Source organism: Numenius arquata, chromosome 2, assembly GCF_964106895.1.
Source record: "Numenius arquata chromosome 2, bNumArq3.hap1.1, whole genome shotgun sequence".
NCBI lineage: Eukaryota > Metazoa > Chordata > Aves > Charadriiformes > Scolopacidae > Numenius > Numenius arquata.
In genome coordinates, this window is record NC_133577.1 from 63862376 (window position 1) to 63923323 (window position 60948).

Sequence of the window (60948 nt, forward strand, 5' to 3'; positions counted from 1 at the left end):
CCACTGTTGATGGAAGCTGGTTTCTCTTCAATACACACGTTTTATGAATCAGGAATTTAATTAGAAGGCTATTCAGAAGCAAGCACTGCAAGGTGTTAAAATAATCTTAAAAAGCACAATGAAATCCCCAGTTGGTTTCATTTGACACTTTTGCAAGGTGGTATTGCTGCCAGATGTTCATGTAAAATCTTGTCATCACTTTGGAGTCACAACCAAAGCAAATGAAGTCAAACTTCCTAAGGACCTGTCACTATTCACATCTCAAGCAGCACTGCAGAAACAGTGCCACCTGAAAACATCATACTGCTGCTCTTTTCTTACTGTCCATGACTCTTTGAAAGGCCAATTTCAGCCATTCACCCACAAGAATGGGTGCTGCTAATGCTCTCTATCTTCACTCATCTGCCTTTCCATTCCCCACTCCATTCCCAAAAAGAGATCACAAATTCACTAAGAAAAGGGGAGGAGAAAGCATATCTCCCAGTCCGGCCAGATTCGTTTCCAAGTATATTTCAGCTACATCTCAAGTCCTGAAGAAGTTCTACATTACAATACCACAATGTCAAAGGGCACTGATAGCCAAGTCCTGGAAGCCCACACATCTGGATGCATGCAGTCCACATTGACAACAGGTGGCTCTGCTTGACTTGTTAATAAACACTAATTTTTCTTGTTACTGAACTTCACACATTATTGAATGTTTGGAGAAGAACCTAATCACTTGAGTGCCAGTGGCCCTCCTCAGGGCATTGACAGGTGAACATTTGCTGATCAACAATCTAACTCCAGAACACTGACCTGTGAAGTATCAACTAAAAATTAGAGTTACTCTATGTACAGAAAACTAAAAACCCGCAAAGGAATAAGTCAGTGTCAAATAGAGCAGCAGGGAAGCCACTAATAGTGTTTCAGAGGAAAAACACTCAAATACCCTTGCTTGTACAAAACAAGAGGAAACTTACCAGCTTTATGTTTAAAAGAGAAACATGTAACTTTGTTCCTACTGCAAGGGCAACAAAAACAAAATCAAAAAGAAGCCCAAGCATCATTCATGCAAGAGAAACTACCACCTAGCAAGAGGTCTTTTATGGAGTACACACTACACTAACAGGAGCCAGCATCAGACCTGGAAAGTCTACATCCCTATTAGCAGGGAGACTGTCCCAAGCACACCACACTGCTCTCCTCAAAGTTAAAACACATCCTCTCACACTTAGGAAATGAGCTACAGAGCTGCTCACTGCAAAGAAGCAGCTACTCTAGGATTTTAAGTTCATACTATCATCATACTGAGGGAATTCTTATCAACTTCTCCTGCGATTTGCAGCTGGGCCATGCTGAGAATGCATTCAGCTCAAACAGTACATACACAAGAGCCACCCATGTTGGTAACCAAGGACAGAATCCAGATGTTCAGGTGTTGAGACACTGGGTCAGATCTAAATTTAAGTAACAATTTCATATTTGCAAGTAAGATTAGAGCAAGACTTCAAAAGTGGAATTCTCTCGATGCTTGTGTACATAAAGAGAACATCAAGTTGCCATACATGCCACACTACATCCAACCACAGTGTGAACTGTTTGAATTTGGTGCCAAATACAAGAGCAAGGCCACACTCAGCAGGAATCAAGCTATGATTGTGAGGAGAGTTTTATAGGAAAACACTTTTAGGCATGGCAGAACATCCATCCCTACCAGCATGATGGCTGAATGAGCTGCGCCCAGTACACTTATTACATGCCTTATGCATCTCTTCCAGCCCCCCGGAGAAATTGAGACAGAGAACACCACAGTAATATTTACTTGGAAATATTTATCAAGAGATCTTTGCAACTCAGGAAAGCTCAGAGGAGGATTTTCCTATATCCAGTTTTACTGAGGTAAGCAGGAATTATCCTAACAACTCGACTACAAGATGATAAAACCTCTAGTACATGTTACTTAAGTGTTTCAAAGCTATTCAGATCACTCACTAAGAGCTAAGTGATAATTTAAACACTGAGCAGGAACTGTGCTTAGTTCGTGGACTAAAGTCTGAGTTAAGTCCTATTACTGCAAGCCAGCAAAATGCAGTCATGCTAGGCTTTGCAAAGATGGTGGAGGAAAAGGGATTCCTTCTAGGTTACTTAAAAAATGTAATAAAAAGACAACTATGGTAACAGTCTGAACATCTCTACAAAATTCTCCTCTGGACCATGAACTGGCCTTGGAAGACTCAAAATGACAAAAGCAAAGAGCTGTACAGCTGACAGTGTTCTGAAAGACCAAAAGGAACTCCATCCAGAACAAATTGTCATAGCCATTGACACAAAGGAATCATACTGGATAACTCTGTTACCTGGTGCCATTTTATTAGTGAGGAAGTTTTAGCACCTACAACAACCTGGACTTAATTAGTCCAGTAAGCTGGTGCTTTTCCCCTTAACAGATTAGGGCTGATTGTTGGTAAACAGCAACAATCTATCCCTTGAGTTCTGTACTGGGCCACTCTCAATGCTAGATCTGGGGCAGACTGCCCTGCAAGTTTCCATTACCTGAATGATCTCTTGATTTCGTTTTTCATTGTCCATAACCTCATGCTGAGATCTAAATTCCAGTTTTTGAAAGGCAGAGGGTTAATCTACCAACTTGAGACTCAACAACTGTCCCTTCCAGTTATTTGGTGCTTGAAATTGAGACTTTCATACAGTGCAACCTAGCAGTCATACATAAATCATCACTTATTGCCACACTTTGAAAACAGTTGTGTTAGTGGGATTTTACTTCTCAGCAGATTTTACTTTCCCTTGATCTTCCACTTTTTTAATGGCAGCTTGGATAGCTTCTTGATCACCCAGAAACTGGTGTGGGCCCAGAGGGTGCAGGTTCTCATCAAGTTCAAGAAGTATGGGTACACCAGTGGGGAGAGTAACATTGATGATGTCCTCATCAGAGATGCCTGCCAAAGAGAAAACAAATAGACAATTAAGCTGTTCACTAGGTGTAACTATCTAGCTAATTTTCTGGCTAGCTTATTCTTATTTCTTAAATCATCTAGTCTTACAAAAGTCAAGGACATGTTCCAGCCTTCATCAATATCACCAGCTACTCAAGGGTCAATTACCAGCTGGACCACAGCTTGGTTAGTGCTTTAGTAACACAGCTAAAGGAGGGAGTTCCCATCAAGGTGAAGACAGTTTCTTTATTTTTCAGTCTAGGCATGCGAAATAAACAGGAGGAAATTGCCCTGGAGTCTTTACTTTTCCTTTAGTACAGGACATTGAGGACAACAGGTTCTCCTCCATATTTTCCCAACTCATGCATCACAAAAGAGTTATTAGAGTCCACATGTGGTGCTCCAACATGAAACAGCCTCTGCTAAGCAACCAATACAAACAGTCTCTTTAAAAAGGCAGGATACCAAGGTCAATTTTTCTCTTAAAATTTTCTGTGCAAAGCTTCTCTCACAAGCTGTCTTCAAAATCCTTCTAGTGTAAGGACCACTGTTTGCCCGCATCTGATTTCTCAAAAGCAAGTTTATAGCATCTTGCCTACAGTACTATTCTCAGAATTACTAGATACAGGATATTCATTTCCATTTTCAAATGAGGGAGATAGGAAAAAAGAAGGGAGAACGTCAAGTCATACAACTTGGGCGCATTTTCCTGTATTTTTCCACTTCACTAAAATAATGCATACCTAGGGAGAGAATTTACTTTACCCAGCTGTGCTTAAACTATTCTGGGGCTCTAATCTCAATGAAATTGTTGGTTATTTTTACATCAAACACACAAGACTCCAAAGCATCTAAGTGAATTTTGCAACCAAACCTCCAAGTCTCCACACAAGGTCTAAATAGTTGTATGAAGCAGCAGTGACTGCAAAGTCATTATTCCTCAAAACTTTCAGGCAAAAGAAAGCTAATGTCATTGGGAATGTCAATTATTTCTTTTTTTCACCCCTTTTAAGCAGCACTGAGGTCACAATGGCAGCCTGTTGTTGTAAAGCAGGACAGCTTCAAGTTGACACCATATAAACCGGCCAAAGGTACATGAAGAAAACATCCTCTTGAGCAGCTGACAAAACAGATGCTTCTCAGAACATATGGGTGCAAATTTACCAGTGATTTTCACATTAAGTAGAAAAGCAGAGCCAACATATTAACAGGAAAACACACAAAGGCAAGACACTTAGCAACAGCAGGATGACAACAGGTCAGGAAAAACAGAACTAACCATGAAGTGAGAGCCATTTTATGTCCTTGCGCAGAGACTACAAGCATGCAAATTTTGCAGTGATCTGTTCTTGCTTTGACTAGGCTAAGCACTGAGTTCAGCTGTGGATTAGCCCTAAATTTCAGAAGGGCATGGAGCAAGAGAAACAGAGAAACCCTTGCAAGAAGCTTACACCTCATTACATCAGTCCATTAAAAAGAGTTATATTCTGCCAGTTTAAGCAACCCTGGTATACAAGGGATAAATAATTCACCTGTTGTAGGCAGAAGAATCACAGACTTACAGAAAAGCACCCAAGGAGCACCTAAAATTTTAAAACCGCACAGAAATCAAGAGGAAAAATACTGAGCACGTTTACAAAGCACAAGCACTATTCTCAAGGACTTTGGTTCGCAAAACAAGCAGCCGAGCTGCCTGAGCTCTTATTTCAAAGATTCTTAAATGTATTAAAGAACATAAATATGTCACCAGGTATCCATAGAGAATCTAGCCCTAGGAAGTGTTCTGCCCACTTCTCAAATTCAGTCTCCCAGACTAAACCATTCAGATATACACAAAACAGATGAAGTCATGCAGGAGAATTTAGGCAAACCACATAATGTGGTCAGGAGCCAAGATATTTAAAGGTTTCCTCTGAAGATGGATTAAACAAAACTAGCTGTAGCTACATGGATTCAGAAATGCATTTCACTGTTTTTACACAACACAGTGACCACACCAATGTCAACTAGTATTGATTTACAAAGCAAAATAGCGCTGTCTAGGATAAACAAGTTCCAGCAAGCACGTTGGCTTTCTCCTTGGGATTCTTCCTCATATAGGACTGTTGCCTCACAGCCAGAAGGTTGGAAACACAAATTGAAGTCAGGTGAAAATCCTAAAGAAACAATCCTGTCCTGTAGCTTTATTTCAGCACCACTACTGTATTTGTATAGCATTTCTGTTCTTCAAGAAGCAAGAAGCTGATCAAACTCTTCTGTTGCAGGCAAAACGTACACAGAAGGGTCCCCACCCAGCAGGCCAGGAGGACAGTAAGAGATCACATCTTACACTCCGGCCACTGCAAGCCTGAGCTAACTGCTATCCAGTTACTTCATGCGCTGTAACTATAGCCCAGTGACCTTTTCTTGCACTTCATCTGAGCTGGCCTGTGTCACAACCCCACCTTATCTCACAGGGAAGATGGGTGAAATCAGGGCAAGGACTCAACTGCTGACTACAAGGTGCAGTGGGAAATAAGACCATTGAAGAAGGAACACTCTTCCCCCCAGGAAAATGCTAAAGCCTGGGTCTCAGCACTGCTGAAGGCTACTGTGTTGCTTTCCCCGTGTTCTCTTTCCCTGAGGGGCTTTAAAACTAAAGTCCTACCTACTTACAGCCATGAGAATCCACAGACATTACTGAAGTACTCAAGGATGTCTTCCTCAGGACCCCAGATAAAATGCTGACCGGGCAACTACATTCCTCAAGTGGACATCTCCCATGTTCTCTCTCATGACCCCCCATTAAACATTGTTCCTTAACAGCAGCTGTATAGCAGGAAGCCATTAGCTACATGACCATTGTAAGAATTAGGTAAAGCACTTATTATGAAAAAGACCTTTCAAAGTCACATTCGGAATTCTGCCTCAGCTCACTTATGCTCCATTTAATTCAACTGGGTGATCAAACACACAGACACCAGTAATATCACTGTGCAAGCTTAAGAATTCACCTTCACCTGGTAGCCCATAAATGCTTTTAAATACATGCACCCTGGAAAGTCCTACAGAGGCAAAAGTCATTGGGCTTGATTTCAAACACCTACAGCCAACTTCTGCAAGGGCTGGCTCAGCTTCTCCCTCCCTCTCACCTGTTCTTTCCAAGTTCCTTCCTTCTATTCTTACGGTCAGACCACCACAAAACACACATAACTGTTGAGAATAGCCGCATCCCTCCTCTCTTGCATGTCAAGTACACTTGAAGCCAGATGATTCATCCAACAAAACACACAAGATCATATGCATAAATTCAGCCACCATGGGCTTGTTCTAGAACTGGTGCTTCATAACTGAGATCCAAAAATCAGGTCATAGCATCCTTCCCACAAGCTTAATGAAAACACTGAAGCTTTAGCCTAGTAAGTTAAATATCCAGGGCCAGACTGTGCCCTCCCTGCAGGCTGGCAGAGGCCCTCGCTTCAGTAGGGTAGAGGAGGGACGCGGGCACAGTGTTAGAACCTGGCTGTTAACCTTCACAGAATGTTAGCTCACTGAGCAGATCTTACAGAAAGGAGGAAGATGGATGGGCTACAACCACGGCTGCAGAATATTATCTACACTTGTTTCACCCTTCTGTCCGCCAAGAATTTATGTCTGTGTTGGGTTTGCATGGCAAGGTGTTGGTAGTGGGAGGGGCTACAGTGGTGGCTTCTGTGACTGCTAGAAACTTCCCCTATGTCCAATACAGCCAATGCCAGCTGGCTCCAAGATGGACCCACTGCTGGCCAAGGCCAAGACCAACAGTGGTAGCATCTCTGTTAGGACATATTTAAGTAGGGAAAAAACCTAAACACTGCTGCATAACCGTGGCCAGGAAGGAGAATACATGACAGAAACAACTCTGCAGACACCAAGGTCAGTGAAAGAGGAGGAGCTCCAGGTGTCAGAGCAGATATTCACCTGCAGCCCACAGTGAAGACCATGGTGAGGCAGGCTGTCCCCCTGCAGCCCATAGAGGTCCACAGTGGAGCAGATATGTACATGTAGCCCAGAGAACCCCATGCAGGTGGATACACCCAAAGTAGGTTGTGACCATGGAGGGCCACGCTGGAGCAGGTTTGTTGGCAGGACTTGTGACCCTGGTAAGGGAACCCATGCTGGAACAGTCTTTTTCTGAAGGACTGCACCCCCTAGAAAAGGTATAACAAAGGTATGCATAGCAGCTGCTCCAAAAGAGAAGTGTCATTATAACAAATGCCGACCCCCTCCTTTCTCTTGGGTTTTACTGCTGAGCAGACATCATATGGTATGGAATATCCCTTTGGTCAGTTTGGGTCAGCTGTCCTGGCTGTGTCCCATCCCAAGCCTACTGGGAGCAGGGGGGCTGGAGAGAGAGTCTTGATGCTGTGCACTGCCCAGCAGTTACCAAAGGACTGGTTTATTATCAAGAACCTTCTAGCTACCAATACAAAGCACAACACTGTGAGGGCTGCTATGGGGGAAATCAACTCCATCTCAGCCAGACCCAATACAATGTCATTACGTTAACAGCTCCTGATCACAGTCTGACTTTGACTGTGGTCATTACTGAGGTCATCCCAATATGAGACAGCGTAGGAAAGCAAACCATGAATTTATCATATTCCTATGCAGTAGAGAAATCTAATCTGCCTTGAAGTCAAGCAGTCCAGGATTAAACAGACTGAAAGAGGCATGAGATTTGCTATTATCATCACCAGCTGTCAACTATAGCATCAGGTGAGAAAGTCCCATAAGTCTTGAGTGAGACGCAGGCTGCACTACCACCACCAGGAACTCAGGGCAACACTGTGACAAATGGAGTTCTCAGAGCACCCAGCTCCGGAACCTACCAGCACACGTAACTGCCCTTGGACAGAGCTCTGGCAAAAACCTCTCCAACTCTGGCTGAAGCATTCTTGAGAGTCCCTCAAGCCCAAGTTTGGCAAAACTAGTCACTAACAACTCATGTATGAAACCTTTCTGTCTCAGCTGCAGGTCCTGGTCAGATTGTTCCAGCCCTTTTGCATGGTCATCAGGCATTTGCCACCCCCTTCCCCGGGCTGATTCAAGCCACCAACATGACAGAAAACTACCCACTCCTTGCTGTTTCCTGCGAGTTTACAGACCAAGTTAACTTGGAAAAAGTCCCAACAAGCTCATAAGAAATAAGCAGAAGCACAGAGCAAAGACTGGGATGAATGATGGGGAGTGCAAGACCATCTCACTTCAACAGCAGTGAGTTCTTAGATCTCAAGCTGGTTTCTGTAACTGCCCTCAGACACCAGTCACATAAGTAGTATCTCCTTAAGAAGGTTGAGTGGCAAAATCAGTAAAATAAGATTATTAGGTAGTCCCCAACACAGAATCCACACCAGGACTCACAGTGTGTAGCTCCAGCATGTAAACTACTGAAATACTGTAACTGCACAAGTATCACACAGTAATGGAAAAAGTAAAGCCCTGAGGGCACTGCTCTCCCTGCTCACCAGCTGGCAAGACCAGCATCAGGCCTTCCCAGTCATCATGTTCTGCTTGTGAGCCCAGTTCCAGAGCTCTGTCCCAGCTCTGTGACCACTATCAGAGAAGCTCAATGGGTGCGACATCTGCATCTTTCTTCAAGAGATCAGGTAATGCCTCCCCATCTATTGAACAAACCTGGTATGTTTACTTTAGATATCCTCCTCATTAACATCCTGTTGCCATTACTTTTTCAATGCATCAGAAATGGTACACGTGAAAGAAAAAAATATGGCCTGCCTAAAAACCTGAGCTGCAAGTCATGCTCCATACCAATAGGTGTCACAGAACAAAACAGCTACTAAGTTATGGCAAGACACTTCCACCAGCAAGCACAAGACTGCTGCCTGAGGAAAGTGTTACTTTTAGAGAGCCTTTCCAACTCTAACAACATATAATGAAAACTGTCCTCTTGCTCTGCCTATTTTCAGTTGTGCCAATGATTCCTAGCATCATCACATACACCACCTGAAGATGATACAAAGAATAAGTGTTCTGAAGAGACTGGTCAAGTTTAGTTACAAAGACTTAAAAATTTGATGCCAACATTCTTTGACACGATTGCACAGAACAGCCACACTTGTCCTTGGTGGCATTTATCAAAATCATAGGGATTATCTGGAAGGAATACAGCTCACAGCACTGATATCTTCAGCAGCACCGTCTGGGAGAAGTGTTACTCAGCCCACCAGGACAAAAGAGCAAGCTCTCAGGGAAGTTGCTGTTTCAGATCTTCAAGTGCGTATAAGAGTATGGTCCAGTTTGTGTTAAATATTGTTATCAGAAAGACTACTGCGGTTTCACTTTGTAAGTCCTCACAGATCCTACACACATCGCATATGCCTTAATGAGGTCCACTCTGAGCACTGAGAAAACGAGAACAAAAAATCAAAACCCACAGTCAAAGTCTTGTTAGCCTGACATTCTGTTCTCTGGTGATTTTTGTGTGCAAGTAGATAGCAGATCCAACTAGATGTAGTTGGAGCTCTGGAAAAAAAAAAAACCAACCAGCACGTAGTAATAACAGAAGTCTTAAAGCCCTGTTCCTGCCACCCTTCAGGCCAGCTCCGCAGCAATCCAAACCTCCACTGCGTAAAGGGCAGAAAAGCCAGCATGTATCTGGCAATTGCTCCTGTATGGGAGCAGGGGTAGCTGACGGACAGTCCTCAGACAAGCAAACTAAATCCTCTGCCAAGGATCCCTCACATTTCCCTACGTAAGCACATGCTGGGAGGGACGAGATACAGTGTAGGACAGACAAGAGAGAAAGCTCTGTTCTACTTTGGTTCAGTGTGGGCAGCCCTGGAAGAATGATACCTAACAGATTGTCCCAAAGGAAAGCTTCACAGCTGCTATAACTTACAGCATTCTCTCCGATCTCAATGCACCAAGGAATCCAGCCATAATAACTTTAAAGTAACCTTTACCAGTCAGTGATACTGTCGGCTCTAGCCTTGGTGCACGCCTGCTCTGACAATGGCCCAAGGTTTCTGCTGAAGCTGTGGTCAGCTTGCAGCATTTCATCCCCTAAGGCCTTGGCCAGCACGTTTTCACCAAACTCGTTCAGTTCTTGGGGATAGCCAGGGAGGGGACAGGGAAGACACCATGGTTGCAGATCACTGTCCCTTTTTCCTTTGTAATTCTTTATTATTTCCCATGGTGCAGACAACCACCCGGACCACATCAGTGGAACCAGCTGAACCAACCTTCCTCCTTAACCCAAGCAGTGATCTATACCCCAGAATTCACAGCTTCTATAGTCCCAGAAGTCACTTGTACAGCTTATTCCCTGGGCTTCTGACTCCTGCTAAAGCATCAGCTGTCCTGACTGTTGGAGTGTGCCTGAATGCAAAAAGTGCTCAGCAGAGTTGGAGCTGTAGAGGCACACAGCACAGGGTTTTATAACTAAAAAAAAATAAAAATGAGTGGACACAATCCAGACTGTGCATAATTGCAACTACACCTCTAGTAGGCTGCATTCATACACATAATCACTAAATTCTACTCTACCCACAGGCAAAGAAATTAATACATCTTCCAGTTTAGGATGATCTAAACTAGAAACCATTATCGTTGAAGAGGCGGCAGGGGAAAGAATCTAACAATGAATCACATCCTTTTCAGATCCCAAATAAATAAGCAATCTTATGCTAAGTTACCAGCTTTGCTGTTCATTGGTAGGCATTTGCTATATTGGGAAATACAATATTTGCATAAGCTTTAGCAAGTACCTACTCTCTGCAGAACTCCTTGTCACAGCAGCTTTTTGAAGTAAAAATTACCAAGAATGAAGCCTCAAAAGTGACCCACCAGAGAAACAGTCAAGAAAAGATTCTGCAACCCAAGACAAGCACTTTATTCTGCTGTGTTATAGTAATGCTTGTTTATTGAACAGATTATGACTTCAACCCTTCTGACAAAGCAGCTGATTAAATCCAAAAATAGTTAGACACAAACTCTTCAGGCTCTATCTAGACCAGCCACAAAATTAGTTTGAATACAGTAGTTTAAAGTGAGCAGTAAGAAACAAGGGGAAAGCATCTAACTCTTAACTACATTAACCTAACTAATTCTCTCCTCCTCTCACATCCCACAGTTTTATACCTGTTCCAAAAGGCCAGGTACTTTCTTCCTGGAGACCACAGACATTAAGTGTTACATTGCCCAGATAAATAATATACACTACAGAACAAGATGTAAAGCTTTAAGCACTTGAGTAAAGAGATGAGGGGAAGTCTATAAGGAAGATCCTTACCTTCCACGTGCTTCAGCAATGCCCTGCTGCTGTTACCATGAGCAGAGATAAGGATCATTTTGCCACTTTTCAGTTCTGGCACTATCTTTTCATTCCAATAGGGAAGAAGTCTATCAAGCACATCTTTTAGACTTTCAGCTTTTGGGAGATTATCCTGAGAGACGTCACTGCATTTATACCGGCGATCGTTGTATATCTCTTCATAGTAAGGATGAGATTCAGTTATGGGAGGTGGGGTAACATCATAGCTTCTCCTCCATATTTTCACTTGCTCCTCCCCATGATTCAGAGCCATTTCTGCTCTGTTGAGACCAATCAGTGCACCATAGTGACGTTCATTCAGTCGCCAGGAACTCTGAATGGGGACCCACTCTTGGCCCATCTCTTCCAGGATAAGCCACGCAGTCTGGATGGAGCGGCTGAGTACAGAGGTGAAGACGAGGTCAAACTCAAAGCCCAGTGCTTTAAGGTGTTTGCCACAGTTCTGAGCTTCCTTTATCCCATCACTGCTCAGCTTCTGGTCCACCCAGCTGCAGAAGCGATTCTCCTTGTTCCAGGCTCCTTCCCCATGTCTTAAGAGAACAAGCCTGTACTTAGCCATTTTGGTTGCAGCTTAGCACAGATGACAGCTGGTCTGGCATCTAATAATGATGCATCTGGACAGAGACATGAGACAGATACATCAAACATCCCATAGATAATGCATTACAAGTAGTAATAAGGCAGCAAAGAGTAGACAACTATCAGAATCAAAACAACCAAAGAAACAAGTGTCTGCAGAGTATGTTTTTACCTTTGAGGACTCCTGCCTTTGACTTCCTTCCCACCCTCACATGGGAGGAAAAGCACCATCCTTCACCCAGCTTGCTGCAACTAGCCCACTTAACCAACTGATTAGTAGCAGATTTGTACAAGCTGTTCCTGCCTACAGACTTCCCTCAAGTGCTTATACAGAGCCTCACTCAACATTAGAGGCTCCCAACCAGAAAAACAGATCTTACTCTCACTGGTGAGCTTAGAGGTGAGACATGGAGCCCAAGATCGTAAGAGCTACCCAGACACACACTGGCTCCAAGGGAGTGCAGGCACAGATAGCAACTGTGATCCTCAGCCAGAGCAACTGGAGAGGAGGACCACAGAATTGCAACTGGCAATACATAGAACCTTATTAGCTTTCCTCAAGAGATGTCACCATAATCATGCTTTGCATAAGTTGTTTCCTCACATCCCCATTCTGTCCTGCTAATTATGCCAGTCTCTGCTTGATTTTTTCCCCAGGCCACCTCCTCCACACTCAAGTGCCACAACACACCTACTCTGCAATGCAATGCACAAATAGCGAGTCCCCATTTCACTGAATCCAGAAGCAATCTCACAGATTATTCCACCCCTTCCTGACTTTCAAGTATATTTTTCCCTCTTTAAGGTCCCTTCCAACTCTAACCATTCTATGATTCTATGATAAGATTAATGTTTTCACTTTTGCAGCAGGCACAGATGGCATATTTTCTGTCCTCATTAAATAACGGACAGTTACACATTCATAACATCAAGCAGCACCTTTCTCTGCTCCTGTTGACTGAGCAAAACCACCTCTGAATTGTCTTCAATGATAAATGGATTTTGACCATTCACCCAAGCTTTTGCAATGTGGCCAAGGGTCTTCTAGCAGATTATGCGATGCCTGAAAGGTTCATCTAGCACAGCACTGCAACTCTGAAAGCCCCACCTGATCACTCTGACCTGGGATATCAGAAACTAGATAGCAACAGAAGACAATTCCCTGCACCAGGAGGACCACTGTATACTTTAATGAACATTAAGTTCTCCCAAACCACAGGCAGCGGGAGATTGAGGTCTGATTTCTGCACACCCAACTTTGGACTAGATTTCCACAAGAGACACACTTATGGGAGCTCCCATCATCTCAAATCAGTTGGAGCTGCTCCAATCACACTCCAAGTGTCTTAAGTTCAGGCCCACTGTGACTGAATTAAGTCAGCAGGACACGTTAGGCCGATGCACTCTGGATTTTGGTAAGCACCCAGCACACTGTCAGCATTCATTTTTACCAGACTTTCAAAAAGTGTATAGAAAAATGTGAACTCATTAACAGCCTCAGTAATTTGATCTCGACTACAGCAGCAGCTTAGTTCTCCTTTATTCCACAGAAGACAGATTCTACATCACACCAGGACACTACACAATACCTCCCCAGCTTTAACTTCTGACTCCTGCTCAGGATTAAAAATCCTTTGAGGACTAACAGATTTTTACAGAGTATCAGCATGTATTGTCTGATACACAGTAGACACTCGGTAAACACAAGGGAAAGTCTTCTATGATTTCCCACAAAGGAGGCCTGAATTTTGTGTATGAAAAGGAGGAACTCAGACAAAATCCCTTCGATGTTTTACTTTTTCCACTCACAATAATCAGTTGCACATAAAGCAAAGAAATCAACTATTGCTAGGATTCAGATGTCATGTCACATCACATATAATACTATAAAATACCAGGTTTACAACAAAAGAGTATCAGATAGATCACTTTGGGTTTAGATGGAAATGCTTTCTCCAACATCCCACACATATGATTAAAAACTGCAGTGTGTTCAAAGCATGAGCTACTACACAAAACATAGCCACATAAAAAGCTCTATCTCTGCAGATACTTCATTGTTCAGTTTAACTAATTATGCGATCTGTTCCTGTGGATAATACAGTTTACAAAAGCTTACAAAATTAAGACTCAAAACAAAAAAACACAAGACCAAACAATAGAGGAGATGCACCTGTTCACACAGGCTCTTACTTGAGTACTTTTGGTCAAAACCAATAAAAAAACTCAATGAAAAAAAAAAGAAAGACTCATGCAAAGATGTAAAATCATCTGGGGACCATAAACTCCAGTTCAGTTATATAAAAGGTTATACAGAATCACCACTCTCAAGCAAATTTAGAAAGAACTGGCAGTCACACGGTTGTTTAAATATAAGTCCACTTATGGAAGTATTTAAGTTAGAAAGCCTTAGAGTAACACATGGAAATAATCCTACTCACCTTTCTTATGGCAAAGGAACAACCTGCACAAATCCCAGTACAGACTCAAGAATTGCTTTATACAGAGGCCACCACACACTCTTGGCTAGTTACCTGCAGGAAGAGAATAAACACCAAGTGCTCACACAGAAAGAAACCACAAGTGCAAATGGCTATGCCAACCATCATTCGCTCTCAGAGCTGTAAGGAAATAAAGCACACCCCTTGTACGGGCTGGGAAAGCTACCAACTTCCTTCTCCCAAAAAGATGCAAATGCACAGCTCCTGCATTTCCAACAAGGGAAAGCTTCTTGTCTCCCAGATGCCCCAGGATATTATTTGCTCCTCAAGATTTGTTTAGACTGCAATTACCATAGCTCCAGTGCACAGAAATCCACCAAAACCTTTGGGACACCATAGAGGATACGAACAGCAGACCTGGACCCAGCCTAAAACAGAAACAACAGAGAGCCCCGGCTCAGTAGAACCAAGCAAGGGGCTCACGATAAATATCTTACAGGGGCAGATCTTTTAGCCAAGCACAGTTTTAAGGTCTAACTGCCAGAGGTAGTCATTTCCAGGACTCCTCGCTCCAACCAGCTCCAAAGCTCACCCGCTCAGCCCTTTTATAAAGCGTCCCTGTGCGGTGCACCCATGTCTCAGCCTTTCCTAAGAAGGGAGAGGCTTACCCAGAGGCGGGGCCGCAACTCCCATACACATACACACCCGCACACAAACACACGAGGCTGCTCGGGAGCGGGGCAGCAACCACCACACACAAACACACACGAGGTGCCTCACAGCTCCTGCCCCCTCAGGAAGCCCCTACCTGCCCCGGGCATAACACCACCACCCTCAAGGGACACACACACACACGGCCGGCTACGGGTCCCATCACTCCCCAAGGGAGCCCGCCTGCACCCCCCGCACACACACACCACACACATCCCTCCTCAGGGAGCCTCCTGTGGGCCCCAACAACCCCTCTCCGCAGGGCCCGCACGGAGGGCCGGCACAACCCCTCCGAGGGAGGGCCCCCTCCATCTCCGCCACCGCCCCGCACAACCGTTAGCCGCCCTTCCCCCCCTCCGCCCCCCCAACGCTCGTCCCTCAGCTTCAGAGAATTAACAATCCAAACCCGCGCTGCCTTACTGCGCCCGCTCAGCACGTCGCAGCCTGCCCCCAAGGCCGGAGCAAACGCCGCCCGCTCGCCCCGCCGCCGCCGCTGCTGCGCCGGGAGAGGGGTGGGACCCCACCGTCTTAATGAGGCCACTGCGTCCCCACGCCCGCGAAGCCGAGGGGAGCCGATTGGCTGGCGCAGAGGATGAGCACCGCCTTCAGCCAATGATACCGAGCTTGGGGGTCGAGCCGCAGAGAGCGGCGTGGTGCCTAGGGGCGCGCTGGGAACCGAGCCCAGCCAGCCCGGGCGCTCCTCCGGCCACCCACCCCCCCCCGACCTCGGGTCTCGATGCCCGGTGGAGCCTGCGGGGCTCCTGATGCCGTGTCCGTCCAACTGTGTCCCCTCCCCCCATCTCCGCCGCGAAAATCCTATCCTCAAAGAGCAGGTCGTTTTCCCGCGAGGGATAACAGCGCAGATGGTGGTTCCCCCCCCGCCCCCAGCGGCGCTGGACACGCAGGCGGCCGCCGGCGTCGGTAATACCCAGCGGAGAAACGGGGTGAGGCCACCCGAGGCAGCCAAGCCTCTGGCTTCTCCCAAAAGCACCCACGGCTCCTGCTCCTCCAGAGCCAGGGCTGCCTCGGGCCTCCGTCCACCCCCGGAGCATCGCCACCTCCTTCACCCACCGCCCGGGCCGGGCATCGCGACAGCAGGCGGGGGGAGCGGGCTCCGGCTCGCCCCTTCGCCGCCCCCAGGGAAGGAAGAGGCGGAGGAAAAAGGGTGGCCCCAAGTGGCCTGGGCTGTCATCCAGCACCCCCTCCCTCATCGCCAGGAGGGGAGGAAACGGCAGAGGGCCAGGCAGACGCGGGGGGTTTTCCCAGGCAGGGCTCACTTTTGTTTTTTCCTTCTGGCTTTAAGGACCTTGTTGGTTTGGGTGAGAAGCAAGGGTCCAAAATCTTATTACTCATAATGAAAACAGCAGAAAAAAAAAAAAAAATACATCTAGAAGTGAGTCTAGGAACTTAACGATCACGCTAGCTACCCTCATGCCCACAGGCTGTCATTCCCATTCAGAGTAATCAAAACCAAGTGGACGGAGCAGCTCTAGCTAGAAGTGAAGTGGTGTGCGTGGGAAGGTGGTGTCCTTTACTGCTTCTGTCACCGTAGCTCTGCTTTTACACACAATCAGATTCACATTTTCTTCTCTAAATGCTCACCCTTGAACAGCCACAATGTAAAGTTGAAAGGGCCACAAGCTGAATTTATACCAAATGTGCTCTACCACCCGCTCTACAAGGGAGAGGGAGAGATGATCTTTCATTTTTAATAGGTTAAAATGATACTGCATGAAAATGAAAGATGGGGGATTCAGATTTTGATAGGAAAAAGCAACACAAGGAAATTAAAGAAAATCTGGGGCAGAGGTGTTAAAATAATGTCGCTGAAGTGCTGTGAGGAGAAAGGGTGTTTAGTTTTGCACTTATAGGGGTCAGATCCTAACCTGACAGCAGGAAAGAAGGACCAGCCAGAAGAAACACTGCTTCACTAGGCTCTCAGCAGGGCTCAGCACTAAATGTGCTAAGCGGTAAGGGTGGCCACGCTGCCAGTGAGCAGCACCCTATGTCTCTTCGGTGGTTACTGCACCGACTTTGGTCTTCATTTATTTGGGAAGCTCTGGCAAGCATTCGGCATCTCAGGGAGAACATTTTTCAGTGCTCTTCCTGAAAAAAAAAGAACTATGCCTGACCCCCGTACAGAACCACAAAAAAAAATCTGCTGCTAATGCAAAGTATTTCCACTGGATGTGAATTGCACTTGCAGTTACATATATAATGCTTTTCATCTCACCCACTGACTTTAATGTTAACAATTACCTCTGGTCTCTGTCAACTTTGTGTAAGCCAGAACCTACAGTATAAAGCCAGTCCAGCCCACGTAATCAAAGTAGTACTCTTAAGTTCACCATACCAGAAGAGTTTGATTCGCCACCCACCACCTCAAACTGGTAAATGTTCCCACATGACACTGCCTGATCCCACACCTGCAATCACCCTGCCTCCAGTCAGATCAAACCTGTCTCCTCCTGTACGAACATATCAGTGGTACAGCTCTGAATGCAGGTGCATCACAGGCAAACTGGTTGATTGACTTTGCAAGGAAAAGAACCGGAGGTCCTAGAGACAGAATGAAAAATATCTATTCTTGAGTGTCGGCACTATGCATTGGCTGCACTTCAATCATTAAGAATTCAATTAACAGAAAAAAATATTGTATGCCAATATGCAGTCATAACTACAAGTGAGTAGACAGCAACCCGTGCCACAAGCTAGGACCTCCATGGCCATTAAATGCAGATTTCTTATCTACATTAGTCTTTGAACAAGACCGTGTCATTAGCATGGCAAAAACAGCCTAATGACTTTGATTCACATTTCAAACTACACAAGGACGGAAGAGTCAAAGCCATATCCCTGTGCATGACTTCTTGCAGACAGCTACACTCATTTGGCAGCTATTATCTTTCAGGCCAGCTGGGCTGTGTTTTTCAGGGTCTCTGCTCTGGAGCCCTTCCAGGCGGTAGCATTTATCTGGAATGTTTATGGCAGAAACAGTTCAGGAAACTCCTTTTCTCAATACATAAACTTCCGCAGGGGCACCAGTACAACTGCACCACACTGAAGGAAGGCCTGGAGCTGAGCGAGGCAGAAACAGAAGAGAACAGAACTGGAAAGAAATAGGCCAATTAATGATTGATGAAAACTGTAGCAAACAGGAACATTCTTCACTGATTATGCCCCTGGTATTTTTTGATAGAATAGTTACTTTGTTCAAAGCTAGATCAAGTCTTTGTCACAGAGCACTGCAGACTTACCCACTGTAAATTCCAGAAGACCCTCAGCTCTTTGTTTAGAACTATTTGATATATGATCTGTCTTCATTAATAATGTTATCTTCAAAAGAAACTTCTGTAATCAAATCCTCACACCCTTTAATAACTCTGAAACCTTCTCTCTAAAACTTCCTCCTGGGTGTTTTTCTACTGCATGAATTTGTGCGTCCCTCCTAGACTCTCCCTACTCCTTTCTACCTTCGGTTGGTGCCACAGCACTGCCCATTCTCTCTCCCACCCCGATGTGTTCCCAAGGAATCTTCACTCCTGCATGTCAGCCTATTCAGGCCATTTAACACTTGACAGTTTTTCCTCTACAAAAGTCCTAGATCCTGTCTTTTTTTCTGTCTGCTATCCATGCTATTGTTGTCTCACACTCCTCTGTAATTTTTCTGATGGTCCGCTTTCATTCAAGACCCAATTTGTATTGAGAAAGGTCTGGGAGTACGACACACTATGCAGAGAGATAAACACGTCCTTATTTCCCCAAGAGGACTCAGAACTCTTAGATGGTAAAATCACTCTGGCTACATCCATCTCCTTGCCCATCACCCCCAATACACTGGTTCTCTCTTGTAAACTAAACACAAGCTTTATTTCTTGCAAGAAATCACCTGCAAAGTGGGCAGGGACCTGGGAAGCCCACACTGTGTATTAACCTTCCTGTTAGCAGGACAGAGCTACCCAGGAGGGACACCTTTCCTTATAACACCACAGCCATCTTACCCATCCGTGCCTTCAGTGTCCTTATCTATTCTTTTCACACCTCTGCTTGCTCAAGTTTTTCCGGTTTAAAAAGACCACTTTATTCACAGATTTTTTCAATCAATCAGCTTCATTTTTTCATCCCAGGAAGACTGCAAGTCCCCAAGCCATCAATATCATGTTTTCACCCAAGCCTAGCCTCTAAACCCACATGTTTAGCTGAACCCCAAGCAAACTTATGTGTATTCATGGACTGGAAGCTGTTTTCCTTGTCCCTGAGACCACAGCCACAACTCACGTACAGTGCTGCAGAGTCCTGTTGGCCCCAAATCCTTCATAGATCTCTATACACCAGATTCTGGTCTATAATACAAAGAAAAATAAAGCCTTATCTATCAGAGCTCAGAGAGCACGTAGCAGGCTATAATGCAGTAGTCCTACTTGTGTCTTTTTGTTAGAGCCACTCACTGCATCTTGCATTAACCAGACAAGTGGTTCTCAACATTTTCTTGGCTTGAGCACACCTGTGCGTGGGTAATTTTTCATCACACACCTACCCTTATTTGCCAATATATCACACCACCACGTCTTAAAACAAGCCTATTATTACCTAAAACTTGGGGGTGCACCTGACAGAGCAGTGAGGCGTACATCGCACACCAGTTAGTCACCCAGTTACAATTTAAGCTCCTCAGCAAAGGGGAGTCTTTTTCACCTTTTGTTTTACTAGTGCCTAATACAACGCTGCTTTCATATGTAAATACAGTGGAGCTTTCATCCTGTTTGGGTATGAAGGCAATATATAACTTCATGCATCTGAGTGGATTCTCTTTATGTCAAAACCAGGATAAGTCCATGTGGGAGGCAAATAGAGTATTCTACTTTTTTTTACTCTAACTCCATTGCTTGGGCAGGAAATCTGTTCAAATAAAAAGAGAAGTGAGTGTGTAAGCACTTAAACTAACCCTGCATTTGTCATCAGAATTATAGCATCAGTTTTTAAGTAAATGCAGAAGTTTTTCTGAATCATTAAGGATTGAATAAATGATTGAGAAAGAAGAAGAAAATACATGAAAGCCTTAATTATACACAAAACAGATGGATGGAAGAAGCTGTGTGAGGCATTGTATCCCAAACCCAAAGTAGGAACCAAATTTCTTACGTAATCCCTATGGCTAATTACTGGTAAGGTTATTCTGAAGTAAAACATGACTTCTGTCTGTTCATCTGAAATATTAACCCAAAAATTATTTCATTTCTGCATATCCCAAGCTGAAAAACATGCACATGGGAAAAACGTTACATTCTCTATGTCCTCAAAGCTATCACACGGATACCTTCAAATAAGCACCTTAACCACAACAGGTGCCTAGATGCTACAGGAAAGTGTGTGGAACACAATGTTTTGAAGGAGCCCTCGTGGATACAGTTCAACCCCACAAAACAGCTCTAGAAGAAGTTGTACAGGTTGCCAACAGGTGGGAAAACAAAATTCTTTCTCATAACCAAAAAATTTTCCCATTTCTAGAGCAAAAACCACAATTTGAAGATCTACAAGCTTCACTTCTAAATTTTGTGGGTTTAGAGTGGTTTACATTGCAGGTTTTGGTTTGGGGCTTTTCACTGTTTTCTAGTCACAATACTGTACAAATTAACTTATTGTAGCAGTATCAAAAGCAAAGAAAATCCTGTGATGAATCTGCCATTTTTTTCCCCATGATAAACAAAGTGCTGCAGACATCAGACGTCAGTAAGAAAGTGTCTGGGAAGAGATAATTTAAAAGGGCCTCCAAGAAAAGAAAGCAGCAGGGTGGTGTCTAGTCAAGGCACGATAAGTTAGTTAAAAAACAGACTGGATAGTGCTGATACTAGAGCATGGTAACAGCACGTAGGAATCTGGGCAAATATAACAAAATATAACCAAAATGGGAACTCCCATGTAGAGAAGGGGGAGAACAACAAACACAAGGGGGAGAACACACAAGACATAATCAAGTTTGCTTGTACTAATGTCTTTCTAGAAAAAATTAATGGTTCACCTTAAAAAAAGCTGCTTAAAAGTTTTTTACTTCCATGGTACAATGAACACCAGGTTAATTAAGAACTTGCTGATTGTGTGCAAAACTATCTCTGTCTGTATTTATGATGTTTGTTTTCTCACAAACACTCTGCAAACCACAAAGATTTGTCTTCTGCTTCCTAAGTTTCTTTCCATGGTATGTGACTCTCTTGCACCAGAACAGTTTACAAAACAAGCCTGACTGATGTTTAGTTTGGTTTTGAATGGAGCACAAAAATGAATTTCCTATACAAAAAATCTGTCCTATGTCATGATTAGATAATATAAAGAGAAGGACTGAGTCACACTATTCTTGTACTTCACTGTAACTTCTCAGAATTCAGTGGGGTTGCTCCTGACATTAAAAAGCAATAAAATCAGGCCTTTCTTTTACAGGATTGTTTCCCGGGAAACTTTAGGAGTTAAGGTGCTAAATAAATAGCTGTGCTTCACAAGTTAATTCATGCTTCCCCTCGCCCCCACCCCCCGCCATTTCTTTGACGAAAAAGGAGCATGAGTGGAAAGGCAGACAGGACTAATAAATCATGCATGGATGGGGAGTTAGGATATTCAACTTCCCAGAATTTTTCAAGTCTAATTTTCATCTCACACCTGTTTTACTCACATGGAAATCCATCCATTTAAATGATTTCATGCCTGACTTCCACTGTTGGGTTTTTTTTTATTCAGCATTAGTCTATTCCTCTCTATTTCCATCAGATCCAGCTGTCCACAGAAGAGCCTGGAAAAATATTTTGCCTGCCAGCATCTTCTTTTTATATTACAAAAAAAGACACTTTTCTTCCTAGACACACAAGGCACTATCCAACATTTTGCATTTTGAATAGGTCAAGTACTTGTTTAAACATTCAGTACTGCTGTCATTACTCTTCCCTGTAGAAGTCTGCATCTACAATATACCAAATAAGTAACTGAGTCATGATCAGTTCAATGGATCCGTGAGAAGAAAACCTGGGTAGTGTGGTTCTGCCCTTCCTAAGAAGGCATTTGCAGAAGTAACTTATATCTGGTAACAAGCTACGTCTCTTTTTTTTCTTGGGTGGGTTTTTTTTGGGGGGGGCTGTATAATACCTCTAGAAAGATATCATAAAATAAGGCCCATGCTGTTTGACCAAGGTTTCTTGCCCTTCTAAAGAAATAGGTGCTCACAAACTTTAGACATGAAGAAGCTGCTTTATCTTGTCTTCTGGGTTACATCTAGTTTACGGGGACAGTTAGGAGCACACACAGGCCAAAATAGTTTTCCTGGCTTCTGCAGCAACCCACACCTGGCCACCATCTTGTCCCAGCCCCTCAGGTTACAGACGTGTTCTGGTTACAGGACAAGCAGGAGTCCCCAGACAACATAATAGCTGGAAGCATCCTGCCAGAACAATTTGCAGCTCATGGCCTCCTCCCTGCATGCCCTGAATTACTTCTGGAAATGGTAGATGCTGAGAGTGCGGAAACCCATTTGACCTACCCTACAGCAAACCTGGAGCCCACAGCAAAATAACTGCAGATCCATGGATTAGTTAAGGACAATAAGCCAAACCTTTGTGGGAAACGCTGGACCTTCCACATCGCCCCTAAATGTTCATATTGCCCACGGGTCCTGCCATGTGACAGGAGAAAGACCACATGAGGTTCTGCTCTCATATTCACAAAACCTGAGTAACTCAGTCAGCTGAAACAACGCGGCTCCTCTGTTGTGTACGAGTTCAGGTTATAAAGCAATTTCTATTGAGCTCTAATTGCACAGATTCCACAGTGCTATTTTTCATGTTGTTCCTAATCAAGATGAACTCACTGGTTTTACTATGTGCTTCATTTTGTTTTGTTTTTCAAACATGAGGAAAATATTTTCAACACTTCTGTGTTTCACAAATGGAAAACATATCCCTTCCTCCACTCTTAAGGCATTTGAAGCACCCCTTTTCTTGTCAAAACTTTTCTTGTCAAAAAACGGCTGACTGCTGCAACTTGAAATGGAGCATAAAAATATTTTTCCACGGGGACAAGAGCCTCCACTTGGCAAGAAAAATAGCAAACTGTTCTCAAAAGTGATGAGAAAACAGAGATTTGGAAACCCTACAGTCTGCACCTATGAGAGAAGAAAATCTTGTTCCTGTGAAAACCATGCCTAACAACAGGACTGGACAAGAATATAGGTCTGGGATGGGCAAATTTTCCATGTGTAGAAGAGCTGGTTGTGGAGGCTGGCCGTGGTGTCCTTCCTATTTAACTTAGGTTGCTTGATCACTTACTACAAAGCCCATTCTTCCACAGAAACAACTGAGAAGGTATGGTCTTTATCAGTGCTTTAGTTCCTGCTCTTTTCACAGGGCTTAACCTGGAGAAAATCAAGCAAAATATTTGCCAATCCCACATTAATCCACCTCTCCAGCATATGATCAGAAGGTTTCTTTTTACAGGTTTGAGAAAAGACACAAAAGACACTGACATACTTCTGTTTCCACAGAAACCAGTCCTGGCCTGTGCAAGGAAGTCGCAGTTTAATTAAACCAGTTCAAAAACTGATGCTGTTAAATTAATGCTAAGTCTGTGGGAGGATAGATGTGATTTTGATGAAGGGAACTTTGTGCTGTTTTAACTGAAGTGGTGAGGAAAGAATCTAAGCTAAAGCAATATACAACGTACTTCAACTGATATGTGTCCAAAAAAGGCATTTGCATGAACATAATGAAACAGCGCAAGATTTTCATGTAGACAAGACTCAGAAGAAAATGTTACCATATTTTATTTCGGGAATACTGTGAACATGCCTTGTTTTGCCCTTGTCTGCTGTCAACACCTCCTCCACTGCCTCCAGGGGTCTGCTCCCCGCTGCCTGACAGTTTTATTAACTATCTCTTCCTGTCTTATTTACCCTCAGGTACCCACTTGTTGGCAAGTTACACTTCTCTCTATCACCAAACCACTCCATTTGATGTAGCTCTCAAAACTGTAGCTTCCTGCAGTTCTGCTAAGTTAAAAGGTTCTTCTTCAGTTCCTCTTCAACCTTAAGCTGAGGTTCCACAGACTTTCCCCTATTTCCTCCATTTGTAACAGTAATGGTTACTGCAGCTTCAGAGCCAGACTGGCTGAGGTGTCCTCAGAAATCAAATATATTGCTTCAGGCTTCTTGTGTGTCCAATGCTGTGGAAATGTCAGAATGTGACTACTCCTTCAGGGAAGTCCAGCTCTCTCCAGAAGGTGACACAAAGTGACTGAGCAAAAGTATAAAAAAGGCCATAAACCATTTTTAGCAGCTCTGCTTTCTTAGCCTGGCATGATATCCCAGTGCCTGTTCGATCAGCTTGAGCCTACCAGTTTACGCTACAGAGTGGGGAGAGTGCTTGGAAATGGTCGGTTCTTACTCTTCTTGCTGTTCTTGGTTCCTTCCCCCAGATGCCAGCACACTCAGGCCAAGGCTGGGATGCAGATCCTGAGGAATTTTGGCTCCCCCATTGCGCCCCAGCCACCACCATGGCCGGATCATGAGCGGCAGGAGGGCAACAGAGGGGAATATAGGCTGCCCAGGGAAGTGGTGGAGTCTCCTTCTCTGGAGACATTCAAAACCCACCTGGACAAGTTCCTGTGCAACCTGCTCTAGGTGGACCTGCTCTGGCAGGCGGGTTGGACTAGACAATCTCCAGAGGTCCCTTCCAACCCCATGTGATTCTGTGATTCTCTGTGATTCTGTAACAGAGGGGATCTCTGGTGATGAGGCACTAGAAGACATGTTGAAATTGTGACATCCAGCCATTCTGAGGCCGTCAGGGCCAATATACAAAATAGGTTAGACAGAGTTTGGTATTAGACTGGCTGAATGAAGAGAGAGCTGACGCTGTTGGCAGACATTTTAACAAAAGGCTTGCTCCGATGCTGTTGAATCAATGGCAAATCCCCCAATGGCCGCAAATGTGTAGTTAACAACCCAACTCTGTACAGCACATACCGCTTCCTACCAGCTGCAGACAGCCCACAATCCCCATTGACTGCTGCAGTCAAAAACAAGCTGGAGGTGCCGAGCACATTAAAGTGCTACCGGTCAGAGTAAATCCAAATGTTCTAAATTTTAGACAAGTCTTTCTGTTTCCCCTGGAATATACAACATGCTGTAAGTGCGTGCTCGGTTAACAGAAGGGATAAAGCAGATTTGATTTCTCTCCCCACGCATAAAAATGCTTAAAAGTCAAGTTTTGGAACATCTTTGAGAGAGAGTAGTGAGTTAAGACAGGAAAAGCGGTTTCATACACTTAGTGCAGAGGACAACAGAGAAAAGGAAATTCTTTTCTGTGCCTTTAATTTAAGATTCAGACAATTCAGAAAGTTGGTATGTTAGTGATAATTGCTAATTTCCTCTTCAAAACTCAGATTGTATCTTTTGAGTACCTACCAGAAAATTTTCATGCCTATTTATTTATTACAGATGTAAGCCACCTTCATTTTTTTTCTTCTTATCCTTTTTAGGAAAACAGACAAAGGAAGAAAGATTTCCACCTTCTCATTGTTACAAAATCTAAGGAATGCAACACGCAATTCAATCTGATGAGAGATTATTGAAGAAATTCAAAAGCAGTGGTCACACACAAGTTTAACTCTGCCCCCATGTGTGCAAACATTAAAATACATCCTCCCATCCACTACCTGGATCCCGCTCTGTTTTTGTGCAAAAGGTTGTATTAGTTTGCGATGCTAATTATATACGAGATCCATGATGACCATGTAGCTAGAGGACACCTTTTCTCTTCTACACTTACATTTCCCTTTCTGCATTATGAAACTCTCCTTTATGAATGCATAAACAAGCCATAGAGATATGCCTGTTGCCTGTACTAATAAAACAAGGAGAAGTAAAAGTGCAAAGGCAACTCTGGAATTTTACCAAAGGGAATGGTCCTGTTAAGATCACGAAAAAATGAGGCACTTAATTTTACTTTTTAGCTTTGTCACACACGCCCCGTGTGAACTTCCCTGTTCTTCCCTGTTCTTCCCTGTGCCTCACTTCCCAGCCTCTGAAGCATAGATACCATCACCTTTGGAGGGGGTGAGGGGGGTTGAAAAGGAACTACTTCTTCCTCTGTGAATTCACACTGAGGTTTCTCTAGCTGTCTCACTTCATCAGCACGCAGGGTGACAAGGCTCTGTCAAAGGGAGACCAGGCCAGGCATGAGGACACGCTGCTCTGGCCAAAGGGCTCAGCCCTTCCGCAGCCCATGGCTCACAGCCCAGAGCCACACAGCCAGCAGCGATGGAGCAGCTCCATGCACTGAGAACAAAAGACCTCTGTCTCATGCCCTACCTCAGGACTCCTCTTTACTGACTCATTTCAAGACACCCCCCTGGCTTTACCGATGACAAACTGTGGGCCAAAGAGCCCCTGGACAAAACAGGCCAGAAAGTCCATCTGGTAATCAATGGGGTGAACTGCAACAGTGAGTTGAAAAACCCCAGTGCGTTATCACAAGTGAGATACACACGAACAACCCACGGCACCGGGGACAGGGCGCTACATGAGCTGAACCCTGCACAAACACAAGCCAGATCGGTGCACAGCTGCCCTCCGTCCTTATCACTTGAAGAGGAACTTTACAGGGAGGAAAGGTCCACAGGGTGCACAACTGCACGCCCCAGGGGATTGATCACCTCCGCAATTTATAATTGATTTCAGCTTTCACATTAACCTGTATGAGCTGAGTCTACAGAGAAAAAGCCGCAGCCTTGTTTGCCGAATGTGGGAGGATCCAAAGCACCGGCACTGCTCCAACATCTTCCCCTGCCCTGGTGAGCCACCAGTCACTATTAAACAAGCTGGGCAAGAGGTGACTGCAGTGGGGCTGCCCAGACGGCGTGCAGGGCCATGGCGACCTACGTGCAGCTGAACACCACAGCCAAGATGCCCCTTGTGGGGCTGGGCACATGGAAGGTAACAGCTTCAGAGAAAAGCAGCAGTACTGCAGAGCTCCCTGGCACAAAACTCCTGTTCCCCCAGGTCCAGCTCCAGAGAGCTGTCCTAGTGTCTGGGGCTCTGCTCTACACAGCTTATGGGCTGAACCTGTGTGGGAGTGGGGCTACAGAGAAGAGGCTGGAGGTTGGCTTCAAGCCCTGAAGCCTGTGTTTATGACTGCAAGAAATACTCTTCTTGTACAGGAAAAAAAAAAAAAAAAAAAAAGAACTGGGGCAGAGGGGATTGCTTTCAGAAAGGTGGCTTTCTTATTTTTTTTTTCTAGGATACAGGTATTTAACATGTACTGATTTGAGATTCTTAAGATTTATGCATTATTTTTAGTCCCTAGCTGGGCAAGTAACAGCTGCAGTGATGGCTGCCATCGATGCTGGGTACCGCCACTTTGACTGTGCCTACGTGTACCGGAATGAGAGTGAAGTTGGGGAAGGGATCAGGCAGAAAATCAAGGAAGGCGTTGTGAAACGAGAAGACCTCTTCATCGTCAGTAAGGTAAGGATCTAATGATTTTCAACCCTGGAGGAGGGGTGGAAGAATGCTTTGCCTATACTATTTTCATAGTAGAAAGTTTAAATACTGAAGACAAAATTCATGCTGTAGGATAAAGCAATTCATAACATTATGCAAGTCACTCCTGATAAAAGGTTACTGCTTCACCCCATTCCGTAAGGAGAGTTAGGAAGGATACTCTATGCCTTCACCCTGCTGTGGTCCAGCACCCTGCTGAGGAGACCCAGAAGTGCTGGGAGATGGACGAGGAGAGGAAGCAAGGTAGAAACCTGTGATGCAGAGGTCTGAGATCACTCGGTGTAAAGGACTGATACAGAGGCAGAACCGGTTTGGTAATGGCACCTCACTGACTGCTGAGGCACAGCAGAGATGAGCCTGGCAGTGGCTGGTGCTTGTTCCAGCAGCTGGGCTCACAGTCCTGCCAAAGGGGTGTCCCTGCTGCGTGAGGAAGATGAGGTTCTGGGCACCTGGGGACAGTGTAATCTGCTCAGCACCTGTCCCACGGAAGGTATGGTTGGTGGGTGCTCTTTCTTCTGCTTACTAAGGAAAACAGGATATTTAGCTGCTTTCTGAAGCTCCTTTTTACATTGGCAAAGGCTGGTGCCAACCACTTCTTTGTGACTTGTCTTATATTTTCTTGGCTTTGCCTGCTAGATTTTTTACAGGAAAAGTATAAATGGTCAAATCTTGAACTAAGCCATCTTCTTCTACACAAGTCTGACCTTGGCAATAGGAGTTTTTACTACAGATCTATCTGATCTTGTGTACTTCCACTGCACATACTGAATTCAGTGTCGTGGGCCAGTCCCATCACAGAGCAAGCCCCATCTGAAGCGCAGCAGGATGACCTCACTCCACATTGCCTTCCAAAGGAGACAGAGCATTTCTGTCCTGTGCAGGAGAGCACCCAAGAGCTTTAAACCGAGGAGGTCACAGTGTGCCTTGTTTTTTTTGTCTCTAGCTGTGGTGCACATTTTATGAAAAGCCTCTGGTGAAGGGAGCCTGCCAGAAGACTCTTGCCGACCTGAAATTGGATTACCTGGATCTCTACCTCATGCACTGGCCACTTGGGTTCAAGGTACAGTAACAGCAATGCCCTTGGCTTTGCCTCCTGGGAGACCTCCTCAAAACTGCCAGAAACTCTTGCAGCGCTACTGCTGCTTCAGTCCAGAAAGAGCAGGTGTCTCTTGTGTGTAGCAGCACTGCTCCAGCGCTGCTCATTCAGCTTTGCTCTGGCCACGTGAGCCCGAATCTTGATCTCTGCCCCTGAGACTGCTGCTTGCACAGCGTCCTCTGCCCTTTACATAATGGGAGAGGCACTAAGGACCTAGCATTAAGGTCAGGCCTCCCAGCTTCAAGCATAAACTATGTCACTTTCGCTATCTTTTACAAATCCAAAGCATGCTCATCCGAAAATTACCCCTGGTGGGAAGGAGGGCTGTGCTTTGCTGCCTGACAGAAACTCTTCCCTCCGCATGTTACAGAATTGCAGAGTGAAAGAAAATGTTTCTGTTTTCCATTTCTCTCTTCAATCACCAAGTACTTAATACAGTCCAGACTGAGCTGACCTTGCCTGTAGGAGCCTTAGTGTTGTTTCACAGACCCTGGATTTCAAAAGATGAGGCTTTTCAATACACAACTTTTGCAGACTATATGTACTTCAAAGGATTTATGTCAGTTTGTATACATATATATATACACATACACACACATATACCCTTCGCCTTTCCTTTCCTCTACACCCAGATCAAAATCTCTATTCTACCTAATGCCTTTGAGCTCAACTTCATTTTATTCTCTCAATATTGTTTTGGTTAGCTTTATGTAGACAAAGCTGTCAAGTGAAACTGCATAATATTGTGGCATCTAGAAAATTCCAGTCATTCAAAACATTTTGGCCATACTGTCTAGTCACAGGCTGTTCTAATTTTCCTAATACAGCAACTTAAGCAGCGAGCCTTCCCATGGGAAATCTGTCAGCAGCACCTTTTTCAGCATATGTACTCCAGTATAAATGCGTACATTCACAGAACCAAAGTCAATCCTCCATATACCTTTTTAACAACAACTAAAAAAGCTATAATTCTTAAACATGCATAGTGGAACAATACATGAAGTGAATTCATGTAAGACTCCAGGATACTGTTCTATGAGTAAATTGCTTCCCTGCATGCATTTTGTGGAATATCACTTCAACAGGTCCAGCAAAAATACCCGTCTTTATTGGGATAGCTGGTGGAAAAAATGGTATGACACTGCATGAACTAAGAATAAGAAATGACTGAAGAATTAAGTTACAATGAGAATTACTTGGATTTTTTCATGCACTATTAGCTTCAGCTCCTTACATTCCCGTTTGGTTCGTTTGCATAGGTAGCGTCCCAACAGAGATTATTTAAAGCATTTTGTCTCTCACTGACAGGCAGGAGACGAACTGTTTCCCAAAGATGACAAAGGCATGGCTATACCTAGCAACGTTGATATTCTACAGACATGGGAGGTAAGTTCAACCACAGGAGAAGAGACATGTCCTCTGTCCTCATCAATCTCTTCCATGTTTTCATTTCCTTCAGCAGTCAAAGAACTGTTGTCTCACGCATGCAAAATTAGTTGGAAGGCACATAAGACAGTACAAAGTAGGTTTTCATAATGTGCATGCTTAGTTATTACCTATTATTCCTATTCCCCGAGTGCCTTACTTGAGTGCCTGACTCACAGTGAGCTGCACAATCACTTTGAGGGGAGCTGCAGACGAGACTGAGGTTGGAAAAAGCTCGTTGCTTGACCATAACCACTGTACAATTGTCTTCATCACAGTTGTTGCGCCCTTCTTGAATTGCTCAAATAGATTTTACAGAAATAAAGACATCTTGGGTTGAGATCTTGCCTACAGCATGGGGCACAGCCCCCCAGTGCTTGCACAACAGAAGATTACCGATTGTCATTTTTCTTTTCCTCATTCAGCTTGGTGTGAATTTCCACAAATGCAGGGAATAAGAATTTGGGCTTGGGTGAGACTGCACTACTGTATCAGTACCTGCTTAGCCCTTAGAGAACTCTGCAACTCTAAATAGCTATTCTGTGCTGCTCACGACAGGAAACGAGCCACATCAGGAAGAACACCTCCTTGATCTGTCTTGCATACCAGATGATGATACTGCTCTTCTTCTTTGTGTTAGGCCATGGAAGAGCTGGTGGATGCTGGTCTGGTAAAAGCCATTGGAATCTCCAACTTTAACCATGAGCAGATTGAAAGAATCCTGAACAAACCAGGACTGAAGTACAAGCCTGCAAACAACCAGGTAAGATTATAAGTGACCGCAGATGAATAGTTTCCAAGGATTCTAAAGATCTGTCAGTTGAATGAGGAGATGGAAAAAGGGAGAATAAAGTAGACATAGCATATGCTCTAAATTCCGCTCTGTGGATATTTCTGAGCACACAAGGGACTCAGGTACTTCCTTTTTTGCCTCACCTTGCTGAACCACTGTTTACGAATGTTGGAGTACCTCTTTGGAAACATTCTTTCTGGAAGAGTAAAGAACCCAGAGATGACCTTTGTGGAATCCCCACAGCAAAAACTGTATTATCACACAGGCCACTGACAAATTAGGGGACAAGGCAGCCTCTAATTAGATTAGAAAATAATCCCTGAAGCACAATGATATTACAGCAGTGCTGCCGCTATCACACTATGACAGCCTCACACTATCACAGCCTCTATGCCTCTGTGTTGGCAGGTTGAATGTCATCCATACCTCACCCAGGAGAAGCTGATCAAGTACTGTCAATCCAAAGGGATTGCTGTGACAGCGTACAGTCCCCTTGGCTCTCCTGACAGGCCATGGTGAGATTGCTTTGCAATTTGCAAGGGAGCTGGCATGGATTATGTTTGTAACAGTGAGGCTACAAACACACAATTAGTCATTCATCTACACACAGATCTCTGTTGCTGGGCTGGATCTTTCTGTGGGGGTTTCTTGCCACTGATTTCTTTTCTCTGTGTAGGGCTAAGCCAGAGGATCCTTCCCTTCTGGATGACCCCAAGATCAAAGAGATTGCAGCCAAGCACAACAAAACCCCAGCACAGGTACGTAGGGGCCAGACAGTAGGTACCCCTTCCTGTAACATAGCCATAAAGGAAAATAAGAGCTGAGGAGTGGGCAGAACCTCCATCCATTCCCCATGAATGAGTGGCACTCCTTTGATTTTTCCCTAAAAATGCAGATTTCTTATTGTATGGCCTGCAAGACATGCTACTATTATCTCTTGGGCCCTCAAAAGGATTCTTGACCCATCTTCAGATGTCACTTCCCCTCTCAAGTCCTCTTGCAAAGAATGAAAGCCTTGCATAGACTGCTGGAAGTTCAGGTGGGAAAAACGGAAATGACTGTCCCAAAACTCAGTGGGAAAGGAGGCCTTCCATGTGGGCCTCCACCACTTCTCTCTTCACCCTTCAGGAAGTGCTACCTGGGCCACAGGGACAGGAATGATTTCAATTGTAGCTCCACAGAAAGGGTCTACTGAAATATACACTTGATGGCAAACAGCTGTTAAAACAAGCTCTGCTTCCTCCAGAGCAGGAGCCACCCTCTCTCTGACTCAAGAGGTCTGTTCTTGCAGGTTCTCCTTCGCTTCCAGATCCAGAGAAATGTGATTGTGATTCCCAAGTCTGTCACACCACAGCGCATTGTGGAGAACTTCAAGGTGAATGATTATGAGTGAGCTGGGTGCATGGCATGTTCAGGGCCGGCATGTCTTCCCAATGCAGAGCAAGCAGTGATCCTTTTTCACCCTTCCCAAATCCCAAGAGGATGGGCCTTTTTCTTTCTTTATGCTTGCCTACACTCTGCTGGGGGTTAATCATAGAATGGTTTGGGTTGGAAGGGACCTTAAAGATCATCTAGTTCCAATCCCCCTGACATAGGCAGGGACACCTCCCACTAGACCAGGTTGCTCAAAGCCCCATCCGGCCTGGCCTTGAACACTTCCAGGGATGGGGCATCCACAACTTCTCTGGGCAACCTGTTCCAGTGCCTCACCACCCTCACAGTAATGAATTTCTTCCTAATATCTAATAGAAATCTCCCTTCTTTCAGTTTAAAACCGTTACCCCTCAACCTATGACTCCACTCCCTGACAAAGAGACCCTCCCCATCTCTCCTGTAGGCCCCCTTTAGGTACTGAAAGGCTGATATAAGGTCTCCCCCGGAGCCTTCTCTTCTCCAGGCTGAACAACCCCAACTCTCTCAGCCTGTCTTCATAGAAGTGCTCCAGCCCTCTGATCATCTTCACAGCCCTCCTCTGGACCCATCCCAACAGGTCCATGTCCTTCTTGTGTTAAGGACTCCAAAGCTGGACACAGTACTTCAGCTGGGCTCTCATGAGACCAGAGCAGAGAGGCAGAATCATGTTCCTTGATCTGCTGGCCACACTTCTTTTGATGCAGCCCAGGATGAGGTTGGCTTTCCAGGCTGTGAGAGCACATTGCTGACTCATATTAAGCTTCTCATCATCCAACACCCCCAAGTCCTTCTCCTCAGGGCTGCTCTCCAGCCATTCTCCGCTCAGCCTGTATTTGTGCTTGGAATTGCCCTGACCCAGGTGCAGGACCTTGCACTTGGCCTGGTTAAACTTCATGAGGCTAGCATGGGCCCAACTCTCAAGCCTGTCCAGGTCCCTCTGGATGGTTAAGCCAGGCCTGCTTTTGGAGAGGACAGATTAACAGGTCTTATACAATATTTCCTGTTCTGTGGCTTGTGGATGAATCAGCAGGCACAGCTTGCTTGGAGCCCACACATGGTAACACGCCAGAAAAGACATATATAGAATAAGCAACGTTCATAAAATTGTTCTTGTGTCCATCAAACAAGTTGTTCCTCTATCTGTTAATTCAGTGGTCCATGACTGAAAATGGACCCTCCAGTATGGAGCTGCTCTCTAATGTTGTCTTTCTTCACACTGTTGGATTTTTCAAAGAGGTGATTTTCAGTTGTTTCTCTTCCTAGGTCTTTGACTTTGAATTGACTAAAGAAGAGATGGCAACCATTCTCAGCTTTAACAGAAACTGGAGGATCTGTGCAATGACCATGTAAGTGACACCACTTGTTTCCTTTCAAGTCTTAAATTTTGAATATTCTTTACAAGGAATTTTGTGTCCCAGCTACTAGGTAGCATGAAATTCAGTTTATTTAAAAATCATGCCAACTCAAATTCCAACTGGTTTGTCCCAAAAATACTTGTTCAGGAGAGGGTTTAATATTTTCATTTTAGAAACAAAAGAAAGAAAACAAATTACATTCTTATTTCGAATTCCGTTTCCAGGAAACTCTCTGTAACTTGAATTACAAAAAATGGGTTCTGGATGTTCATTTCATCTTTTTCTGCATTAGAGAAATAAGGACACTTATCTCCACATATTCTACCTGTAATTACATGATGCAGACCTTCCCTTGGTGGCTTGTCCATGCACAGGATGCACCTCTGCATAACATTTAAGTCACCCATGAAAATAACATTCCCTCTTTGATTTATTTCAGCTCCCAAACTCACAAGGATTACCCTTTCCATGCAGAATACTGAAGATGCTTGTACTATGTCCTTCACTAGACCTCTGGTGTCTCACGTGCCTTGGCTCTAACTTTGAGCTGTCTATTATCTCATTTTCTTACTCCATATGTCCTGCTGATTATGATGTTTATCCCATGGAATTTGTTTGAATTCTGTTTTTGGAAGAAGGAAATAGTATTTTCTACAGAACAAAATGTGGGATATAATAATTTTCTGCTTACTAGAAGAGAGGATTACTACTGAAGAGCCTAGGCAGAGCTGCTAAGCAGAAAACAGGGTGAGTTTGTACCACCATTCAGTGATTGCCTTTAGTCTTGCATCAGCAGAAACCAGATGTTGACAAACCACAAAAAAAAAAAAACCCATGCATCCACAATTTCTTCAGAAGTGTCCCATATTTTCAATAAAATTAATTTTAAAATGCAAAGTCTTGGCTGAAAGTCTTCTGTCTAGTGTAGGAAAAACCCAAAACCCTCCCACACAGAGACGCAGAGGGAGGTCTGCTGCAGTCACCTGCACTTCGGGGACACGGCTCCCCCCGGGACAACAAAGTCACTCGGCGCTTTCCCTTACGGACACCAGAGGGCAGCCAGCCCTCAGAGGAGACCCATGCTGCTCCCTCCCTGCCGGCCACCAGCCCCCGAGCTCGGGCCACAGCCCCCAGCAATGCCAGGGGGGACATTTCATATGCCACACAACCCAGTTGTTTGCCCCCCAGCTGGGGAGGCTCAGCCCCGCGGTGCTGTGCCCAAACCGCCAGCACCTTAGAGCCTTCTCCCCATAATTTCCACTTTCAATTCACAAAGTTATAGTCCAAGACCACGTGTTTCCCAGCTTCCTGAAGGAAGCAGCCCATAAAGCCCCCAGCAATCTCCAGGCAGAGGTGAGACATCCATCCTGTGAAACAATACACCACATTATTGAACCCTGTAAGGGTTTACACTACGGCGTGGGAGCCAAAGATTTAGGGAAGTTCTACAACCATTCACAACCACCCTTTACCTTGGAAAGCTCCTGCTCAAACACTTGCTCCAACTTGCCATGGAGCCACCATTGTGGACAGTCACACAAATCCATCCAGATACTCCTTGGTTAAAGGGTAGCACTTATCACCTCATCCCACCCACACCAAAGAGCTTTCCTGCATCCACTTGAAGGGTCTCTCCTCTCACCCCAGGGCACAGACAGCAACCTACTGAAAGAAAGGAGACATCAGAGGGGTTTAGCCACATCATCTTGCTGAATCAGGCCCAGGTGTCAGGGATGAGAAGACAGGAGCTGCCTGCTTAGGGCAGGCAAATTGACCTAGGTCTGCCACAAAGAGTGATGGCACATGCTCATACTTTCATTTCTGGAGTTTCATTTTATGTACACAGTTCTGCCAGTTTATCAGATTAATAGCAAATACCAGAATTATCAAAGACTAAAGCCTTCAACAAAACTCTTGAGAAGACACAGAGATGGCTGTGGGACCTCAGAGGATGCTCCTGGCTTGATATGAACTCAATGCAAGAAAGTGGCCAAGGTCTTAGAATTGGATTCAACCTTTATCCTCCTGTCTGCATTCCTGCCTTGACAAGCATCTGGAATTTGAAGCAATGCACACCATTTAGCAAGATAAACATCATGTTTCAGTATACTGCTTTCCCAAAGGCCCTACCATCACCTGACAACCCCAGCCATACACCTTCAAGACAGAGAAACAATAGACAGATCCTGTGTCTTGGCATGATCTGGGGAAAGTCTCACACCAACAGGCACAAACAGCAAAGCAAAATGCAAACCTTCTCCCCAAAACCCTCTGTCAAAAGACCAAGACATCTCTCATTCAAGAAACCATTGGGGAAAACCAAGCACCCACCTTCACAGGAGAACAAGTTCACAGAGGAAGCAACACAAAAATCTCAGAAGAAAATGAGAGGAAGGATAAATTGTATTTCTCAGCCATGCTCTCCACCAAGTGTCTTTATCTGTCATCACACACTCTACCCAGCTCCTTGCCACAGGAACACAAGGGTATAAAACCTCTCCCCAAAAAGACATGCTGAGAAGAATGAGAACAAATATTGCAGGCTCTTCTCCTCCTTCTCATTAGAAATCCAATCTTACTGGCCAAACAGCCAGGCTTTGCAAGCTTTCACAGACTTGCAGAGCAACAGCCCTCTGATGGTACTAGTTCACCTTTGTGAGAAATGGGCTTATAAATTTTGCTTCAGCTAATTGGTATATTTTTGTTGGTATGTATGTACTAACAAGGGGGGCTTAGTGATAGTAGAGTCTAATAAATTGAACCCAATTAATCTTCAGAAATGCCCTTGGTCTGTCAAGGGATCCTTGTTTTGCAGAACGTTATCTAAGTGAAGAAAAACAGATTGGAAGGTAACCTTGGAAGGATAGGGGAGTATCATTAAGGCCAAAGAAACCAGTCTTGGACAATATATCTGCCAAGTGGGCTGTGAAGACTGCCACGTAGACCAGGTTCATCTAGAGGAAACTGATGAAGAGGAGGATACGACCACCTGATGAAGTAAACGACCACCGGAGTGCTTGTAATTACTAACAATGGACAGTAGATGGTAGCAAAGACTGTGAAATAACGTGAAGCGTAATAAACTCATCAAAGGCGTGTTTAGGATAATGATTTCTTACAGTAGGTGTGCTTTTGCCTTACAAGGTGAAAAGGTGTGAACTAAACCTGGAATAGGTTAGGCGGTCGGGAAGAATGTGAGCTCCAACTTCTCAACCAAGTGAGAAGAGAGACAGAAACCCAGGCGGCCGGGATAGGGTACCCGGTTTTTAGTACCTAAAAACTGAAAGATGAGCTGTGCCTCTGCTTTGAGACGCACCTGATTCAGCGCTGTTTCGTACCATTTTTTAATAAACCTTTTTAAACTTTGCTTCGGCGTCTTTGTTCTCTCTTAAATTCTACGTGTGAGCTGGCGTTTCTCACACCTTGGTACTGCCCCACTACAAAATCCGACTGATTCTGGCAGTTCCTACACCAAGACTTAGACCCCAGTCACCGTTGACCATTTCTGAACGTGACACTGTTGACACTAATAAATCATCAGCACAGCACCACAACTTGAGTGCCTTGGGAATACTGGCGCTTCAGCTAGCCTCTAGGCTCTCTCGAGAAAATATATCGCAGGCAAGGCAAAATGTGTCATTTTGCATTTTTGGCTGACTTCTCTGAACAAAGAACCAGCCTCTAAGAAGCTGAGCACGCTCAGAGCAGATCTATGAAGAAGGAATCTCAGAAAAGGATGAAAGATAAGCCCCGAGTTGTATAACTGTTACGTGATTCAACCAAAACACCATATCCTGCTGAGGACAGCCGATGGCGCTGCCACAAAACAGGGGGAAGATTAAAGAGAAAAACTGATTATCTTGACTGCCTTCAGCTAAATGAAGCAAAAAGAGCCTTGGCATCCGCTGTGGGAGAGGCACTCAGAGAAAAATGCACCACTATACATACTCCCAACTTATGCTTATACCTGAATCAATTCTCTAAGTATAAGCAAAGAGCAAAGCCTCCCAAGCAGCCTTACAATACCATCATGGAGGACTTACAGCATCCTGACGATAAATCAGGTTTCTTTCAGTGCACCTGTGACCACCCCATCAGTACAGCATATTTTGCCTCTCCAAAATTTCAAAGTCACTTTCTAATGTGAAATTAAAGGTCACCTACCATTTATTTCTACGCTTGTATATTTTATTCTAAAATACGGTCTGCGCTTCTCTAAAGACAGAGGGACAACGTGATCATTGTGACACTGAGAACTCACTGCTTTGAAAACATACTAAAAAATACTTTCTCCCAACATTTAAAATGACGTGGTTTATACTCATCATTTTCTAAATTACTCATAAACTCACTTACCCCAAACTGAAAGCTGCGTTTGTCCCATCTGGAGAGGGGAACAGGGCGCTCCCCACTCTCACAAGCTAGCCACACTGAGGTTTCTCTAGCCATCTCACTTCATCAGTGTGCAGAGTGACAAGGCTCCTAGGACCAGCCCAGGCCACCATCACCGCTGTGGGGACACGCTGCTCCAGTCAAAGGGCTCAGCCCTTCCACAGCCCATGGCTCACAGCCCAGAGCCACGCAGCCAGCAGCGATGGAGCAGCTCCACGCGCTGACAGACCTCTGTCTCATGCCCTACCTCGGGACTCCTCTTCAATTGACTCATTTCAGGTCACCCTCCTGGCCTTACTGATGACAAATCGTGAGCCAAAGCGCCACTGGTGGCCATCACCTCCGCCATTTGCAACTGACTCCAGCTCTCACATGAGCCCACACGAGCCGAGCCTCAGCAGATAGCCCGCCTGAGCTGGGGCTGGCCTGCCCTGGGGGGAGCCGGTGTGAGGCCCGCTGGGCCCCAGCCCGGCCGTTACGGCCTAGTCCTCTGCCGTAGGCCCCCGGCGGACGGCTCCTCCGTCCACCACGGCGGCTGCCCGGCGCCGAGCCTCAGCAGTCGGGCCCGCCTGACTGTGGCGTCGGCTCCGCTGGGAAACGCCGCTCTCGAAGTACCAAAGCGGCCCGAGGCGGAGCAGGAAGCAGCGTTGGGGGCAGCCCCTGGGCGCTGCGCACCAGCCCCGGGCACCCCCCCACACACACACAGGCAGGTGGTCGCCACCCCGTACCTTACCATAGCAACCGGCCGGGACCCCCATTGGTTGCTCCGCTCTGCTGCTGATTGGGCGGTGCTGCCACGGGGGCAGGACTTGAGCGTTGATTGGCTATTAAGGAGGGGGAGGCCGAGCGCCACCAATCGGCGGGGTGAGCCGAGGAGCACCACCCCCAGGAAGGGCCGTACCGGCAGCCCCGGGGCGGGTCCGGCCGCTGTGGAAGCGCTGGGCGGGCGGCGCGTTCCCGAGCGGGGCTATGGCTACCTACGCGCGGCTGGGAGCCGCGGCCAAGGTGCCCCTCCTGGGGCTGGGCACATGGAAGGTAACCGTGGCGAGCCCTCACGCAGCGCGGCCGGGGGACGCCGCCATGCCGCGGCCTCTCGCTCCCGGCCGGCGTTCCCCTCTCGGTACGGCGGTGCCGCTCCGGCGCTTGGCACCGAGGGTCCCTCCCTGCCCGCAGCCCAAGCTCCCACACCGCTGGGGGGCTCTGCCCAGGGACGCGGGGTCGCCGAGGCCCCTCCGCGGGGCTGAGCCAGCCCGAGACCCGGCTGGCGGCTGCCGAGGGCTTCCCCTCAGAGCGGTGGGGAGGTGAGGAGGCCTCGGCCCGGCTCTGGAGAACGGCCCCGCTGTTGGGGCCTCGTCTCGGCAAAGGTGTTGGGCTGAGCCCTGCCTGGGAGTGGAGCGGGGTGGCTGGAGGTGACAGTCGGCTCAGGAGCCTGTGCTTGAGATGCATACAGACCTAAGAAAGCCTCATGAAAACGCTCCTGTTAAAGCTCCTCTGCGTGTTTATCTACCCAAGGGGCAGTACGTTGAGAAACCCAAATCAAGATATGTCATACCCTTTTTTTCTCCCCAGTCCCCCCCGGGTAAGGTGGAAGCTGCAGTGATGGCTGCCATCGATGCTGGGTACCGCCACTTTGACTGTGCCTATGTGTACCAGAACGAGAAGGAAGTTGGGGATGGGATCCAGCAGAAAATCAAGGAAGGTGTCGTGAAACGAGAGGACCTCTTCATCGTCAGTAAGGTGAGGGTCAGATAGTCTTGGATCGTGGACAGACCTGCTTTACCTGTGATATTTTTATGGTAAGAAACTAAAGTAGTTTTATGCTGTAGCATTGGAGATACTCATTATGTAAACGAGATCACTCCTGATGATACTTTCTTGTTTCACTTCATCAGCACAGTGATAACAGTTTGATTTCTTCCTGTCCGCTGATAGCAATTTTTATTGGTGTGGCCATGAGATAGGAAGAGAAGGCCCCCTGAGCTTTGAGCAGGAAGAACAATCACCCTTACTCTAACTGTCTGGTGGCAGCTTTCTTCCCCAGTAAATCCAGTAACACCAAAGGAAGTCAAGATTCTGATTTTCCCCCAAAAAATCTACTGAGAGCTTGAGCCCCGCAGCCCTGCTGTAGTCTGGCACTCTGCTGAGAAGACCCAGAAGTGCTGGGAGATGGATGATGAGGAACCTGGCCCTGCATCTCATACCTGCAGACCAGCTGTTGCAGAAGAAGGGCAGCAGGAAAAGGTAGTGTGGGCCAGGCAGCACCAAGCAAGGTAGAAACCTGTGATGCAGAGGTCTGAGATCACTCGGTGTAAAGGACTGATACAGAGGCAGAACCGGTTTGGTAATGGCACCTCACTGACTGCTGAGGCACAGCAGAGATGAGCCTGGCAGTGGCTGGTGCTTGTTCCAGCAGCTGGGCTCACAGTCCTGCCAAAGGGGTGTCCCTGCTGTGTGAGGAAGTTGAAGTTCTGGGCACCTGGGGACAATGTAATCTGCTCAGCACCTGTCCCACGGAAGGTATGGTTGGTGGGTGCTCTTTCTTCTGCTTACTAAGGAAAACAGGATATTTAGCTGGCTTCTGAAGCTCCTTTTTACCTTGGTAAAGGCTGGTGCCAACAATTTCTTTGTAGCTTTTTTTGTATTTCAATGCAGGAGTTTTATGCATGGTCAGGAATGACAGATATGTGTCTTCATTTAAAAGCCACCTATTGCAAAGGCAGACCCTACAAACGATGTTCTAACTAACAGAACCAGAGGGCTTTGTCTGTTATGGTATTGCTCAAACACATGTGCTGCCACTGCATGTACTCCCTTCAGTGTCACAGGCCAGTCCCATCACAGAGCAAGCCCCATCTGAAGAGCATCAGGATGGCCTCATTCCACATTGTCTTCCAAAGAAGATGGAGCATTTCTGTCCTGTGCAGGAGAGCACCCAAGAGCTTTACCCCAAGGAGGTCATGGTGTGCCTTGGTTTTTTTTCTCTAGTTGTGGTGTACATTTCATGACAAACCTCTGGTGAAGGGAGCCTGCCAGAAGACTCTTGCTGACCTGAAATTGGATTACCTGGATCTCTACCTCATGCACTGGCCTTTTGGTTTCAAGGTACAGTAACAACAATGCCCTTGGATTTGTTTCTTTTGACTATGGCTTTTGGGGAACTATATGGCTTTACAGCCCAACAGTTGCTGTGGCTGAGAAAGGCAATCACGTGTCTGGTGTGTGAACCAGCACTGCTCTGGTGCTTAGCTTTACTGTGGCCATGTGAGCCAGGCTCTTGATCTTTGCCCCCAAGACTGCTGCTCACGTACCCCTTTGATCCTGGGAATGATGGTCTGAAAACTATGGGCAGCCAGCCAGCTGCAAGTGTAAGATAGGCTGTTCTCCCTTTCTTTTACAAACCGGTGTATGATTATCGCAGAATTACCCCTTATGGGAAGCAGGGCTATACTTTGCTGCCTGACAAATTTTCCTTTGTGTGTTACAGAATCACAAAGCAAGAGAAAAATCTTTGTTTTCCATTTCTCTGTTTAATCACCAAGTCCCTAATACAGTACAGATTGAGCTGACCTTGCCTGTAGGAGCCTTAGTGTTGTTCCACTGAGACAGGAATTCAAAAGGTGAAACTTCTTTGGGGGCCTACATTCCTTCACAGATTAGTGAAGGAGTTGATGTCGGTTTGACTATTTCTAGTCTTAGCCTTTCCTTCCTGCTACAGTCTGATCAGTCTCCATCCTACCTGTTGCTTTTGAGATGCTTATCTTTATTTCATAATCTATTTTAGCTGTATGTTAACGAAGCTGTGAAAATGAAACTGTCGAAAGGTGACAGTAGCAAACAGCTGTTAAACACAGTTCTGTCTTGGTATCTTTTCAGAACTCGTACACAAAATCTTTTCTAACTTTCTTAGTAGGTTTACACTGAGCTTTGTCGTGGAAGAACTGTCACTGCAGATAATACCTCTTTTCATCAGATATGGTATTGTATAGCCCAAAGCTACATGTTCCAAGTACCTAAGTCCCCTGATGCCCTTCTGGAAAAAGAACAAACCAGTTCTTCCTAAGTGGGCACAAAAGAACGATAGATGAAGTGAACAGGTATGAGACTGGAAGCTGTAGTTCTGAGTGGTGTGCTTCCCTGTAGATGTTTGGGTGAGTTGTCCCTTTGAGGAGTCCAGCAGAAAATCTTGTCTTTATGGGAATGGTCACTGACAAAAATACCTTCAATTCCTCCCGCTCTGCTCCTCAGGAAGGAATGACTGGATGTAGACAAGAATTTAGTGTTCTTGCCTGCACTAGAAGTTGAAGCTATTGTGGTAGTGAGCTCTCGTGGTATTAAGTGAACTTCTCAACAAATTTTCAAGCATTTTCTTTGTCACTGACAGGCAGGAGAGGAGCTGTTTCCCACAGATGACAAAGGCATGTCAATACCCAGCAACACAGATATTCTAGATACATGGGAGGTAAGTTCAGCTACAGTGGAAGAATCATGTCTTCTGTCCCCAGCAGTGCTGTTAGCTTCAGCAGTCACAGAATGGCTCATGCATGTATGCCAAATTAGTTGGAAAGAATTAGCAAAAGTATGTGCTAGCTCTTAAAAATGTGCATGCTTAGGCAAGCTATTATTCCTGTTCACTGTGCATTAGCATCTCAAGTCACTGAGCTGCACAGTGGCTTTCAGTGGAGCTGCAGATGAAACTGAGGGTAGAAAAAGTTACTTTCTTGATCATAACTGTACAATTTTTCTTCACCACAGTTCTCAATGCAGTTTCTGAACTGCTCAAACAGATTTTGCAGAAATACACACTTAGGTTGTGATCCTGCCATCTTGATAGGGCATAGCCCTCTAGTGCTGTCACAATAGGAGACTTAGAATCTTCTTTTCCTTGTGTAACTTGGTGAATTTGAGTCTTAACAATGATTTTGGGCTTTGGTGTCATAGAAGACATGGCACAGATATTACCAGTACCCATTTTCACCTTGAGAATCAAAAAATTGGCAAGTCCAGACACATATTTTGTGCTTCCCATGAAGGGAAACAAGCCACCTCAGGAAGAACGTATTCAGGTCGTGTCTTGTATGCTGGATGCTGACTTTGCCTCCCTTTCTGTTAGGCCATGGAAGAGCTGGTGGATGCTGGTCTGGTAAAAGCCATTGGTATCTCCAACTTTAACCGTGAGCAGACTGAAAGAATCTTGAACAAACCAGGACTGAAGCACAAGCCTGCAAATAACCAGGTAAGATGCTAAGTGACTGCAGGTGAATAGGTTCCAGGGATTACAAAGATCTGGTTACAGTTGAATGAGGAGATGGGAAAAGGGAGAACAAAGTAGGCGCAGCATGTACTTTAAATCCCTCTCTGTAAATATTTCTTGGTACAAAAAGGAACAGAATATTTCCTTTTAGTCTCACCTTGTTCAACCACTGTTTACAAATTCTGGAGTATTTCCCTATGAAGCATTCTCTCTGGAGGGATAAAGAATCCAGGTATGAGCTGTGATTCTGACTGTAGTCAATGACTTCTATAAAGCTTCTCAAAACACAATTCAAAAATGCACATAAGGACTCAATATAAAAGTTGGTGCCCTGCAGGATTATAGTCTTGTATTGTCACACAGATCACATGCAGGGTAGGATCAACGCAACCTGTAATTAAGAAATTAAGATTGAAAAGAAAATCTCTGGAGCATGGGAACACTACGGTAGTTCTACACAGTCTCTACTCCTGTGTTGGCAGATCGAGTGTCATCCATACCTTTCCCAGGAAAAGCTTATCAACTATTGCCAATCCAAAGGGATCACTGTGACAGCATATTGTCCCCTTGGGCGCCCTGACAGGTAACTTCCAAGTAGATTAGTGTGGTTTAAGTTTGAAGCATTCAGACTAATTGAATGAGTAACGGTGCAGGTGTATGTGCACACTTCTTTAAAAAAAAAAAAAAAAGATATTCATACTAGTCAGAATATTTCTGCAGATATTCTTTGCCATTTCTTCCCTTCTGTCTCTGTAGGGCTAAGCCAGATGAGCCTTCCCTTCTGGATGACCCCAAGATCAAAGAGATTGCAGCCAAGCACAACAAAACCCCAGCACAGGTACGTAGGGGCCAGACAGTAGGTACCCCTTTCTGTAACAGGGCCATTAAGGAAAATATGCCTGAAGAGAGAGTACAGCCTCTGACCGTGTTCCCTGTGAACTGTGGTGTTAAGTAGCGATGCAGGTTGTCTGTTATGTGGCCTACAGTAGATACTTGAAGAAGCTCTTTGGCTTTCAGCCAGAAGGTGAAGGTTCTTGACCCATCTTCAGATGTTGCTTCCCCTCTCAAGTCCTCTTGCAAAGAAGGAAAGCCCTGCATAGGCTGCTGAGAGTCCAGGTGGAAAGAAAAGGAATTGACTGTCCCAAAGCTGGATGAAAAGAAGGCCTTCCATGTGGGCCTGCATTGTTTCCCTCTTTGCTCTTCAGGAAGTGCTGCCTAGGCTAAAGGGACAGGAATGATTTGAAACACAGCTCTGCAGAAGCAGGTGTAGCTTAGGGAAGACAGCTGTTGGAACAGGCTCTGCTTCCTCCAGAGCAGGAGCCACCCTCTCTCTGACTCAGTGGTCTGTTCTTGCAGGTTCTCCTTCGCTTCCAGATCCAGAGAAATGTGATTGCGATTCCCAAGTCTGTCACACCACAGCGCATTGTGGAGAACTCCAAGGTGAGTGATTATGAGTGAGCTGGGTGCATGGCATGTTCAGGGCCGGCATGTCTTCCCTCTGCAGAGCAAGCAGTGATCCTTTTTTGTCCTTCCTCAGGCAAGAGGACTGGACTCTGTCTATCTGGAAGCTAGGGCTACAATGAAAACTACAGTTGGAGAAAAGAGAGAGAGTTTATCAGTCATCTTACGTAGTGTTTCCTGTTCTGTGACTTGTGGATGAAGTGGTGGGCAGGGCTTGCTTTGAGTCCAAATGCAGTAACATTCCTCAAAACACAGAGTGAGCGATGTTAAGGGAAGAGTCCTGATGTCAATAAACAGCATTGCTCCTCTGACTGTTAAGTCAAGGGTTTTTTCCTGATATTGGACATCAGGATTTCAGGAGTAACATAGCTGGATTTATTGAAATATGAAAGGCTTCCAGATGTTTCTTTGGAATTTGAGAGAAACGCATCTTCCACAAATAGAGGTGTTCTGCAACACTAAGTGCTCACCAAACACCTTGGAAAAGCTGGCGCATGTAACTGCAACTGGTGATCTTTTTTTTTGTTTCTTCCCTCTGCTAGTAAGGTCTCAAAAATCTGAAGAGAATTCTCTTCCTTTCCGTGTCTCATAAAGCCATCATTTCTAACCAGCACTCCTTCTGATGTGAACTTGTTTTTTAATCTTGTGAATCTTTCTTCTGCTTTGATTTGTTCAAAGAGGTGATTTCCAGCTGTTTTTCTTTTTAGGTGTTTGACTTTGAACTGACTAAAGAGGAGATGGCAACCCTTCTCAGCTTAAACAGAAACTGGAGGATCTGTGAAATGGTCACGTAAGTGACAGCTTGTTTCCTTCAAACTCTTATTTTCAATAATCTTTATTCTAAACTCACAGGTACTGGTATAGTTATTTAAAATTAGTATATTTTGAAATCTGAAATTTGAGGGTTGAAGCATCTGTTATTTAACATCTTAGTGGAGTTAAATTTTTTACTCTATTATTGACTAAAGGATAAGTCATACTATGTACTTGTGAATCCTTTCTCTGTGAAACTTTGTGTGTCTGGAACTCGAAAAGGAGGCTTCTAGTTGATAACTTTGGCCTTGTCCATATTGGATAAATGAACATTAGGCACTATTAAACTTATGGTATTTTTTTTTCTATGAGTTATTATAAACTGATGTCAGCTCTTACATAGGTGATTGGGGGAGGGAATGACCATCTGAAGTGCGGTATGAAAAACGACTCCTTGCAGATGTGCATCTAGGAAGCCTATAGCCAGACAAGAAGTCTTGGCTGAAAGGCCACAGAAACTGCCTTTTTTTTTTTTTCTTCCTCTGTAAGCAGTGTTATCTTCAATTCTTCATCTAGAAAGTAAGTTGGTTCCATCACTGTTCAGTGTGTGAACAACAGGAAAAGACTTGAACTTGTTGGTCATGTGTGCCATTTCTATACCAAAAAGTCTCTTAAATTCATTCTGCAGTTAAACAATTCATAGCCTCCCTTGAAGACTCCTTTATACACCCAGTATAGTTCTATATAGCATTTATTTCAACCCTGAGACTAATCTTTCCTCTTTGATTTCCTTCAGGTGCAAGAATCACAAGGAGTACCCTTTCAATGCAGAATACTGAAGATAGTTTTATTCTGCCCTACTGCAGGCCTCTGGGGTCTAATGAGCTTCTACCGTTGCCTAGAATTTTCCACTATGTAGCTTGAACACTGTATTTCTCCTGCCAGCAAAGGCATAGGATGTGTATTCAGTGATTTGTTTGGGTTTTTCATCTTTGGTGGAAGGAAACATTAAAATTGTTCTAAAGAACAAAATACAGGCTCTAATAATTCTCTACTCATTAGATGAGTGTCTCTGCACAGCTGAAATAGCAAAGCAGAAAACAGGAAGAATGAACTGGCAACTGATTTTTATCTTCTGTCTTACCCTGCAGCCTTAAATAGTGTCGATGCAAGGGTATGTGAGCACAGAAGAAGATCCATCCTGAGAGAACTAACTATGTAATCACTGCCTGAAGCTAGGAGGCAACAATTAGCTTCACTTCTAGAGTGCAACCCAAAGCTTTCTTGGAAAGAAGAATAAATGGGAGAAATGTCCAGACCTACAAATGCATACCAAGTCATACTGGGCCTTACTTCAGTCACATTCTTTTACAGGCCGAAGCTGGGCAGAGATTAGTGTTCAATTTTATTCTTATCCAACATAAATGTTTAGATTACTGCTGGTTTAGAAGTTCTATTCTAATGTGAAAAACTTATACACCAAACCACTTGCATCAACAATGTCATTGGAAACCACCATCCACGTTCAATTTTAAATGATGTCCCAGGACCATCAAGATCTTGTCTTGATCAGAAGTTGAATTAACTTGGTATTAATAGCTTTGCTTGACAGAGCACTGCTGCCAGGAACAGTCGAGTGTGACAAGCCTAGTATGGACTGTGGATCAACAAGCGATGGGAGACCAACAGCTGAAAAGCTGTACAGTGATACCACTGTGGACTGATTTCCTTGGTAGCCTGTGATGACATCTGGCTATAAAAACCCAGAGTAACAGAGACTGGGGGGAGAGGGGAGAGTGCATTGAGCAGAGGTCTGATACTGCAGAGAAAGAGAGGGTGCAAGGTGGAACTGTTAGGACTAAGCTGCTGCCCAGAGCCCGACTCTGAGATGCCTGGAGCAAGTGTCATGTTCCCTCCAGGCTGTGCTGACCCTGTTAAATGTAACTCTGTGTGTGAGTAAAGCTTTCCCTGATAAAGCCTATCCCTTGCGGTGGAGAAGCTTTCTTGGGCAGCGCTGGGATAGCTAGGAGGTGAACAGCATGGGACTTCAGGAGTCAATAACTGCAATGTGCCTTGTGCTAGTGGACACAGGGCATCTGCAGTACAACTACTGCCCCCTGATCTGTAACATCCACACCAGATCAAGCTGTAGGGTCTGACAAAAGCATATGAAGTTTGAGTTGTATCTTAAGCACCTGGGTGGTCCAGAAACTTGTTTGAGAAGATGATTAATGAAAACCTGCTTTTGTAAAGGTTAATAGTATTAGGACCCAAATAGTAATATTACCTAATAATAATCCTTGACTTCTTGCTTGTGCCATACTAACTTCTAATGTAATTTAGTGTGCAACAAGTGAATACACTTACAGAAGCTTGAGCTACTTGCATTGTATATCATTTTCTAAATATAAGTGCATGTATGAAAGATGTTTGACAGATGAAAGGAAGGCTGAGAGGTGGTACATCACAGGAACACAAAGATTTTGCCTTGATCAGGAGCAGAATAACTGGATATAATGACCCATGGCTAAGCAGCCAGTAGAAAAAAGAATTATGTTTGGAGGCAGAGTCTTGGTGCATATGAGCTATGGATGTGAAAGTGACAGGAAAACAATACCTTTAAGTGCTGGAGAGCTATGTGGTGAGAGTGTGGACTGATCTGGCTGCCAGCCTGTGCTGACATCTAGCTATAAAATCCCCCAATAAAAGAGACTACAGGGAAATATCATTATGCAGATACCTAAAATGATGAGGACACAAGGTGTAATATCATGTGTTGGTGCTGAGCCACTGCCCGGAGCCTGACTGAGACAGGGCAGAGTTGAGTGTTGTATTTTCCCCCCAAGGTAAGAGCGCTCTGACTCACTGGAGTGGTAGGTGAGGGTGGTCTCAGTTAACTGTCATGCTGTGCATGTGTAGCGTTCACCCTGATGAGCTGTTCCTCAGTTGGTCTACTTGGTGAATTCAGCTTAGCAGTGTCACGGTGCCTGGTGCCCCCTTACCCCATGACAAATGCAAAAAGAACTTAGCCGGCTTTTTATGTGACTAAAAAACTCCAAAGCTTTTGTTTTCAAATGAGGTGTGAATAAAAACTTGCCCTGTGGGCTTGAGTATTATGATTATGAGAGAGACGGGACAATGGACCTCAGCTACATTACAACTTTAGGTGTTGTTAATACTTATTCTCACTCATTCCAACAGGAGAAAAACACAACATGCTAATATTCTGCTCCGTACACTTATATATTGAGATCACATAAGATACAGTAATATATAAAAATATATAAAAGTCCCTAGAATATATCTAATACGCTTTTCAAATGAAGATCATCCAAATATTTCCAACCAAAACTTCCAAAAGAAGGTAACATGCACCCTCAAGATGAGGCAATACTAGAGCACAAATCTTAATGCTAAAACAAAACAAAAAAAAATATCAGAATTTACAAGGGGCGATGCTTGCCCTTTTGTTTTTTGGTGTGTTGGGGTTCTTTTAAACGCATTTCCATCTTTGAAACACTGCACTGGCCATACTTGTTCTTTGCTCCCTGATCACGTGCAGCAGTCTCTCGGGGGGAATTCATCTCATCTAACTCTAGATGTTAGAGCCCTCTAGACTAGGGGATGAGGTATTAGAAAGCAGCCCTGAGGAAAGGGACTTGGGGGTGCTGATGGACGAGAAGCTGGACATGAGCAGGCAATGTGCACTTGCAGCCCAGAAGGCCAATCACATCCTGGGCTGCATCAAGAGATGTGTTGCCAGCAGATCCAGAGAGGGGATTCTGCCACTTTGCTCTGCTCTGGTGAGACCTCCCCTGGAGTACTGTGTGCAGGTCTGGAGCCCTCAGTATAAGAAGGACATGGACCTGATAAGAGAGGGTCCAGCGGAGGGCCACGAAAATGATCAGGGGGTTGGAGCACCTCTGCTATGAGGACAGGCTGAGGGAGCTGGGGTTGTTCAGCCTGGAGAAGAGGAGGCTCTGGGGAGACCTCATAGCGGCCTTCCAGTACCTGAGGGGGGCCTACGGGAAGGCTGAGGAGGGTCTGTTTACAAAGGCCTGCAGTGACAGAACAAGGGGTAATGGCTTTAAACTGGAAAAAAGCAGATTTAGATTAGACATTAGGAGTAAGTTCTTTACCGCGAGGGTGGTGGAACACTGGAACAGGTTGCCCAGGGAGGTGGTTGAGGCCCCTTCCCTGGAGACATTCAAGGTGAAGCTCGACGAGGCCCTGGGAAACCTGGTCTAGTTGAGGGTGTCCCTGCTGACTGCGGGGGGGGATCGGACTAGATGACCTTTGAAGGTCCCTTCCGGCCCAGATGATTCTATGATTCTATGTCTGCAGTGTGGGTGCAGGCACCTACCTCGGGGCCAACCTCCAAGCTCCAGTCACAGCCAAGAGACATTTGGGCAAAACAAGGCAGTGGCCTTCGGTGTGATTCATTACGCCAAGGGCCAGGGCTGCTCTTGGCTCTGGTCCGTCTCACTCTTCAGGCTCTCCAGACCTCATGCGCTCTCTCTCCTTCTCCTGTGAACAGAGGTGAAGTCACCCGCACTTAATGGACATGATCCCTCCATGGGACAATTCCCACCGATAAAGTAACCTGGTGCTTTTCCCTACAGGCAGAGGGCAGCCAGCCCTCAGAGGAGACGAATTTTTCTGTCATTGCAGGCTAGGAGCAAACAAGGCAGCCATCCTAATGTTAAAAGATTGTTTCCACTGGAACCTAACCACTTTGGTCATTTTGGGTCTTGTTCTTCTCAGCTGCCGAACGTTGCTCATCTCTTGAAGCTATGATTTTTGGTGAATTAGAATTACTGTATGCAAATGTCAACACAACAAACCTGAAAGGCGCTACAATAGGCTTCCAGCTTTAGCACAAAAACCTTGCACACAGATCAAATCAGACCCTTCCTCGCTCACACAGCTCCTCATCTCGTGCAAGGAACCCTTGGGCATTTTATCAAGCACACAGTGTGCCATATTTCCCAAGCTAGCTGGCATCCACTCATGCATGCAATACTTCTTTCCCAGAGGCCCTACCATCACCCGACAACCCCAGCCATGCCTTCAGGACAGAGAAACAACTGACAGTTCCTGTGTCTTGGCGTGATCTGGGGAAAGTCTCACACCAACAGGCACAAACAGCAAAGCAAAATGCAAACCTTCTCCCCAAAACCCTCTGTCAAAAGACCAAGACATCTCTCATTCAAGAAACCATTGGGGAAAACCAAGCACCCACCTTCACAGGAGAACGAGTTCACAGAGGAAGCAACACAAAAATCTCAGAAGAAAATGAGAGGAAGGACAAATTGCATCTCTCAGCCATGCTCTCCACCAAGTGTTGTTATATGTCACCACACACTCTACCCAGCTCCTTGCCACAGAAATGCAAGACAGAATCACAGAATGATAAGGGGTTGGAAGGGACCTATGGAGATCAGCTAGTCCGACCCCTCCGCCAAAGCAGGTCCACCTAGAGCAGGTTGCACAGAAACGTGTCCAGGCGGGTTTTGAATGTCTCCAGAGATGGAGACTCCACCACCTCTCTGGGCAGCCTGTTGAAACCTCTGCCCACAAAGACGTGCTCAGAAGAATGAGAACAAACACTGCAGGGTTTTCTCTTTCTTATAGAAGACCCCATCCTACTGGCCAAACAGGCCGGGCTTTGCAAGCTTTCACAGACTTCCAGAGCACATCTCTCTGATGGCTCCAGTTCTCCTTGGTGATGCTGCAGTACAAAGTCTGATGCTGGCAGTTCCTACACCAAGACCTCCAACATATGGAGTCAAAGCATGACACTGCTGATACTAATAAACCATGAGCACACCACCACTAGCTTGAGCATCCAGGAAATACAATGGACAGCAGAAGCAAACTGGTGCTTCAGCTTGTCTTCAGGCTGCCTGAAAAAACAAATCACAGGCATGGCTCAACATCTTGTTTTGAAAAAAAAAATAAAATTGTGAAATGCATATTGCATAAAATTTTAGCAGTCATCAGCAAAAAGAGGACTGCCTACTAACAGTGCAGATGATCATTTTGATGTTTCAAAATAGGGCGACATCTCTGGAGGGAGACAACCTTTGTCAGGACAAGTCTCTACATGACTTCTGCTAATAATTAAGACCAAGGCAGAGATCAGGCATAGAAAACTTTTCTCTTTGAGCCCAGCTAACACCACGTAATCCACCTCCCCAACAGTACTCACTCTGTGCAACAGCTCTGCGCCTCTGTTAACCTTAGCGCTGGTCCCTCGCCCACCAGCCACAAAGCCATGGCTGGCACAGGGAGCTTTCCTACAGCTCTGCAGATGGCTGGGGTCTCTTGCCCTGAACTGATGGAGGGACAGTAGGAAGTGGAAAAGGAAGCGTGAAAACCTCTCAACTGGGAAGGCAGCAGGCCTCTCGTGCAAAAAGCTTGCTTTTAATTCTGTCAGCAGAACTGAGGAATAGGTTCAGGCTGATCACAATCTTCCCGTTGATTTCCCTGACCCCTGAACCAAACCCCAAGAGTCTGACCGTACTCAGACCAGATGTCATGGTTTAGATTTACAGAGAAGGACTCCAGAAAAAAAAAAAAATTAAAAAAAAGTAAAAGGCAAACACTGCATTATATAACTGCTCCGTGATACAACCGAAACATCACATCCTGCTGATGGCTGGTGGTGCTGACAAAAAAAAAAAAAAAAACAGGAGGAAGATTAAAGAGGCAACCAATTACCTTGTCTGCCCTCAGGTAAGTACAAAGCAGCTCGGCATCTGCTGTAGGAAGGGCAGCCAGAGAAAAATGTACCATTATACTCACAACTAATGCTTGCACATGAACGAGTTCTCCAAGCGTAAGCAAGCAGCAAAGCTTCTCAAGTGGCTTTAACATAACATCCTGGACCATCTACTGGGTCCTGCAAGTACATTTTGATTTTTTTTTCCACTGTGCTGTGACCACTTCAACAAAACAGCGTGCTCTTATCTGCAAAATTTCAAAGCCAGTTTGTAATGTGAAATTATGGACCACTTAATATTTATTTCTACACTTTTATTCTGAAATACGGCCTGCACCTCCCTGAAAAAACAGGGACAATGTGATCATCATGACGCTCATGAAAACTCACTATTCTTCTGCAACTTTCAAAAAAATATTAGAGGAAACTTCTCCCAACATTAAAAATAACGCTCTTCTTTAAAATCATTCCTTTCTATAGTAGTCCTACAAAACAGCTCGCTTTTCCTCTCCTGTTATTGCAAGCCTAAGCTAGATTCATCTCACCTGCAGAGGAGTGCTGAAGGCTGAAAGCTCCCAAATTCACAGAGCCCGCTCCCACTGTGTGGATCTCTGCAGGAACCTGGGCCACCATCGCTGTCGTGGGGACGCGCTGCTCTACCCGAAGGGCTCGGAGCCCTTCCTCAGCCCGAGGCTCACAACACGGAGAGCACCAGCACTAACCCACGCTGTCCCGCCGTAACCGAGGCCGGTGGCGGTGTAAGGAGGTGGCTGTCCCTCGGGCGGCTCCCGGGGCGGGGCGGGAACCGGCCGCTATTAAAGGGACTCGGTGGGCCGGGCTACCCGGCAGCGTTCCCGTGTGGGGCCATGGAGACCTACGTACAGCTCAACACCGCGGCCAGGATGCCCCTCCTGGGGCTGGGCACATGGAAGGTAATGGAGATCTCGGCGGTGCCCCCGGTCGGGACCCCGCAGGGGGCGGACGGGTCGGGCTGGTTCCGCACCCGGTACCGCCGCCAATCTCCTCCGGGCACCGGCCGGGCGGCGGGGGGGTTCCAGAGCGCTCTGGGCTGGGGGAGGGAGAGTGGGCGAGGGGAGCCCGGCTCGGGGACCCGTCCCCGCCGCCAGCCCGGCCCCCAGCGCAGCGCTGCCAGCACCACCGACATCCCGGCCGGGGTTGCCCTCCGCGGGCGGAGCCCCGCGCTGCTTTTGAGCCGTTTTTTTCAATTTTCTCCGTCCTTCTTGCCGCCCTCCCCCCGGGGGAGAGGCGATTCTTGGGCCTCTCGGGTCCCTAAGAGGTGGCTCCTTCCCCCCTTCCATCCTTTCCGCAGGGGAGCGCGGATCCCCTCCCGGCCCGGCTCCCGCGGCTGCCCCCATCTCCCGGGGCCCCTCTCCCTGCCGCTGCCCATCCCGCCCCGCAGCCAGGGATGCCGGGCTCGCCTGCTGCCTCTGAGTAACTTAAATCCCGGGTGAGGTTACCTTGAATCACCTGGTAATAAGATGGAGCTTTAGAAGACAATTCATGCGTTTCAAGCAAGTTCTGACAAAAGAGATTTGCGCCACCGTTACGATGACTGCAAAATCAAACAGTGAACTGTACGATGCCTGAAAACCAACATTGCTGGATCTGTCTGAACAAGACATGCCAACATTTCTTTGTGCGCAGCCCTTACCTGCCCTTTCAGGGTATAGAAACACATAGAAATGTACATCTCCTCCACCTCTGAAGGAAGCAGCTGGTGCAGCCTTCAAAGGATAGGTGGGATGCACCCAGGGGAGGAGCTGAGCTAGAGCATGGTACCGTACTCCGTGGTGATGTGGATGACTAAGGTGTAGACCACTGCCCCCTCCATCAAACTAAAATTCCCCCAGCTGGGCAATTGCTGTTTCTCTTCTCAGAAACAGCACTGGGAAGCGAGGAGTGCTGGGCAAGAGGCACTGCAGAGCTTCCCGGCACAAAACTCTGTTCCCACTGGTCCAGCTCTGGAGAACTGTCCTGCTCTCTGGGGCTCTGCTCTCCCTGGCTGTTAGGCTGCACCTGCATGGGAGTGGGGCTACGGAGAAATGGCTGGATGCTGGCTCCAAGCCCTGGAGCCTGATTTTAGAAAATGAACGTAGCTTTAAGAACGCTGCATAGATGAACTCTTCTTAAAACCCCTTTGTATGTGCTTCTTTAGTTTCTAGATAACTAGGAAATAGCATGTATGCTTTGATTTGAGTTCTTAACCTTCTTTTTCCAGTCTCCAGCTGGAAAAGTAACAGCTGCAGTGATGGCTGCCATCGATGCTGGGTACCGCCACTTTGACTGTGCCTACGTGTACCAGAATGAGAGTGAAGTTGGGGAAGGGATCCAGCAGAAAATCAAGGAAGGCGTTGTGAAACGAGAAGACCTCTTCATCGTCAGTAAGGTAAAGGATCTGGTGCCCTAGGATCCAGGGGAAGGCCTGCTTTGTGTAGAAGGTGTTCATAAGAGGAAATTCAGAGAGAAGTGGAAAGACCATGTGATATAGCATGGAGTAATTCAGAACATGGTTTAGGCCAAGTCCCTTTTTGTCACCTTGTCTTGTAGAGAGTTATCTAAGATATTCTCCCCATTCTCCATTGTCATGGAGATATTCATGTTCAAGACTGTTCAAAATATGCATTCAAGTCAAACAGTCCCAGAAAGTGTGCTTCTTTCCTTGCTTATGCAGGAAACCTGAGATTCAGCTCACCACTGAAATTAAGATAAAAAGAACTCTTTAAGCAGTATCTGTCTGTAATAAGTGGCTTTTACACGTCCTGACCAATGGAGCAGGATTAGTGCTTTTCAGTTTACAATCCTGTTTGATCACATAAGCCACCACAGCACTCAGTATCACAGGTCCAGTCCTGCTCACTCTGTGAGCAAGCCCCATCTCAAGAGCACCAGAATGACCTAGTTCCCCATCACCTTCCATAGGGGACAGGCACTCTCCTGAACAAGTCAGAAGGGTTCCATAAGCTTTAACCAAGGATGTCATGGTGTGCCTTGTCTTTTTTGTTTCTAGCTGTGGTGCACATTTTATGAAAAGCCTCTGGTGAAGGGAGCCTGCCAGAAGACTCTTGCCGACCTGAAATTGGATTACCTGGATCTCTACCTCATGCACTGGCCACTTGGGTTCAAGGTACAGTAACAGCAATGCCCTTGGCTTTGCCTCCTGGGAGACCTCCTCAAAACTGCCAGAAACTCTTGCAGCACTACTGCTGCTCCAGTCCAGAAAGAGCAGGTGTCTCTTGTGTGTAGCAGCACTGCTCCAGCGCTGCTCATTCAGCTTTGCTCTGGCCACGTGAGCCCGAATCTTGATCTCTGCCCCTGAGACTGCTGCTTGCACAGCGTCCTCTGCCCTTTAGATAGTGGAGATGCAAACCTAGCATTAAGGTCAGGCCTCCCAGCTTCAAGCATGAGTTCTGCTGCTTTACTTTTGGCTATGTCTCACTTTTGTCTTCTACAAATCCAAAGTATACTCATCTGCCAATGATTTAGCCTCCTACTTTGTGGGAAAGAGGGCTGTGCTTCGCTGGCTGACAGTTCTTTCCTCTGCATGTTACAGAATCACAGAGCAAAAGAATACACTTCCACTTTCCATTTCTGTCTTTTCACTGAGCCCTTAATACGGTACAGATTGAGCTGACCTTTGCCGCAGGAGCCTTAGTGTTGTTCCACAGACCTTGGATTTTAAAAGGTGAGACTTTTGACATCCAAGTTTCACACTTCATGTACTTCAAAGGAGCTGATGGCTTAGCCTATTTCTAGTCTTAGCTTTTCCTTTCTGCTACAGACAGGTTAAAACCTCCATCCTATCTCTTGCTTTTGAGCTTATCAACTGTTTAGCATAATTTCAAAGCTGTCATGGTTAGTTTTATGGGAACAAAGCCCTTGAGTAAGAGTGTCATGGCATAATACTCTGACTTCTGCAGAATACACTAGGTGTAGAGCAATAGGGAGATGTGGGGACCTAGCTCTGTTCCCATACATCTGAGATGTTCTGATTTTCCTAGTGCACCAACTTAAACTGAGGCTCCTCTTACAGAAGACCTGTGTGTACCTAATACATTATCCAGCAGATGTGACTCACCCTAGACCTAATTTAAATGTCCTTTGGACCTAAACAGGTCCTTATACTTTAAAAAAAAAAAAAAAACAAAAAAAACCCAGGCATGATAGAGGAGTACAGCAAGCTTGTTTGTTCTGCTTTGTTCCACAAGTGGTGTCACTTGTTTATCCGTACGTGTTTTGGTGAGTCACCACTTTGCTGGGTCCAGGAGATACACCTGTCCCTCCTAATAGGAATGGTTGCTGGCAAAATGCCATAAACCTGCATGAATGATGTAGACAACTATTAGTGTTTCCCACAGTAGAAGTTAAAGCTATCATGGTCCTCAGTTGCCCAGGTTATTAACTTTCCAACAGAGTGTTTCAAGCATTTTCTTTGTCACTGACAGGCAGGAGAGGAGCTGTTTCCCACAGATGACAAAGGCATGTCAATACCCAGCAACACAGATATTCTAGATACATGGGAGGTAAGTTCAGCCACAGTGGGAGAAGGATGTTTTCTGGACTTGGCAGTTTTTTCCATGCTCTCATTACCTTCAGCAGTCACAAACTTCTTATTTATCTTATGGTATACAATTCAGCTATTCAAAACATAATGTTTAGCCAAGCTGACAATCTTCAGTGGAGCTGCAGACCAGATTGCTTGACATAATAATCACAGAACTGTCTTCACCATGGTTCTTCAAACTGCTCAAATACACTTCACAGAAATAAAGATATTTCAGGTTGTGATCTTGCCTACAGCCTGGGGTACAGCGGTCCAGTGCTAGCTCAATGGCACATTATTAATTACCATTATTTTTCACACATAACTAACTTGGTGTTTCTACCATCTCAAGAAACGAGCTTTTGGGCTTGGGTGAGATGGAAGACATGGCACAAGTATACCAGTGTGCACTTTTCCTCAAGAGACAAAACCTGCAACTCCAGTTGTCTTTCCCTTCCAAAGAAGCGAAACCAGCCATACCAGGAAGAACATCTTCTGGCCCTGGCTTGTATACTGGATGCTGACTTTGCTCCTCTTTCTGTTAGGCCATGGAAGAACTTGTGGACTGTGGTCTAGTAAAAGCCATTGGAATTTCCAACTTCAACCATGAGCAGATTGAAAGAATCTTGAACAAGCCAGGACTGAAATACAAGCCTGCAAATAACCAGGTAAGCTGCAAAGTGACTGCAGGTGAATAGTTTCCAAGGTTTATAAAGATCTGATTACAGTTGAAAATAAGGAGATGGAAAAGGGGAGAACAAAGTAGAAAACAACACTTTTAATACCCTATGATTATTTCTAGGTACACATGAGGATGTTGTAAATCTCCTGTATCCTGATAAAGGATGAAGTTGTGGTACACAAATTACAACCATAACTGCCTAAAACACCTTACTTGTTCTGCTATTAGTAATAGCATCAATCTGTTATTAATAGCAGATAACTGGTCACACAACATATGCATTGCCTCTCACGCATACATGCAGATATGCATGCCCAATTCACTCACCCAGCTGGAAATGGGAGGTCAGTTTCAACCGTATATGCAGAAGCAAAGCATGTATTCGCACACCAGTGGCTTCCTGGTATCTGCCCTGAAGACTCTTTTATTTATATAAAACAAAACTAAAGTGTGTGTATACACACATACAAATACTGACATAGTCTTTGTCTGCCCATAGCAGCCACTGCAGTAGCTACATAACCTGCTGTAGATGCTTATTTCTCCGAGTGGCCTTTTACAGATTCAGACATCTCTTACAGCTCTCAATTCAGGTTCACTGAATACCACTCTCCAGAGCTTATCAGTCCTAAGGATACTTTACACTTTCTCTGCATGTAAAAGAAAGGACAGAGAAGGAAAGAGAACAGAGCAGATGCAGCATGTCCTTCTAATATATATGTATGTCCTTCTAATACAAGCATATCCTTCTATAACACTCCATGTTATTACTGAATATACAATGCACTGGAGTTTTCAATATTTGCTAAACTATTGCTTAGAAATCTCAGAGAAGCACCTCAGAACATGTTTTCTCAGGGCCAAAGAACCCAAAGATGAGCCTTATGAAGTGCTCTTTCCCCACAGCAAAGACTCAAGAGATGCAAGAAGCTTTTCTGTATGTGCTGTACAAAACTAAGGCTGAATAGTACTTTGCGAAAACTAGCACATTGGGGCAAAAATTGAACTGTAATTGCTTTAGGAGATAATCTCTGAAGTGAGTTACGGCAGTTATATTGCTATCAATCTCCCTACTCTTGTGTTAACAGATTGAATGTAATCCATACCTTACCCAGGAGAAGCTCATCAAGTACTGTCAATCCAAAGGGATTGCTGTGACAGCTTACAGTCCCCTTGGCTCTCCTGACAGGCCTTGGTAAGGCTGCAATTTATGAGGGAGTTGGCATGGCTTGTGCTTGAAGCACTGAGACAGTAAGTGCACCATCAATCATTCACCTAAACACAGAATTCTGTTGCTATCTATCTCCCCTGTGTAGGGCTAAGCCAGAGGATCCTTCCCTTCTGAATGACCCCAAAATCAAAGAGATTGCAGCCAAGCACAACAAAACCCCAGCACAGGTATGTAGATGCCAGACAGTGGGTACCCCTTCCTGGCACACAGGACAGCTAATGACAAAGTAAAGGACAGGCTGATTCTTCATTCCCTGTCACCTGTGGTGCTCTTCTGTGATGTTAAGTAGCAATGCAAATTTGTTTACTATGTGGCCTTCAACACATGCTTGCAAGGGCTCTTAGGATAAATCGTACAAAGAATGATTGAGGGAGCTGGGACTCTTCAGTTTGAGGAAGAGGAGACTGAGGGGTGACCTCATCACTCTATAACTACTTGAAAGGACATTGTAGAGAGGTTGGTGCTGGTCTCTTCTCACAAGCAAATAGCAACAGAACAAGAGGGAATGGCTTCAAGTTGCAACAGGGTAGGTTTAGACTGGACATTAGGAAGAAATTCTTCACAGTGAGAGTGATCAGACACTGGAATGGGCTGCCCAGGGAGGTGGTTGAGTCACCATCCTTGGATGAGTTTAAGAGTCGTTTAGATGTGGTGTTGGGGGATATGGTGTAGGGAAAAACTTTGTAGAGTTGGGTAGATGGTTGGACTTGATGATCCCAAGGGTGTTTTCCAACCTGAATGATTCTATGGTTCTATGATTTTCTTGACCCGCCGTCAGATGCTGTAATGTTTCAGTTTTCCCATCTCCAGTCCTAACGCAGAGAATGAAACCTTGATAAAAGTTCAGGTGAGAAGGAAAAGAATTGATTTTTCCCAAAACTGAATGGGAAGGGAGGTCTTCCATGTGAGGTACCACCACTTCTCTGTTTGCACTTCAGGAAATGCTGTCTAGGCCACAGGGACAGGAGTGATTTGAAATGCGGCTCTGCAGAAGCAGGTGTAGCTTAGGGAAGACAGCTGTTGGAACAGGCTCTGCTTCCTCCAGAGCAGGAGGGATGATTCAGTTTTCTGTTCTTGCAGGTTCTCCTTCGCTTCCAGATCCAGCGAAATGTGATTGTGATTCCCAAGTCTGTCACACCACAGCGCATTGTGGAGAACTCCAAGGTGAGTGATTATGAGTGAGCTGGGTGCATGGCATGTTCAGGGCCGGCGTGTCTTCCCTCTGCAGAGCAAGCAGCGATCCTTTTTCACCCTTTCCTCCTCGGGCAAGAGGATTTTTTGCTTACATCCTCTAACTTGTTCAGAGAGGTGATTTCCAGCTGTTTCTCTTGTTAGGTGTTTGACTTTGAATTGACAAAAGAGGAGATGGCAACTATTTGCAGCTTTAACAGAAACTGGAGAGCCTATACAATGAGCACGTAAGTGGTAGCATTCAGTATTTAGTTTTTCCAAACCCTTAAGTTATGAATGCTATACACACAGTTCACAGTTTTCGTTTAGATGTAAAATTACAATTTTGCATCTAAACAATTGCCTAGAATGCTGAGAGCCCGAGTCACTGACAAAATGATTTGGGTGTTCACAGTGTACAAATGGCACACACTACCCAGGAAAACAAATATGGAACAAATCCATCCTACAATTACATAGTTCACAGCCTCCTGTGGTGGCTCCTCTAAGCACCCCTTACAGCTTTATAGATTAAAATAATAAAAAGAAAAATAAATGGCTGAAACTAATACCTTTATTCCCTTCAGGTGCAAAACTCACAAGGAGTACCCTTTCAATGCAGAATACTGAAGATTGTCATATCCTGCCCTCGTATCTTTCAGAGCTTGGTCTGATATTCTTCCTATTTATTTATCTAGCTTTCTTATTTTATCTCTCCTCCCACAGCCAGTGAAGTTACAGGCTACCTATTCAGTGATTGATTGTGGTGATTGTTTTCTTTTTTTTTAAATAAGGACACAGTAAAATTGTTCTAAAGAAAACAATGTGGGCTGTAATAATTTGTCATGGTTTGGGCTGGACGGGCCACCGAGATGAACGACAGATCCTCTCCCCACCTCTATCTCTCTAAAGAGAGGAGGGAGAGAAAGAGATTTACGAGTCTCTGCCAAAATGTGAAATTAAAGAGAAAACAGGGAAAGACAACTACACATTCACACTTGTACTCCCTCTTGTAACAACAGGCTAAGGAGGATAATCAGCAGTTGTGAGCACTGGAGGAAAATCTGATAAATGTGAATTAAAGACTAACTTTCTTAGCACGAGTGAGGCAATCGGGAATTT

The 60948-nt window shown here is 45.4% G+C and overlaps 4 protein-coding genes across 5 annotated transcripts in view; 3 read left to right on the forward strand and 1 right to left on the reverse strand.

The window, feature by feature from the left end:
• BPGM (bisphosphoglycerate mutase) overlaps positions 1-15485 on the reverse strand; it is a 15803-nt gene extending 318 nt beyond the window's left edge. Inside the window, exons 1-5 of one of the 2 annotated variants that reach the window (XM_074144471.1) lie at positions 15402-15484; positions 14622-14698; positions 14271-14363; positions 11209-11864; positions 1-2939 (exon numbers count right to left, since the gene is read on the reverse strand). The exon at positions 1-2939 is cut by the window's left edge and continues 318 nt beyond it. In XM_074144471.1, coding sequence (XP_074000572.1) covers positions 2761-2939; positions 11209-11809 — 780 coding nt within the window. In that variant the 5' untranslated portion in view covers positions 11810-11864; positions 14271-14363; positions 14622-14698; positions 15402-15484 and the 3' untranslated portion in view covers positions 1-2760. Of the gene's footprint in view, positions 2940-11208; positions 11865-14270; positions 14364-14621; positions 14699-15401 lie in introns of both variants that reach the window. The other variant, XM_074144470.1, reaches the window with a different exon arrangement.
• An 11401-nt stretch (positions 15486-26886) lies between these two features.
• On the forward strand, positions 26887-34083 carry LOC141479733 (aldo-keto reductase family 1 member B1-like). Its single transcript, XM_074169023.1, has 10 exons — positions 26887-26952; positions 27316-27483; positions 28463-28579; positions 29924-30001; positions 30681-30803; positions 31242-31348; positions 31510-31591; positions 32125-32208; positions 33510-33592; positions 34041-34083. Exons 1-10 carry the CDS (start codon positions 26887-26889, stop codon positions 34081-34083), a joined length of 951 nt encoding a protein of 316 aa, XP_074025124.1.
• Positions 34084-38910: 4827 nt separating this feature from the next.
• LOC141462554 (aldo-keto reductase family 1 member B1-like) lies at positions 38911-48524 on the forward strand. Its single transcript, XM_074144474.1, has 10 exons — positions 38911-39028; positions 39563-39730; positions 40979-41095; positions 42375-42452; positions 43104-43226; positions 43727-43827; positions 44001-44082; positions 44601-44684; positions 45413-45495; positions 46255-48524. The coding sequence occupies exons 1-10, from the start codon at positions 38963-38965 to the stop codon at positions 46295-46297; spliced, it is 945 nt and encodes a 314-aa protein (XP_074000575.1). The 5' UTR covers positions 38911-38962; the 3' UTR covers positions 46298-48524.
• Positions 48525-53048: 4524 nt separating this feature from the next.
• LOC141462552 (aldo-keto reductase family 1 member B1-like) lies at positions 53049-60456 on the forward strand. The gene is made up of 10 exons (XM_074144473.1): positions 53049-53114; positions 54422-54589; positions 55211-55327; positions 56646-56723; positions 57289-57411; positions 58514-58620; positions 58742-58823; positions 59737-59820; positions 59992-60074; positions 60414-60456. Exons 1-10 carry the CDS (start codon positions 53049-53051, stop codon positions 60454-60456), a joined length of 951 nt encoding a protein of 316 aa, XP_074000574.1.
• Positions 60457-60948: the final 492 nt, after the last annotated feature.

Excerpts from the sequence above, each read along its gene's own strand:
- LOC141479733 (XM_074169023.1), top strand. The coding sequence starts at position 26,887 with ATGGCGACCTACGTGCAGCTGAACACCACAGCCAAGATGCCCCTTGTG. Across the intron at positions 27,484-28,462 it reads ACCTCTTCATCGTCAGTAAG|CTGTGGTGCACATTTTATGA; the intron begins GTAAGGATCTAA and ends TTTTGTCTCTAG. Across the intron at positions 33,593-34,040 it reads AGGATCTGTGCAATGACCAT|CTCCCAAACTCACAAGGATT; the intron begins GTAAGTGACACC and ends GATTTATTTCAG.
- LOC141462554 (XM_074144474.1), top strand. The coding sequence starts at position 38,963 with ATGGCTACCTACGCGCGGCTGGGAGCCGCGGCCAAGGTGCCCCTCCTG. Across the intron at positions 42,453-43,103 it reads ATATTCTAGATACATGGGAG|GCCATGGAAGAGCTGGTGGA; the intron begins GTAAGTTCAGCT and ends CCTTTCTGTTAG. Across the intron at positions 43,828-44,000 it reads CCCCTTGGGCGCCCTGACAG|GGCTAAGCCAGATGAGCCTT; the intron begins GTAACTTCCAAG and ends CTGTCTCTGTAG.
- LOC141462552 (XM_074144473.1), top strand. The coding sequence starts at position 53,049 with ATGGAGACCTACGTACAGCTCAACACCGCGGCCAGGATGCCCCTCCTG. Across the intron at positions 55,328-56,645 it reads ACTGGCCACTTGGGTTCAAG|GCAGGAGAGGAGCTGTTTCC; the intron begins GTACAGTAACAG and ends TGTCACTGACAG. Across the intron at positions 57,412-58,513 it reads ACAAGCCTGCAAATAACCAG|ATTGAATGTAATCCATACCT; the intron begins GTAAGCTGCAAA and ends TTGTGTTAACAG.